General features: G+C 47.1%; 3 protein-coding genes across 15 annotated transcripts in view; 1 reads left to right on the forward strand and 2 right to left on the reverse strand.

The window, feature by feature from the left end:
- Positions 1-7,357, reverse strand: part of PROX2 (prospero homeobox 2) — a 16,956-nt gene extending 9,599 nt beyond the window's left edge. Inside the window, exon 1 of one of the 2 annotated variants that reach the window (XM_059890449.1) lies at positions 4,539-7,357. The gene's annotated coding sequence lies outside the window, so the exon portion shown is untranslated. The remainder of the gene's footprint in view (positions 1-4,538) is intronic. The other variant, XM_059890448.1, reaches the window with a different exon arrangement.
- Positions 7,358-20,653: 13,296 nt separating this feature from the next.
- Positions 20,654-38,629, forward strand: DLST (dihydrolipoamide S-succinyltransferase; the record flags this gene model as incomplete). Its single annotated transcript, NM_001075282.1, is given in 15 exon segments — positions 20,654-20,744; positions 21,338-21,371; positions 24,297-24,345; positions 26,855-26,910; positions 27,044-27,118; positions 27,357-27,412; positions 27,913-28,024; positions 29,539-29,694; positions 30,061-30,137; positions 31,015-31,112; positions 34,386-34,516; positions 35,917-35,990; positions 36,293-36,376; positions 36,773-36,940; positions 37,927-38,629. Coding segments are annotated over 15 exon segments (1,368 nt in total). The 5' UTR covers positions 20,654-20,681.
- RPS6KL1 (ribosomal protein S6 kinase like 1) lies at positions 33,657-56,594 on the reverse strand. 12 transcript variants are annotated; one of them, XR_009496043.1, is made up of 12 exons: positions 56,447-56,584; positions 54,777-55,061; positions 53,349-53,473; positions 52,352-52,444; positions 46,713-46,760; positions 46,193-46,325; positions 44,669-45,277; positions 44,154-44,243; positions 43,903-43,985; positions 42,417-42,512; positions 39,878-39,953; positions 33,657-33,964 (listed from the first exon to the last, which is right to left on the reverse strand). XR_009496043.1 is itself a non-coding variant. In XM_024997592.2 (11 exons), exons 2-11 carry the CDS (start codon positions 55,039-55,041, stop codon positions 42,050-42,052), a joined length of 1,653 nt encoding a protein of 550 aa, XP_024853360.1. In that variant the 5' UTR covers positions 55,042-55,061; positions 56,503-56,594; the 3' UTR covers positions 40,632-42,049.
- Positions 56,595-70,684: the final 14,090 nt, after the last annotated feature.

Here is a 70,684-nt window from a genome sequence, read left to right on the forward strand (position 1 = left end):
TCACCGCTGCTTTTTAAGCATCTACTGTACATCAAGACTTCTTCTGGATGCTTGGAGAGTCTGTGGTGAATAAAGCAGCATAGTCTTGCTCTCATAGAGCAGGACATATAGCAGGGGAAGAGAGAATAAATAAGTACATTTTCAGGTCATGATAACTTCTATGAAGAAAAAAGACAATAAGGGACTGGGATGAAGGTATGGGAGAATGAGGGAGCAATGTTAGAAAAGGCTGCATAAAGCTGTTTTATTCCCATGAATATCAAAGTACACTGCATTTGAACCAGGAGGTAATTCAGGTAGCAGGTATAAGGCACTTCAAGTTTATGAAACATTCATATGTGTAGTCATTACGTCTCGCACCAACCTTGACAGTTGGTGTAATTCTCCCATTTTGTTGATGAGGAAACTGAGGCTCATCAAGGTTAAGAATGGCTCTCGGTTACTAAGATTCCAGTCTTCTAATGCAAACACACTTCAGGTCCTTCCTCAAAGAAGACCTGCATAAGAGACTGACTTCTCTGCCTGTTAAGCAGATTCATCCTTTCTTAGAAAATTTAAATGAATTTCTTTTTTCTCTACAGATTTCCACTCTTGATTGCTTCTCTAGTACAAATGCTGGTGGGAGAGACTTTGCTTTCTTCCCATTTTCCTCTTGAAGCTTGCTTGGAATTCTCTGCTTCAGGAAATCCCAGATCTTCTGCAGCTAATAGATTCTAGTTGGAGACTTGACCACAGCTTCCACCTGGAGCTGGCTGGCAGCTGGCAGACACACAACACAAGCTCTCTGAGGGCAACTTCATGCCAGCACTAGAGTGAAGGGTAGGAGGAAATGGCAACTGCATGCCATTTTGAGGGAAATGCCACTGAAAGAAGGCTAGGATCTCAGGTCAATTAGAAGAGTCTGGTTTTGAATAAGTAAAACATTTGTAAATTACTAAAAATAAAAATCAATGACTTGCCAAATTAATATAAATGGAAAGAATTTGCTATTGCCAAGTTTTACCAATAGTTTGGATAGTTTACTGCCTCTTGGAGAGAGAAACATTTAACTTCCTGTGATCATGGCAATGAATATACACTATTTGTATAATATGAAAAAATTATTTTAAAATCATATCATCTAATAAGCATAACTGGATCATTGCATATACATTAGCTGCTTTCTAACCAATAATGATCACTACACTGGCACAATTGATATTTTAACTTAGAGGGACTAAATAACAATAGTACAAACCATGTATATTTTCAGTTAAAATATACATGGTATATTTCCTGGTAGCTCAGCTGGTAAAGAATCTGCCTGCAATGCAGGAGACCCTGGTTTGATTCCTCGGTTGGGAAGATCCCCTGCAGAAGGGATGGGCTACCTACTCCAGTATTCTTGGGCTTCCCTGGTGGTTCAAACGGTAAAGAATCTGTGCGCAATGCAAGAGACCTGGCTTCAATCCCTGGGTTGGGAAGATCCCCTGGAGGAGGGCATGGCAATCCACTCCAGTATTCTTGCCTAGAGAATCCCCATGGACAGAGGAGCCTGGTGGGCTACAGTCCACGCGGTCGCAGAGTTGGACATGACTCTTTCTTCCCATTTTCCTCTTGAAGCTTGCTTGGAATTCTCTGCTCTGCTCAAGAGTGGAATTCTCTGCTCAAGAGTGGAAAGAGTTGGAAGCCCCTCACAGCTTCCAAACAGAAGAAGGGTTTGGTTAATAGTTATTCTTAGTGACCATTTCCTAAACTCAACATTTTCAAACCCAGACTCTATGGCTGCCCTCTGCCTTACCTCTCTGCCACCTATCTTCTTGTTCAGTCCAGAAGCTGGAGAGCCCCTTTGACCCCTGCCCATCTTCTTATCCTCAACATGTGGCCACTATGGCTGGTAAATTTTGGGAAAAAAATGACTCTGAACTGCATTCTGCCATATTGTTCCCATTATGTTTTCCTGACTCCGCATCTCATAATTTTTCACCTGGGCAATTCTAATACCTCATGACTGGTCCCCATCCTCTAGCCTCTTCTCACTCTGGTCCTTTTTCTACATTCATTCATTTATCCATTCAAGAAATATGGGCTGAGTAGTGACAACCAAGAAAATCCTCTGCCCAAGTGGAGCAAACAATCATGCAAATGGAGACAGATGTAATAACTTAGTAAGGAATGGAAGGCCAACATACAGGGCCTTGTTGATAACTGTGAAAATATTGGCCTTCACTCTGAAGGCCAGTAAACGAGGACCCAATGGAAGGCTATGTGCAAAGGTGAACTGACTTAGTTTTAAAAGGCTCGTTCTTTACTGGGTGAGTAATAAACTAGGGGTGGCAAGCAAGGGTTGAAAGGAGAGATGGCTTAGGAGGCTCTGGTGATCATCTAGATGATAATAATTCAGATGAGATGGCTTGCACCAGGGTGACAGCAACAGAAGCGGGAAGTGGTGTCAGATCCTGGATATATGTCAAAGTTGAAACCAGTGAGGTTTACTATTGATAACAGATTGGATGTGAGGCCCAAGAAAAAAAGAAGCATCACTGATGATGGCTCCAAAGTGTTCGGCCTGGAAGGATGGAGTTGCATGAACTGAGACGGGGAGGGCTACAGAAGAAGCAGACTTGGGGAGGAATATCAGGAGCCCAGTTTTGAAAGTGATAAATGTGAAATAATGATCAGACATCTCAACGAGGATGCTGAGAAAGGAGTTGGATAACTAGGCCTTGGGCTCAATGGGAGATCTGGGCTAGAAATATACAATTGAGAGTTGCTGGTAAATAGATGGATGTTCTCATCAAGAAGTGAATGTAGACAGAGAGGAGCAGGGGGCTGAAGTCTGAGTCCTGGGACTTAATAGCATGAAGAGGCGGGGCAAGAGGGGACCCAAACAGGAAACACAAAGAGCAATCAGTGAAGCAGGAAGAAGTTTAGTCTAGTCTGGTCCAGGGGTGTGTGAGGTCCTGAGAGCCCAGTGAAGGAAGTGTTTCTAGGAGACTGGAGAGGTCAAGTCACATAAGGATTGTGAATTGACCGTTCAAGTTAGTAATTCTAGATGTTACTCAGAGTCACTTGGGGTGTTTATCAGAGCAGTTTTGGTGGAGTGGAGGGCAGGGGAAGCCTGGTTGGACTGAATTTTAAGGAGAGGACAAGAAGAGGAATTGGTGACGTTGACTGTGACAACTTTTTCAAGGTGTTTTGTAAGGAAGAGAGAAATGGGAAAGTAGCTGGAAAGAGAAGTGGGGTCAGAGAGGGTTTCTCAGAGGAACCCTCCCACGCCATTGGTGGGAATGGAAATTGGCACAGCCACTGTGGAAAACAGCAGGGAGGTTCCTAAAAATAGTTACCGTATGATCCAGCAATCCCACTCCTGGGCCTATATCAGCAGAAAACTCTAACTCAAAAAGATACATGCAGGGAATTCCCTCCAGTGGTTAGGGCTCCAAGCTTCCACTGCAGGGGGCACAGATCCCATCCTTGAGTAGGGAACTAAGATCCTGCTTGCTGTGTGGAAAAAAAGATACATGCACCCCTCCCCCCACGTCTGTATTACTTACAGTAGCCAAGATATGGAAGCAACCTAAATGTCTATCAACAGATGAATGAATAAAGAGTATGTGGTCCATACATACAATGGAATACTACTCAGCCATACAAGAGAATGAAATAATGCCATTTTCAGCAACATGGATGGGCCTGGAGATGATCATACTAAGGGAAGTAAGTCAGAGAAAGACAAATATATGGTATCACTTATAAGTGAAATCTAAAAAAACGATACAAATGAACTTTTTTACGAAACAGAAATAGACTCACAGACATAGAAAGCAAATTTATGATTACCAAAGAGGAGATGGAGGGAGGGATAAATTCGGAGTTTGGGAGTAACATATACACACTACTACATACAAAGCAAGTGAGAAACAACAAGGATTTACTACATAGCGTAGGGAACTGTATTCAATATCTTGTAATAACCTATAATGTAAAAGAAGCTGAAAAGGAATAGTCTATACGTATAACTGTACATCAGAAACTAAGACCACATTGTAAATTAATTATACTCCAATAAAAATTAAATTTAAAAAAAGATACTTTCTTGGGATAGGAGGTATCACAGGATGTTTGTAGGCTAATAGCAATGATGTAGTAGACAGATAATGTTTGTTAATATAAGCAAGAGGGGGAGAATTTCTGGAGCTTTGTCTTTGGGTAGGAAGGAGGGGGTGTGATGTGGTGCAGACGAGGAGGGCTGACTTCAGGGAGGAGAACCCTCAGTTCATTGGTGGTAGCATGAGAAAGGCCGGTACGTGGGCAGTGCTGGCAGGTGGGTAGATGCGGTGATGGGAGCTCGGTGGGGGAAGTCCCTTTTGACGGTTTCAGTTTCCTCAGCAACATCGTCATTGACATTAATTTTCTAAAATGTAGGTCTGCTTATGCCCCTCCATGGAATCAAAGCCTTTGCTAGCTTCCTATTTACGGTAAGGTGCAGCTGTCTTGGCTCCTGGTAACCACGGTCTTACTCTAACTCCTCTGGAGCCCCTACCCTCAACCGTTACCTGTGTTGTACTCTCCTGGGCTGTGTTTCCTGAGCTCACCGAACTGCTTCATGCTCCAGATCTTCACACCTGCTGCTCCCTCCACCTGGGAGGCCCTTCTGCTTTCTCACCTGATGAGCCTCTACTCCTCTTTTAAAACCGAACTGAAACGCCTGCTCCTTTCTGAAGCAGTCAGCGTGTCTCCCCCGCACTTCACGCTCTGAGTTCTCCAAGTCGTGCCTGCTCACCAATTGTCACCAAACAGGTTTGTGCTCACATATTCTCTCAGCACTTTATTTGGACTGACTTTTGTCTCCTCATTAGAGGTGCGGTATTTCAGATCCCTCCAATGCCAAGCGCAGAGCCTTGTGCATGAAACAAAACCAACACAGCCAGACCGAGAGACAGAAACAGACAGAAGAGCATAGAGCCACCAACTGCCAAATCTCCCTTGTGGGTTACTGAAGGTATTGTTTCTGGTGTTCGGTGTAGTCCACGTGCCCTGGACGGCACAACCACCAGAGTAAAGGACAGGACTCAGTCTATCTGATGAAGCAAAGATCAGCAAGAATGTTTTGATGTCAGAAACTGGAAGTCCAGCCAGACACTGCCGTGGCCGGTTGCCCAGAGACGGCCACGCCCATCTCCGTAGGACAGCCATGGAAACTCTGCATCCGGGCAGCCAAGAAACAGGAAACCTCTAATGCTGGGCCAGCCTGCTGCCCCAGCCTGCTGCCCCAGTCCCGGATCTGGGTGTGGCTTGAAGCAGCGATGCTGTCTGTTTGAAAATTAACTAGCAGCACTCTCACACTCACCGATAGAAATGATCATTGTCACAGCCCTTTAAAAATAGGTTTACTGCTTTTCTTGAAAAGTGAAAGTCATGAAAGTAATACAGGATCATTTTACTTCCCAAATACAGAAATGTGTTAATAGGAGAAGACACTTATAATGCTGCCTCCCAGAAAAAAAAAAAAATCACAGCCAACATATTGATGTTCATCATTTTTTCTGAAATTTTTCTCTGTGTATAAAGCTCCATAATTTTCATAATTCTATTTATTTAAAAAATAAAATGGAATCATAAATACATAGTTCTGTAGCTTTCCATTGTTCCTTTTTTGTGTCAAAGAATATTAATCTACAGCAACATTGTAAAAGCCAATAGTAGTCCATCGTATGGATGGACCATAACTTATTTGGTAAATTCTCTTTCTGTGTGTATATGCTTAGTTGCTCAGTCCTGTCCAACTCTTTGCAATCCCATGGACAGTAGCCCACCAGGCTTCTCTGCCCCTTTCTAGGGACAGTTAGGTTCCTTCCTCTGTTTTCATTGTTATAGCTGTAGAGAGGAGTTGAAAGCATGGACCCTGGAGTCTGCTTGGATTTTTTTTTTTTTTAACTTTTTGCTGGTTGACTTTCCACTTGGTGCCAGGCACAGAGTTATGGGGTGTCGGGAAGGTTCTTGTGTGGCTTGAATAGTAAAGAAGGAGATCCTCTTAACTTCCTTTTTGGCATTCTGCTGTTTTGATATAAAAGAATGGAGCTGCTTCTGCTGGCTACTGCCTGTGAAGTCTTGAGGTGGGGAGCTGGGGGAAGGGGAGGGGTGGGGCAGGGCTCTTAGTGCCTAGAGCCTTGGAAGGAAGCCTGGTGGCTGGAGGTGGCCACTCTGGACGGGGGCCTGGCGTTGGTTTTGTTGGGCTGGCCAACAGGCTGCTGCTTCCTCATGGTTTTCCAAGCCAGGTCACGGGTGACCATGCAGTTGGACGCTGGGGGACTGAGGACTTCAACACTGTGGCCATGAATAGGGGTGTGGACTTCTTGAAAAAGAATGTGGCCCATCAGTGCCCAAGTTGACCTTGAGGGGACTGGGGTGGTAGGGGCTGGTGTCCCCAGGGTACTGGGCACCTCTGCAAAAGTTGTTACTGAAAGTGAAACCCAGGGAGCCCTTGTGGTCATGGGTGGCCACCAGCCGAGCTGCTGGAGCGGCTGGCTGCCTAGCTCTTGCTTGTGGGCTGGTGGGAACCTTGACAGAAACCCATGGTCACAGCTGGCAGGGATGAGGGCACTTGATGATGGAGCTCATTTGCAGAGGAGACCACGAGTGGCCACTCCGTGACCCAGACATAGGGCTGCCTGCCCAGATTGAATCCCTAGAGCCACTTACTAGCTTTGGGACCTCTTGGTCCTCAGCCTTCCTCTCACTAAACCAGGAATAACCATAGTATGCACTGTTATCATAGGGCTGTTGTAAGGATCCAATGAGTTAATGTATGTCGTGGATTTAGAACAGTTCCTGGTACATAGTCAGTTGCTGATGTGTTAGCTATTTTTATTATTATTATTGAGATGGTATTGAGATGAACACTCCTATCTATATCCTTGGAAACATATTATTTTCTTATGTTACATTTCTGGAAGTGGAAATTCTGGGTCAAAAACTAGGTATATGTTAAACTTTCATACTTGTCATCCACCTGCTCTCCAGAAATGTACCAACTGATTGGAAGTAAAGATGAGGGTCTGAAGGAGAATTTTTAATTTTAACTGTATATTTCTGTATTAATTGAAGTTTCATCAGAAGGTACTCATGCATTACTTGTACATATACTTTTAAATAGTTTGCTCTCTTACCAATATATCTTTAAAAGAACACATATGATCTCATCCTCACCAACACTGAGCATGTCAGTTCTTTGTCAGTGTCAGCCTTTTAAATCTTCGCCAACATGATAGGTGAAAATGTTATCTCATAATTTGTATCTCTTGCTCATTTTTCATATATTTGGGGAGAAATAGTTATGTTGCATATATTATGAAACTTAAACATGTTTATGCCATTTGGGTCAATGACTCTACATCTAAGAAGTAAAATCAAGACATTATTAAAAAAATAAAATATATTTTTAAAAATTAAAAAAAGAAAATTGATGTGATACCCACAGATTTATGTAACAATGATTACCTTATTATTTATAAGACTAGAGAATGGTTAAATAAATTATAAAGTATGTATCATCTATGTGATGCTATGTCATGCAGTCATTTAAAAAATCATGTTTGAGAAGAGTTTGTAGGATATTATTTTATAATAAATAGGGGGAGAGAAAAATCACATTAAAAATACAAAGAAAAAAGCATGAGAAGGAAATATATTAAATTGTTAGCAATACTTCTTTGGGGGTGATGGAACCTTAGGTAATTTTTTTCTCAATTTCTTTTTTTTTTAACTTTTCTGTATTTTCCATATTTTTAATGAGTATGTTCTCACTCTCGTAATTTAAAAAAGGATCCCTTGCCTTGAATAATTAAAAACTTGCATTTATAGGGGATGCTGTGAATATTTAGGGGCAGAGAATATATAGGAAATCTCCGTACTTTCTGGTTAATTTGCCAGGAACCTAAAACTGCTCTAAAAAATAGGATCTATTAAAACAAACAAACAAAACAGGCATTTTTCTTTCCCAGACATACATTTCTGGGCACCAGACAGGAAAAGCCCCACTGGAGAAGCAAATTCAGCCACAAACACAAGCACAGAACTCAGGCCTCATAAGATCACTGCAAAGTTATATAGGATCTTATAACTAGAAAGGGTGAAATGCGGGCGAGGTTGAATTTCAAGTAAATAACAGACATAAGAAAGAAGCTCTGTGTCATTTCTTTTCAGTTGAAGTGTTTGAGGTCATGGGCACCAGCTGAAAAGTCAGTGTCTGGGGTATTCTCAATTACACAGATCACCTCCTGACCTGAGAACCTTTCTCCCTGTGAGTTTGTGCCCTTCCGTGGAATCGCTCTCGAGATCTCCCAAAAGCTCTTCCCCAAGAGGACAAAGGGGAAGAGCTGCCCACAAGGTGGGCTAGGGTGAGACCAGCAGCTCACAGGCTATGTCTCTCCTTCTGTGATGTGTCCACACTTGGCGGAACAGCAAACACTTCTTACAGACTCCAGCAGGGCCACTGAGAACCAGTCAATAAAACAAGGTTGGCCATGGGGAGTCCTTAGATAAGAGGCACCATGTGAAGCCCAAGAGACACTGACTCATTCTCATCCCTGTGACTGATGCTCAGCCCAAGGTTTAGACGAGGTTTATTGTTACTTCCTTGATAATGTTCCTGCCAAGTTTGGGTTGGGAAAATGTAGTGTTTGTCTTTGCAGGATTTTGTTCATTCACTTCCTAGACTCAGTTGGATTTCGACTGGACCAGCCTAGTAGATCACTGCCCCAAGATGGTTGGAGAAATATGGAAGGAAGTGCCTTATCCTGAAACAGCCTCTCCTGAGCATATTATCATGAGATCTAAGGGCCCACCACCAGTACTTCATAGTAACGATCACTTAATCACACGTTTATATACAAATGCATTTTCGCCTGACCTATGGTATTTCTGAACAGCTTTCCATCCAAGTCCTTAGCAGGCTCAGCAAGCTTTAGCTACCACCTAAGACCTGTGCTAGGTGGTATATCTCAAGGACATACAGCGTTTTTATGTTCTACTAAGGTGTTTTCACATATGACCTCACCTCTCTTCATCTTCTTGGGGCCCCCTGCGTTAGTCTCCTGTGGCTGTGGGCAGGAGCAGAGGCGCCCGTTCATCTCCGGTCCAGCCCTGAGTAGCTCTCCCTGCTGCACTGGCCGATAGTGGAAATGGTGAGAGGAGGTCAGACTGACGGCCCAGTAGGCACAGCCCTGACCATTGACAGACTGAGATATAATCACTTCAGAAGCCCTGGTGGTCCGTGTGACTAGTGCTCATGAATTATGGAGTCATCTACTGGTGCTGGATTCACCAGCTCTCATGCAAGTTAACTTTGCCTCTTTCCTTAGTTTCTTTGTCTGTGAAATGGCGTTGATAACAATGCCATTTCCTAGGGGTTTTGCAGATGTTAACACATGCCCAGTGCCTGAACTCACACTCTCTAGCACTGATAATAGGTGTTTCTTAAATTGAAGCTTCCTTTCCCCCTAGGGCAGGTCTGGGAGGCCCCATAGTCTTAGCACTTTAGCACTGGAATGGGCTTAGGGATGCCCTGGCACAGTGTTTCCAGACTTTTAGATTTCAATCATTAATAAAGTAATAATTAAAAAAAGGATCAGCCTGAGAGTTGCTGACACTTTATTTGCAGGTAAGGGCACAAAAAATAAGTGTACAAAGACTGAAATCTACTCTCATTTTATTTCATAAAAAAAGAATCTTAACCACCCTGTTTTAAAAAAAGAGGACTGGCATAATATCCAGCTTCATTAAAACACACACACACACACACACACACACAACTCTTTACATTGTATTTTCTGAAAATCAGTGAAAACATCACTGACGATCCATGATCGTCAAGCCAGGCCTTTGCTTTATGGATGAGGCCACTGAAGCCCAGAGAGGTGGCATGACATGCCCAAGGTTACACAGTGGCTGCCATGTGTCAGTGCTGTCTAGAACGACACAGCTCAGCGGGAGAGTCCCTTTCTTGTGGCTGAGATGGGTGCGCTGAGCTGACGGTCAGTAGGTCTGGGCTCCACTCCCAGCCATTTGCCCTCAAGCCACATTTTCTGCCTTGTCTGCTTCTCTAAAATAGGGATGGTCATCACTCCCTCACTCAAGACTGTCTGAGAATCTAATGAAAGAAGTGCTTCAAACCTGCTTGAAGGGACTTTCCTGGTGGTCCAGTGGTTAAGACTTCACTTTCTAATGCAGGGTGTGTGGGTTCGATCCATGGTTGGGAAGCTGAGATCCCACATGCCTCGGGGCCAAAAAACCAAACCATAAAGAAGAAGAAATGTCTTAACAAACTCTAGACTTCCACATCAACAAATCTTAAAAAAATGAAAAAACAAACCCGCTTGGAGATGCATTCCAGGGTATTAGAGAATGAGGTATTAGGAGTGAAAAGTTTCAGGGTCTGTGATTTGCTTAAAAGTGTTTCAGCCAACAAAAGGAGATGAAGCAAATACGGCAACATGTGAACAATGATTAATCTAGGTGAAGGGTGTATAGATGGGTATAGTTACCCTTATCTCTACACTTTTCTGAATACTTGAAATTTTTCATAGCAAGCATTCCATAGTCATCCAAAAAAGTACTTGAGCAAGGTAAACAGAAGAGAGGGTGTTACTCACGGAGAAGATGCCCTCGGGGAGGTCCAGTCCTAGGCTCTTCAGCCAGGTGGGGTTCACCATCCAAGGAGCTGCAGCAGCCCACCCTTTACCAGCCTTGGGCACAGAGCCATGGTCAGGAAGTGATTTTGGTTTCCCTGCTTCCTCCCCAGGCAGGCCAGGTGCCTGTGGCTGGGTGAGGGAAGCCTCCCACCTCTTCTCAGGGCAAGGCACTATCTGACAGACCCAGCTCCGAAGCCAAAGCAGCCCGAAGCAGCCACAGGCACTGGGGACAGTGGGGGCTGACTAGCACAGCCAACCAGTGTGGGGGGGTGGGAGGGGCTGATGAATATGCAGATAGAGGCCGGAGCTGGTTGGCTGCCCCCTGCCATCTCCCATTCCCACCCCAACTCAGATGCGCAGAAGAGCCAGTTCAGAGAGGACCTTCTTGAAATGCCATCTCTTCTGCTGTTGCCTAAGGATCCACAGAGCCTCTTGAAATTTTGAGACTGAATTATCCAGCTTCTCCCATTACATAGCGCTCCCGACCTCTGCTTCCAGGTTCTCCAGGGAGTCAGCACCAAAGGGATCATTTTTCTCCCTGTCCCTCAAGTTTCTTGAGGATATGGAAACCAGCTCAGCACCAAAAACATGGCATCTCAGCTCTGCAGGAAAGCTATGTGACTTCTCCGTCCAGCAGAGGTCTGGAAACCGTAGGGGAGGTCATTTGCTGGGCCCAAAGCCCCCTTCTCTGGCAGAGCTGGGGAGAACTCACTGACCAAATCACTTCCCCCAAACATCACTTGAATTTTAGCAACTTCTCCTTCAGTTTGGGAAGTAAAGTGAATGTTGTGAAACACAGCAATGAAAATCGATGAGCTTAAAGCTCAATTCACCATGGATAAGTCCTCAAAACATAATGTTGAGTGAAAGACTTAAGTCACAGAATGATACAGGTACTGTGATTCCATTTATATTGCATTTAAAAATAGACCAAAATGTCTAGATTATTGCTGAGTACTTATCTATCCATTATTTTTAATTACAAATGAATGAAGAGATAGATGGATGGAATCTGGGTATCATGAGAATACTAAGAGAATATAGATACAGTCTCTATGGACCCCAGGCTCTAGCCCCATCTACCATCTGGTAAATATTAGGAAAAATGTAAGAAAGGATGCGAGTGTGAAGTTCAGGCCACACTTATGAATACTGGAGGATTTCAGTTAAAGAAAAATTAGACTGTGTGTATTATTTAGGCTGAGCTGCCCTCTTTGTGGGGCTTCCCAAGTGGCACAGTGGTAAAGAATCTGCCTATTGATGCAGGAAGACATAGGTTCAATTGCAAAGACCCAACACAACTGAGCATGCATGCACATGTCCTCTCTGCGGTGTTTTTTTTTCTTTTTTTAATTAACTGAGCCATTTATTCTTCCTAGAAATACATACTTTTTTCTTGTACAATTTGAAAGTAGATACATGTTTTCCTCAGTTTAAAGAGCCAAAAACATGTACTGAAACTGCGATGAAAACGAGATGGTTAATATATAGTCCAGTATAGCAGGGGTTAACTCTGGGATGACCAGCAAGGAGGGTCACACAGGGCTTTGTCATTTCTTAAGTTGCATGGTGAGCATGGGTATTCTTTTTTATTCCTTTCCTTTAAATCACACACATGTATTTTATATGCCATTTTGAATATATATTTTACCATAAAAATTTAAAAATTTTCTTAGGACCCCTGCCATAAACACAAGTTTATGAACTTGTAGTCATCAACTCCTGTCCCAATAGATGATGCTGTGTCCTGGGAGGCTTTAAATACAGAAGGTGTAAGCTGATTGGGGTGGACCTTGGGCTCCATGGGAGCTTATATGAGAATTTCAAGAAAATTAGTTTCTACCTTTATCCTGTGAGATAAACTTTACATGTTACCACATACATGTGTACACACACATGTACACTCCTACATGTGTGCAGTATCTGATACTGTAACATCTAATTAACTTGGGTGATGACTGAAACTCCAGGAGAAATGCTTTGCCACATTGTCCAGGCCTGAGCTTCTAATCTGTCAATGAGAATCTCAAAAACTAATTATTGAAAACTGCAAAAATTAAGTAGCTATTAAGAAATATTAACAGCTACCCCTGCAAAGATTGCCATGACTCCTGATTACTGTTTTTGGATTCTTTAGCTGCATCCATCAGTGTTGTCAGCATGGCAGTATGTATTCATTCCATTTGTATTTATTGAGTACCTATGGAATACCAGAGACTGCATCCTGTGCAGAGCATTCAGGAAAACACAGTCAACTCTTTCCTCCTGCTACTCTTCCCAGTTGAGGAGACAGACAGGTAAAAATGTTATTACATTGCAATGTAGAGACACAGGCACATGCTTTGGAAAAATAGAAAAGATGTTAATTCTGCTACACGGGATTCAGAAGGGATTCAAAAGGTATTTAGAGGATGATTAGGAGTGCCTAGGAAAAGGCAATGGCACCCCACTCCAGTACTCTTGCCTGGAAAATCCCATGGACGGAGGAGCTTGGTAGGCTGCAGTCCATGGGGTTGCTAAGAGTCGGCCATGACTGAGTGACTTTGCTTTCCCTTTTCACTTTCATGCATTGGAGAAGGAAATGGCAACCCACTCCAGTGTTCTTGCCTGGACAATCCCAGGGACGGGGGAGCCTGGTGGGCTGCCGTCTATGGGGTTGCTCAGAGTTGGACACAACTGAAGCGACGCAACAACAGCAGCAGCAGGGGAACAGGAGTTGGGAACAGCCCAGGCAAAGGTGTGAAGGAGTGCAATAAAGCTATTAAAGCTCAGAAGCCGAGAGAATGGGGGTGTGCAAGTAGGGAGAGCATTACAGTATAGCCAGTCATTTCAGTTCAGTCGCTCAGTCGTGTTTGACTCCTTGCGACCCCCTGAATCACAGCACGCCAGGCCTCCCTGTCCATCACCAACTCCCGGAGTTCACTCAGACTCACGTCCATCGAGTCAGTGATGCCATCCAGCCATCCATCCTCTGTCCTCCCCTTTTCCTCCTGCCCCCAATCCCTCCCAGCATCACAGTCTTTTCCAATGAGTCAACTCTTTGCATGAGGTGGCCAAAGTACTGGAGTTTCAGCTTTAGCATCATTCCCTCCAAAGAACACCCAGGACTGATCTCCTTTAGAATGGACTGGTTGGATCTCCTTGCAGTCCAAGGGACTCTCAAGAGTTTTCTCCAACACCACAGTTCAAAAGCATCAATTCTTCGGCGCTCAGCCTTCTTCACAGTCCAACTCTCACAGCCATACATGACCACAGGAAAAACCATAGCCTTGACTAGACGGACCTTTGTTGGCAAAGTAATGTCTCTGCTTTTCAGTATGCTATCTAGGTTGGTCATAACTCTCCTTCCAAGGAGTAAGCGTCTTTTAATTTCATGGCTGCAGTCACCATCTGCAGTGATTTTGGAGCCCACAAAAATAAAATCTGACACTGTTTCCACTGTTTCCCCATCTATTTCCCATGAAGTGATGGGACCGGATGCCATGATTTTCGTTTTCTGAATGTTGAGCTTTAAGCCAACTTTTTCACTCTCCTCTTTCACTTTCATCAAGAGGCCTTTTAGTTCCTCTTCACTTTCTGCCATAACGGTGGTGTCATCTGCATATCTGAGGTTATTTCTCCTGGCAATCTTGATTCCAGCTTGTGTTTCTTCCAGCCCAGCGTTTCTCATGATGTACTCTGCATACAAGTTAAATAAGCAGAGTGACAATATACAGCCTTGACGTACTCCTTTTCCTATTTGGAACCAGTCTGTTGTTCCATGTCCAGTCCTAACTGTTGCTTCCTGACCTGCATACAGGTTTCTCAAGAGGCAGGTCAGGTGGTCTGGTATTCCCATCTCTTTCAGAATTTTCCACAGTTTACTGTGATCCACACAGTCAAAGGCTTTGGCATAGTCAATAAAGCAGACATAGATGTTTTTGTGGAGCTCTCTTGCTTTTTCATGATCCAGAGGATGTTGGCAATTTGATCTCTGGTTCCTCTGCCTTTTCTAAAACCAGCTTGAGCATCGGGAAGTTCATGGTTCACGTATTGCTGAAGCCTGGCTTGGAGAATTTTGAGCATTACTTTACTAGCATGTGAGATGAGTGCAATTGTGTGGTAGTTTGAGCATTCTTTGGCATTGCCTTTCTTTGGGACTGGAATGAAAACTGACCTTTTCCAGTCCTGTGGCCACTGCTGAGTTTTCCAAATTTGCTGGCATATTGAGTGCAGCACTTTCACAGCATCATCTTTCAGCATTTGAAATAGCTCAACTGGAATTCCATCACCACCATTAGCTTTGTTCGTAGTGATGCTTTCTAAGGCCCACTTAACTTCACATTCCAGGATGTCTGGCTCTAGGTCAGTGATGACACCATCGTGATTATCTGGGTTGTGAAGATCTTTTTTGTACAGTTCTTCTGTGTATTCTTGCCACCTCTTCTTAATATCTTCTGCTTCTGTTAGGTCCATACCATTTCTGTCCTTTATTGAGCCCATCTTCGCATGAAATGTTCCCTTGATATCTCTAATTTTCTTGAAGAGATCTCTAGTCTTTCCCATTCTGTTGTTTTCCTCTATTTCTTTGCATTGATCGCTGAGGAAGGCTTTCTTATCTCTTCTTGTTATTCTTTGGAACTCTGCATGCAGATGATTTTATCTTTCCTTTTCTCCTTTGCTTTTCACTTCTCTTCTTTTCACAGCTATTTGTAAGGCCTCCCCAGACAGCCATTTTTCTTTTTTGGATTTCTTTTCCATGGGGATAGTCTTGATCCCTGTCTCCTGTACACAATGTCACAAACCTCAGTCCATAGTTCATCAGGCACTCTATCTATCAGATCTGGTCCCTTAAATCTATTTCTCACTTCCATTGTATAATCATAAGGAATTTGATTTAGGTCATACCTGAATGGTCTAGTGGTTTCCCCTACTTTCTTCAATTTAAGTCTGAATTTGGCAATAAGGAGTTCATGATCTGAGCCACAGTCAACTCTCGGTCTTGTTTTTGATGACTGTATAGAGCTTCTCCATCTCTGGCTGCAAAGAATATAATCAATCTGATTTCGGTATTGACCATCTGGTAATGTCCATGTGTAGAGTCTTCTCTTGTGTTGTTGGAAGAGGGTGTTTGCTATGACCAGTGGGTTCTCTTAGCAAAACTCTATTAGCCTTTGCCCTGCTTCATTCCATACTCCAAGGCCAAATTTGCCTGTTACTCCAGGTGTTTCTTGACTTCCTACTTTTGCATTCCAGTCCCCTATAATGAAAAGGACATTTTTTTGAGTGTTAGTTCTAAAAGGTCTTGTAGGTCTTCATAGAACTGTTCAATTTCAGCTTCTTTAGCGTTACTGGTTGGGGCATAGACTTGGATTACTGTGATATTGAATGGTTTGCCTTGGAAACGAACAGAGATCATTCTGTCATTTTTGAGACTGCATCCAAGTACTGCATTTCGGACTCTTTTGTTGACCATGATGGCTACTCCATTTCTTCTAAGGGATTCCTGCCCGTAGTAGTAGATATGATGGTCATCTGAGTTAAATTCACCCATTCCAGTCCATTTTAGTTTGCTGATTCCTAGAATGTCTTGCCATCTCCTGTTCAGATTAGAGTACAGAGGATTTCCAGCAAATTTGGAAAACTCAGCAGTGGCCACAGGACTGGAAAAGGTCAGTTTTCATTCCAGTCCCAAAGAAAGGCAATGCCAAAGAATGCTCAAACTACCACACAATTGCACTCATCTCACATGCTAGTAAAGTAATGCTCAAAATTCTCCAAGCCAGGCTTCAGCAATACGTGAACCATGAACTTCCCGATGCTCAAGCTGGTTTTAGAAAAGGCAGAGGAACCAGAGATCAAATTGCCAACATCCTCTGGATCATGGAAAAAGCAAGAGAGCTCCACAAAAACATCTATGTCTGCTTTATTGACTATGCCAAAGCCTTTGACTGTGTGGATCACAGTAAACTGTGGAAAATTCTGAAAGAGATGGGAATACCAGACCACCTGACCTGCCTCTTGAGAAACCTGTATGCAGGTCAGGAAGCAACAGTTAGGACTGGACATGGAACAACAGACTGGTTCCAAATAGGAAAAGGAGTACGTCAAGGCTGTATATTGTCACTCTGCTTATTTAACTTGTATGCAGAGTACATCATGAGAAACGCTGGGCTGGAAGAAACACAAGCTGGAATCAAGATTGCCAGGAGAAATATCAGTAACCTCAGATATGCAGATGACACCACCGTTATGGCAGAAAGTGAAGAGGAACTAAAAGGCCTCTTGATGAAAGTGAAAGAGGAGAGTGAAAAAGTTGGCTTAAAGCTCAACATTCAGAAAACGAAAATCATGGCATCCGGTCCCGTCACTTCATGGGAAATAGATGGGGAAACAGTGGAAACAGTGTCAGATTTTATTTTTGTGGGCTCCAAAATCACTGCAGATGGTGACTGCAGCCATGAAATTAAAAGACGCTTACTCCTTGGAAGGAGAGTTATGACCAACCTAGATAGCATACTGAAAAGCAGAGACATTACTTTGCCAACAAAGGTCCGTCTAGTCAAGGCTATGGTTTTTCCTGTGGTCATGTATGGCTGTGAGAGTTGGACTGTGAAGAAGGCTGAGCGCCGAAGAATTGATGCTTTTGAACTGTGGTGTTGGAGAAAACTCTTGAGAGTCCCTTGGACTGCAAGGAGATCCAACCAGTCCATTCTGAAGGAGATCAGCCCTGGGATTTCTTTGGAAGGAATGATGCTAAAGCTGAAACTCCAGTACTTTGGCCACCTCACGCAAAGAGTTGACTCATTGGAAAAGACTGTGATGCTGGGAGGGATTGGGGGCAGGAGGAGAAGGGGAGGACAGAGGATGGATGGCTGGATGGCATCACTGACTCGATGGACGTGAGTCTGAGTGAACTCCGGGAGTTGGTGATGGACAGGGAGTCCTGGCGTGCTGCGATTCATGGGATCGCAAAGAGTCGGACACGACTGAGAGACTGAACTGAACTGAACTGAGAGAGGATTACAATATAGCCAGAAGCCAGATCAAACTGAAGAGTTTGGACTTTATCCCACTGATAGGGAGATGTACCTATGGACTTTAAGCAGGGAAATGACAGGATTAGATTTGCATTTCAAAGACATCTTTGACACAGGTGTGGAGAATAAGTTAAGAGAATTTGGGAGTGGCCTCCTGGGTCCTTTGGGGAAGCCTTTTAAAATAATGCAGGTGAAGGATCAGAGAAGGCAATGGCACCCCACTCCAGTACTCTTGCCTGGAAAACCCCATGGACGGAGGAGCCTGGTAGGCTGCAGTCCATGGGGTCGCTAAGAGTCGGACACGACTGAGGGACTTCACTTTCACTTCTCACTTTCATGCATTGGAGAAGGAAATGGCAACCCACTCCAGTGTTCTTGCCTGGAGAATCCCATGGACGGGGGAGCCTGGTGGGCTGCTGTCTATGGGGTTGCACAGAGTCGGACACGACTGAAGCGACTTAGCAGCAGCAGCAGCAGGTGAAGGATGCTGAGGACTTGATCGGGGCAGCGGCAGGGCAAGGATGTTTTCTCTATTTCAAGTTAGGGCTTCTGCTCACCCTTCCAGAATTCCAGTGGAAGTGCTTTCAGGGTTTGCATCATTGAAGGCACCAGAAAGTTCCTAAGGACCAGGCAAGTGGACTCAACTAAAGAAACCAACATGAGTAGGCATCAAGCGGCTCATTCATTCATTCTTTTTTTTTTTACATTCATTCATTCTTAATTCAACCAGAAGCCTATAGAACACCTTTTCTATTAGAAAAGTGAACTATGAAAGTGAATACTCAGGAGCCTGGGGCTTCAAGGGGAGGGGAAGCTAAAGAATAGAGGGAGTGCCATGTGCTTTCACTTTGAAGCAGGGCAGTCCAATTCAGCCCAGAAAATTTTACTGCACATCTAAACTATCACAATCTCTGTTCTAGGTGCTAGGGATACATTATACTTCAAAAACAAACAAACATATGGAGAAATCTGACTTGTGGTTACCAGAGGAAGGGGGATTGGACTTCCAGTTATAAGTACTAGGGATGCAATGTACAATATGATAAATTATGTTGCATGTTATTAATATATATGAATGTTTTAAAGAGCGCAACTGCTAAGAGTTCTCATCACAAGAAAAACATTTTTTTAAATTTTCTTTAATTTTGTATCTATATGAGATGATTTGTTGTTTAGTTGCTAAGTCATGTCCGACTCCTTGAGACACCATGGACTGCAGCACTCCAGACTTCCCTGCCCTTCACTCTTTCCCAGAGTTTGCTCAAACTCATGACCATTGAGTCAGTGAGTGATGCTATCTAACCATCTCATCCACTGCTGTGCTCTTCTCCTCCTGCCCTCAATCTGTCCAGCATCAGGGTCTTTCCCAAAGAGTTGGCTCTTGCACCAGGTGTCTAAAGTATTAGAGCTTCAGCATCAGTCATTCCAATGAATATTTGGGGTTGATTTCCTTTCGGATTGACTGGTTTGATATCCTTGCAGTCCAGGGACTCTCAACAGTCTTCTCCAGCACCACAATTGGAGAGCCTCAGCCCTCTTTATGGTTCAATTCCCACAGCTGTACATGACTCCTGGAAAAACCATAGCATTAACTAGATAGACCTTAATCCGCAAAGCATGTCTCTGCTTTTCAATATGCTGTCTAGGTTTGTCATTGCTTTTCTTCCAAGGAGCAAGTGTCTCTTAATTTCATGGCTGCAATCACCGTCTGCAGTGACTTTGGAGACTTTATTTAAAGTCTGTCACGGTTTCCATTTTTTCCTCATCTATTTGCCATAACGTGATAGGAATGGATTGCCAAGATCTTAGTTTTTTGAATGCTGAGATGATGCTCGCTAAACTTTTTGTGATAATCACTTCATGAGATGCATAAATCAAGTTACGCTATCTTAAATTTATACAGTGCTGCTGCTGTGTCGCTTCAGTCGTGTCCGACTCTGTGCGACCCCATAGACAGCAGCCCACCAGGTTCTGACGTCCCTGGGATTCTCCACGCAGGAACACTGGAGTGGCTTGCCATTTCCTTCTCCAATGCATGACAATGAAAAGTGAAAGTGAAGTCGCTCAGTCGTGTCCGACTCTTAGCGACCCCATGGACTGCAGCCTACCAGGCTCCTCCGTCCATGGGATTTTCCAGGCAAGCGTACTGGAGTGGGTTGCCATTGCCTTCTCCGTATACAGTGCTACAAGTCAATAATATTTCAACAAAACTGTAATTTTAATAAATGGCCGGAGATAAAAGAAGTGAACAAGATAGCCCAGGTTCCTAATCTCATGGAGTTTATATTCTAGGGGTAGAATGACAAATGAACAGCCTCCAAAACGCGCAAGAGGTATGAGGAACAACCAGCTTAGCTGGAGAGAGTTTGAGAAGGGACGATGAGGAGACAAGGATGCAGAAGAAGGCTTGGTGAACATCTTCAGGTCAGTTAACGGGCAATGGGAGCCCTTTAGCGGTTCCTCGGTGCTCCGTTTCTTTGTTCCGGGGTTAGGGAGCGAGCGAAGTGATTTTTTTTCCCCCCCTGCTCTATCTTTGAGGAGGAACCTGAGGCTTAGGGAAGCAACGTCACCTGCCCAAGTCCACACAAAGTGTAAGATCGCACAGACACGTCAGCCAAGGTCCGAGTCCGAAGAAGCCCACGCTACCTTCCGCTTTTTGACCCCCGGGAATGCAGGGGAGGAATGGCTCGGTGCCCTGGGTGGGGGGTGTCCCAAGAGAGATGGGCGCCCAGTTTATCCGAACTCTCCGCGGAGAGATACGGGGAGGATGGGACCCCGGGGCGGGGGCGATCTGTCGCCGGACGGTCTCAGGAGCCTTCGGGAGGCCCGGCCTGAGCCGCAGCAGGCCCCCCCGTTCCGCCCGCCAGTGGTTCGGTCCGGACAGCCATCCGCCCCCCTCCCCGAGCAGCGGGTGCCGCGGCCCGCCCCGCTTCCGGTTGCTGCCGGGCCCGATATCCGGTGTCCGCCCGCCCTCGGCTCCGCCGCCGTGATGCTGTCCCGGTCCCGCTGCGCGTCCCGGGCGTTCAGCCGCTCGCTGTCCGCCTTCCAGAAGGTACGGTCCGACCGGGCCGGGACCCCCGGCGGGTGAGAAAGTCGCCGGCGGGCAGACAGGGGTGGGGTGGGGACGACAAGGGGCGTGGCGCGCCGGCCAGGCCGGGCACCAAGGGCACCGGGACGCGGAGGCCGCCGCCGCGGAGCTGGACGGCCCGGAGCCGCTGTCGCCTCCGGGGCGTCTTGCGGAGCCTAGCGGCCGGGCGCCTTTCCCGCGGCCGCAGGCGCCGCGCCCCTGCCCGACCCCACCCTCAGTCCGCGCCGGCCGAGGAGCCGCCCAGAACCGCGCCCGCCCGGACACCAGACTCTATTAGAGCTCGGGGGCGGGGGGCGCCGCGGAAGCCCCCGACTGGATCCGGGGGCCTCTTTTCTAATCTGTTAAAAAGCCAGTGGGTTATCACTCCCGTGGGGGAAGGTTGAGATAGTCTGGCAGGCCCGGCGTCCCGCCCGCGTTGTTGCTGTAGCCTTTGCCTTTGGAAGGAGGCCCGAGGTTACCTGTCACCAGTCCCAGGGGCAGCTTTAAGTCTGTACTTGGAAAAGCTGTTTCCTCCCTCACTTTTCGTCTCGGGTGACCGACGTCTTCTTTCTCAACAGGGGAACTGCCCTCTAGTGAGACGTTCCCTGCCTGGTAAGTTCTGCCCTTTTGCCGTCCCCTAAAAATGCTCTCTCCTCCTCCTGGGCAGAGCCGCGTGTGAGGAAATCGGGTGCCTGTGTTTCTCCGCCTCGTGTTCAGAGAGAGAGAGAGAGGAGCGAAACAAAAGACGCTTTTTTTTTTTTTTTTAATTATTGGTGTATTTGGCTGCACCAGGTCTTAGTTGAGGCACTTGGGAATCTAGTTCCCCGACCAGGGATGGAACGGGGATCGCCGCCCCCCCATCCTCGCCACCCGCCACCTACCCTCCACGCCCCGCATTGGTTGGAAGTGCCGAGTCCTAGCCACTGGAAGCCACCCCAAATGCTATTTAGTAACAGCTGTCGTTTGTTCATTTAGCACATAGTTACTCAGTATCTTCTCAGTGTCAGGCACCTGTGCTGCTAGGCACTCACAAGGGATACAGCAGTGAAGGGGGGGCGGGTGGGGGTGGGTTTCTCACCCTCCGGGAGCTTACAACCTAGTTAGGGAAAGACAATATGTAAATTGCTCAACAGATGGACTATCATGAATGCTGAAAAGGAAACAAATGAAGCTGGACACTGAAGCTGTGACCCAGAGGATGTGACAGGACAGGGGCCATCCAGATGAAGAGCAGGAGAAGGAAAGGGAATGACATGTATAAAGTCCTTGAGGAAGGAAAGCGCTCATCAGTATTTTGGAACTAGCATAAGAGGTGATTTGGCCAGAGCATTTTGGTTGAGGGAGAGAGTGGTATGAGATAGAAGATGGTAGAGAGATGAATGGAAAGAATTCAGGTTTTTATCCCAATAATTTTTTATATGCCTGGCATAAATATTCGTTGAATGAGTTGATTTTCTTATGGGCATTCTATGCGCCAAGTATTGTTTTGAGTGCTTTCTGTGCATTTTTTCAGTTACTCATCAAGAAACAGTAAAATAAATATTTTCTCTATTTTACAAATGTATGACTCAAGGCTAAGAGAGGTTAAGTGCCTTGACCAAGGTCACTCTGCCAACTATTGGTCAAGCCGGGTCTGCTCCTCAGCCTGAACTCCTACCCCATCATATTATCATTTACTCATGCTGCTGCTGCTGCCAACTCGCTTCAGTCGTGTCCAACTCTTAGTGACCCCATGGACTGCAGCCTACCAGGCTCCTGCATCCATGGGATTTTCCAGGCAAGAGTTCTGGAGTAGGGTGCCATTGCCTTCTCCAATCATTTACTCATAATGAATAGATTATTTGTTGAATTCTTACTACATAGCCAGACAGTATGCTAGGTGGCAGGGATAGAGGTGGTCTCTACCCTCCAGGAGGGTACATAAGTACCCTTAATTACATAAGTACATAATTACATTGTGATTACTGTGAAAGAGAAGTAGGGGGTGGGATGATATAGCCAGGCTTGGGAGGGTGGAGAGTGAGGTGGCACCATCAGTAAAGGCTTCCCCAGAGAAGTGACATTTATGCCAAGTCTTGGAGAATATATAGGAGTTGGCCAAGAGAACAATATTCTAGGCAAAGGGAATGGCTTATGCAAAGTTTTCAGACAGGAAGAGACATGACCAGTCATAGAAATGGAAAAGAAGCTTGTCTGGAAGGGCTGGACAGGAATGTGTAAAGTTTTTGGACTTTATCCTTACAGTCATGAGATCATAAGAACCTAGCACAGTGTTAGCTCATAGGGGACTCTCAGTAATAAACTCTTTACCTTGGAATTTTGAAAAATGTCAGTAAACATTTTCTCCATTTTATAGACTGGCAGGACAATGAGAAGAGCCTTGTTCTTGCTTTTTGTGCTGTGGTTCAGGGCTTCTCCTTGGGCTAGTCACTTAACCTCCAAAAGCCCTCCTTATATATGAAATGAGAATAATGGCAATGGTCATTCCACTTCAGGGAGTGTTAGATGAAAATCAAAATGAGGTCATTATGTGAAAGCTTTTTATAAATTCTAAAGCACTGTATAAATGAAACTTGCTGTAGGATAAACTCTAAAGTGGAATTAGAGTTCCAAAAATCAGTATGGGCTGCTTGCTTGCTGCAAGCTCATATACATGCTGTGTTTGGGATTTGTACTATAGTTGTTGGCTGTTGGACATAAAGAGGTGACTTACGTGACTGAAACCTTGAGGATGTTTGTGGGAAGCTGGGACAAGAGAGAATTGTCTTCCAGTTGGTATTTCCTGTGCCCATGGTTCAGCAAGAGTTGTTTTTGATCTGAAAAAACAAGACACATGAAAGAATATAATCAGGTGAAGCAGATAGAGTAATTAGTTGTCTGTTGCAGCAGTGCGGTTATTTGTAATAAGGACAATTGGTAGAGCAGAAAGAGGCTCTCACCTTGTTAAGTGTGACCAGAATGGAAGGTCTCAGCAAGAGTGGGAAGGCAATAAACGGAAAGGAGGTGTAATAGTTTGCTTGAGCAAGCTGAAGACCTAGGGCCTGAAGTAGCCTAGTCTTTGCTGTTGGGATTCAGGCAACAAGACTTCCAGCTCAGTGCATTTTAAGTAACCAGGGAAACAAACTCTGGCCAAACGTTCCACTGCTTCACCAGGCTGTGTGGAGTCACAGGATAAGCTATCATGTGTCTCCTTCAGGCTTCAATTGTATTTGAAAACTTGGGAAGTAGAGGCATTCTATCATGAAAACATACAGGGATAATGAAAGTTTATGAATTTCGAGATAAGATTATAGAATTCTCCCCTTTCTTCTTCAAACCCATTCCCTGCAGTCTCACATACCCATTATTCTCTGCCATTACGATTACTATGGTGGAAAAGTTTAAGAGACAGGACTCTGTGTGATACAGATTATATTATTGCCTGCTGTTGATCCTGCTCTCTCTGAGTTAGGGGGTGCACAACTTCTTCTCCATTCCCAGCAGGTATCCTGTATGAGATAAAGAGTTGTTGGTTAAGAGTTGTTTTGTTTCTTGCAGGGATCTCCTTATGTCAGGGACCAGGTTACCCTGACAGCAGGAAGACTGTGTAAGTATCACTGGGGAGCACAGATATGTGGACCCGGGGTATTGACACCAGTTTGACCATCTGCTTTCTTTCCTGTCTTTCAAGCCTAGTAATCAAGCTGGTTATATTGAGTCCCTCGACCTGACCTTGATGTTAATTTATGATATGAGCCTGAGCTTCAGCCCCATGTGAAGTATTGGACCAGGAGTGTGTCAGGACCAGGTGTTCAGATTATAGTGAAAGTGGAGCTGGAATCCTCTTTTTATGGAAATTGATAGAAGGGTGCTCCTAAATATTCTGGTTGGATACAAGTGAAGCTGAAGGACTGGAGGTTATGTTTATTGTGGAGGTTAAGAGCATCCTTTTGGTTGCATAGTTACGCATTTTAGAAACAGTAAAAGCAAGAGACTAGTCATTTAAGTCCTGGGACTTTGACTAGTGTAGAGGGAATGAATGCTACTGTTACATAATGCAAAATTTGGAGAGAGGCCACCCATGTGTGTTTCAGATTAACTTCTGCTTATGAATGTTGCTTAATGCTTCTTTGCTTCCAAATATTTTCAGGGTGGTTGTAAGAGGACGCTCTTTAGTTTCCTGTTGAGCAGCCATCAAGCTATTTTTCTCTATAGGTGGAATCTTCAAAATGAAGGGTCAGCAGATTGCTCCTTCTTCACTGTGTATTACAGTGTCAATTTGGCATTCATAAGTCTTTGAACTGTGTGTACCTTTTGATCTAGCAATCCCATTTCTAGGAATCTGTACTGAACTCCTGGTGTACCTGTGTTTCTCAGAATGGTCAAACAGCAATGGGTTGGTTAGGCTATGCTGTGTTATATGTTCATTCTATAAGTGGGAAAAAGCAGGTTATAAAATTATTCCTTTTGTATTGTATGGTATAGTCCCATTGTAAATTTTCTTTTTGGTCTTTCTAAGTTTACTATTGTTAACATCTAATACTTTAGAAAATTAAAAATTATTTAGGGAGTGTCAAACTGTGTTTCTCATCTATAGTTTAAATGAAAATTAGAGCGACCACAAATCCTATGCAATAAATAAAACAAATAACTATTTGAAAGTAAATTATTTTTAAAACCCCTAAACTTTGAATGATGAGGATCACAGATTAGGGTATTACTCTAATCTAGTAACTGTTTTTGTATTGTATTTTGTCTTTTTTCTGTGAATAAGGTACCTGTTTTACTAAAAATCTTTTATTGTAAAACTATGTTTGGTTTTATGTTTTTATTTAATAGGTTACACATTTACATGGTTGAAAAGTAAAAAGAGTGTGCATGAGAAGATTTTATCCTGTTCTCCTGTGCTACTACATTCCTATTCCCAGAGATAGCTGATGTGCCAGGTTCTGGGTGTCCTCAGAGAGCAGTCTCTGCATTGACACATTACCCGTTAGTTCTTGCCCATGAACGTGTATCCATACATGGTTGGAAACTTTTATGCAGGACACTTTGTGTTCTGTATTTTTTGTAATAACACATTTTCCCTTGATTTTACACAGAACTTAAAAATACCAAAGGCAACTTAAATCTGTTTCACTTTTTATTGTAAAGGTGCTAGTTGTAGAATATTCAGACAGTCCTGAAGTCCAAATCACTTTTCCAAAATGTGTGTATGTGACAGATAACCACAGATAGCATATATATCAACGTTTTCCCATCTCCAGTGGTAACCACTGTTCATGGCTTTATGCATACAAAGTCATATCATTCTCCAGGTTACATTATTTCAAGTTAGTGCCATATCAGAGAATACCTTGCTCTTTTGCGGTTCCTCTTGAATGAGTCCAGAGTGGACTGATGTGCTGCTTTCTGGCAGGAGAACAGGAGATTATGAGGTTTTCAGTGGGGTTTGTTTGTTTGTTTTGTTTTGTTTATTTTGCATATAACACCTTGTTTTACTTTCATCTTGCTGTCTTATCTAAATCTATAATCACATAAACAGAAATTCTGTTTTAAAGTGGCAAGTGGCAAGTACCCTGAGGGCACACAGTTTTATCTTACATGGATTTAGTTAAGAAAAAACCTAATCAGGAAGCTGAGTCCTTTTGTGATTATGCAAAGGACCAAGACGCTGTCTTTTTCTTCAAAGATGCAAATGTAAGTCTGTTCTGGAAGAGCTGGCATTTCACTGCAGCACATTTCACTCACCCAAGGGCCTCACTGCTTGAGGCACCCAAGTAATCCAGGCTTTACTCTAGACCTGCTGAGTCAGGGTCTCTGGGAATGGGGCCTAGACAGGTATGCTTTGAAAAAGTTCCCCAGGTAACAGTGATGGCCACTCCTAGTCAAGAATCACTGGTTTAAAGGGAAGGTGAAAGAATCTAAAAAAGAGTGGATATTTGTATAACTAACTCACTTTGCTGTACAGCAGAAACTAACACAACATTGTAAATCAACTGTACTCTAATAAAAATTAATTAAAAATAAAGGGAAGGTGATTCTCATGCCTTATCTAGACTAAAATGTGAGTGATTCACCTGTTAAAGGAGTTTACTTTTATGTTTGTTTTGTAGCATTAACAGCAGTAATATCTTCAGCGTTCGCTTCTTTAGAACTACAGCTGTGTGCAGTAAGTACCTTCAGCACCCTGCATTCTTGGGAATGGAATTTTAATGAGAAGAATAGCAATTGACTGAATTTAATGGCAGAAAAAAAAGGAGAAATATGGACTGCGTGATTTCCCCCCTCCCCTTTTTTCCTAGAGGATGATGTGATTACAGTCAAAACCCCAGCATTTGCAGAATCTGTCACAGAGGGGGATGTCAGGTGGGAGAAAGGTAAGATTTACTGCCTTCTCACTTGTTAAGTTTAAATACTTTTGAAAAGTCCCCTTTACTCCCCTTACCTCCATGATAATCAGTGGAACCTATGGCTCCACTCTTCTTTACATGCAGTGTACTTTCCCCTGGCTTGTAGGAAAGGGGTCCTGTAACACCTGCCAAAGGGGATTTTGTGGCTAGTTTTCTTGTTACCCACTGCTCACCCCTAACAGGTAGCCTTTGACTGTCTTTTCAGCTGTTGGAGACACAGTTGCAGAAGATGAAGTGGTTTGTGAGATTGAAACTGACAAGGTAGGCTTGCCCTATTGGTGCCATCTTTCATGGTCTCCCCTTGGTGTTTTAACCTAATGAAAGGAACAGGGACTTAGTTGTTGTTTGAAGATAATTGTTAGCTGCCTCAGTAAAATTGTTGGAATAGCTCAGTAAAAAGAAAAAAAAAAGCATTTAACGTTTAATTTTAGATTGTTCTAGGTGTATGTACTATGTACTTTAGTAGCTTTAGTTTTGTAGCTTTTGTGTGTGTATACATGAACTGTTTCCAGTTGTTTTTTATGTATCACTTGGCAACACACTAACTGAATCTTGCTTTAATGTTTCTGAGAAAGGACAGACAAGGTGCATCTTCACAGTAGCATTGATTACTCTTACTCTGAAAGTGTGGCCTTGATGTTTATGCAGGGTCTTGTATATCTGTGTTGCAACTCTTGTGACTCATTTGCAATTCTGTACAATTAATTTTCTAATGCTGAGTAAACATTTGGACTCTTTCTCCATCTGTCTTCCTTGTGAAGACCTCTGTGCAGGTTCCGTCACCAGCAAATGGCGTGATTGAAGCTCTTTTGGTACCTGATGGGGGAAAAGTAGAAGGAGGCACTCCTCTTTTCACACTCAGGAAAACTGGCGGTAAAGAAGTTCTCCTGGTTGTCAAGGTCTCCAGTGTTCCCCCTTGGAATTGGGGCTGAGCATAATATACTAATTCTTGATACATCAAATACCATTTTGCATTCCCTCTGCCTTTAGTGAGGCAGTAAGAGGAGAGAGATATATGTATAGTGTGAACTTTAAATGTCAAGTTTTAGAAGAAAAGGGTATTAAGAAAAGAAACCTCACAGTAGTGTTCTTTTTGGTGCTGGACCTTTTCTTAAATAGGAAGGAAGAAGATTCTAGAGAGAGTGTTTTTTTTCCTGTCCCCTTCCCTGACCCTGGCAGCAGAGTCACATGGGGGCTTTAAAAATAACACGAATGTCCAGATTCTGAGGCCAAGGGATTCTAATATATTAAATCTGGGGTTTTCAGATCCTGGTTATCTATCATAGTTTTTGTTATTGTCTTTAACACTCTCCAAGTGATTCTGATACACAGCCAGGGCTGGCAGCCACTGTTCTAAAGTGAGAAGAAGCAGTGTTTCATCATGTCTATTAGGGAGAATTTTGGAGTAGTTTTTTCACATCTGTTCTGTCACAACATTTTTTAGGGAGGGTTGAATTTTTCTTGGGAAGAAATAAGGAAATGAATTTATATTGGATCTTATAGTCAGTGTATTAGAGATTAGGGAAGAAAACTTTTGATTCTTAGTTAAATGCTGTAACTACTAAAGTCTATTTCATGGTTAAGATAGTTAAGCAGAAAGATTGTAGATGGCCTCATTATGTTTGATCAGGTTAAGATCAGAAGCCCAGAATGGAAAGAACATACACTTGTGTACACTTCTACACAAGTAGAAGACTAGGGAATAAGATTGATTCTTCTAGTTGGAGAATTTCATCTTCTGACCATTCCTTAAGAGGGTGTTCTTCTGATTTAAATATAAACCCAGATGGTGATATTCAAATGGGTAAAATAAAAAAATATTTAAAGTTGTGAATTTCATTGCTTGACCACCTCATTGGTTTCTGAGAGTTATTCTAGATAAAATGCTTTGAACTCTTAAGTCTAAATGTGTCCTTGATTATTTAAGTGTTTATTTTTTAATAGTTAAGAGTTTTTCCACATGTGATGTTAAAATAGGAGACATAGGAGACAATCAGTATTACTGTACCTGGAAAGTTGTTACTTTTATGTGTGTGTTTCAACATCTTAAATTGCTGGGGTTTTTTTGCTTTGAAGTCTATTACCATTGACTTAGGTGCTTTGAAAGTACTGGCTGAATTTGATGACTAATAGACATTTATGCAATCAGGAAGGCAGCTGAATTCAGCCAGTTATCTTATGTAGGATGTTTAGGAGTCCTGGGGAAAGAACAGTGCCTTAAGTCACTCTGTGTATCTCATAGCCTTACGCGTATAGAAGGTACTCAGGAAGCATTTGTTAACTGATGAGAAAGAGAGCTTTTGCTGCTAAATTCTACTTAGTATCTGCAGTTTGGTTGCTTTCCATTCCACATAGTGCCAATGGCATCTATTTTTCTTGTTTTCCAGCTGCTCCTGCTAAGGCCAAGCCAGCTGCAGCCCCTGCTGCCGCAGCCCCAAAAGCAGAACCCACAGTGTCTGCTGTTCCTCCTCCCCCTGCAGCACCTATACCCACCCAGATGCCACCTGTGCCCTCGCCCTCACAGCCGCTCACTAGCAAACCAGGTAAGCCTCTGCCTCCCATGTGTCTTTCTACGGGAGACCATCTCATCTAATGCCACATTCCCTCAGAGGGCAAAGTCAGACTAATTATGGCTCTGGACAGGTTTCATTGGCTGCATTGTAAAAGAAACTTTAGACTTTGTATCAGAAGACCTGAGTTTGCATCTCAGCTTTCTGTGTATAGCTGTGTGACCTTAGACTAGTTATTTAACTTCTCTGACCAGATTGTTTATTTGTGAAGTAGGAGTGATACTGATGTATCTCAGCATACCTTGACACGTAAGTGACAAGTGCAGTGTGAAAGCATGGGCATATACTCGAGTAAATGTTTCTCATTGTCTGATGCAGTGTACCTGCTCTCATTTACAGTGTCTGCTGTAAAACCCACCGCTGCCCCTCCAAGAGCTGAGGCAGGAGCTGGTGTAGGTCTGCGTTCAGAACATCGGGTAAGCCTCTAAGGACCACTTCCAAGAAAGAAGCCGAGGAGCATTGTTGAGATTAATAAAATATGGGTATGCTCTGCCTGCCTTTGAGTGGCCGGCAGCTGATTCCCTTGGCCTGGCAAGGAAATTCATTTTAGGAAATGACTTGTTCATTCACGTGACCGTCAAATGAAAAGACTGGAACTGGAGGTCTTCTGAACACTTGTCCACTGGTTTTTTCCCTCTCTCGTGCTACCACTGAAGTGCTGTGGGTGAGAAAGGTGCATACAGGGGATGGTAGCCTGGTAACGCGTCTCCTCCCTCCCACACTTCAGAGAGGTGGTTTAGCGAGCTCTATTCCTGTTCTTCCGGGATGCTTAGCTGAGGGCTGCCCAGTGGCAGTCAGGGGCAGACATAAAACCTCAAGGAAGTATGGTCAAGAGTGTGGGTTCCTCTGCCTGAGAATACCTCATAAAAATACGATAGCCTGAAAAATGTGTTGCTTCTGAGTTTCCATTCCACAAGTAGCTATTCTCATGCAAGTCTTTATCACCAGAAATTGCCTTGTCTATAATGACTCTTGGGCTGGCTAGCCCTACACCACACACTCTTCCTTTCCATAAATTGGTTTTGGTTTATAAACCAAACCATTTCCTGGGCCTCTATTCTTCATCAGACTTCAGGGCACATCAGAGTGAGTAGTTTTTAATCTGTATTTCCTTGTTTTTGCTCAGAGGAGCAAGCCACCACAGGAAAGAGGAAGCCTGGATCTCTTCCTGTATTTAGATACTACAGTCCTTAATTATCCCCTCCCAGCAAGCCCAGTGCTCCTGCAGACTAAGTGGGAGGGCTAGGCCCAAAGACACCAGGTTGGCAATACTTGTCGCACTCTCCCTTTCAGGAGAAGATGAACAGGATGCGGCAACGCATCGCCCAGCGTCTGAAGGAGGCTCAGAACACCTGCGCGATGCTCACCACTTTCAATGAGATTGACATGAGGTGAGAGCTCTAGTCCTCCTCCTCCCTGTGCTCTTTTTCTTGTAAAATACTTGAACTTGCCCAAAACTAACTTAACAGGAAAGAAGTACTTCTTTGCACTGTTTCTTGACTTACACAGAGTGACCCACTGGTTTCATTCTCTGATTGACTTTCCTAATACTATGCCTGCCTCCTCTGTGACTTAAAAAACTTAGCCTTGTAGATTTATACCTGAATCTTGTGATTTCTGATAAACGAGGCTGGTAATAGTCTTAAACTCTAATGATCACTGTTAACAAGTAGAGAGAGGGGAGTCAGGCCAACAAGGCTCCCATTCAGGATGGAGAATCATTTGACAGCATGCCCAGAGTCAGGGGGCCATATCCTGCTTCCTTCTCACTGTGACTGCTCCTTATGTGTGTTCCTAAGCGACTCAGGATTGAGTGGGTAGAAAGGCACAGGCTTTTCATATCTTTCACCTTTTCCAACTTCGATAATGAAATGGGAAGCAAGTTTTGCTTTTAAAGACAGAAACCTCAGAATATTAACCAAAGGTGCTGATTCAGTAAGCCCATTTCTATAGTAAGATAATTGTTGACTCACTTTTCTTCTGCAAGACTTTGTTTACAGGTATAGGGAAGAGATTGTAGTTAAAGTCAACAGACGGTTTTTGAGTGCTTACTGTGCACAATATATTACACTATATTTTGGTGGAATGCAAAGATGAGTGATAAAGAACGCTTAGCCTGGAGCTACCATCTTGTTGGATAAATGCAAAGTAAAATCTAGAAAAACAAGTATCAGAAAAATACAAAAAGTGTGAGGTGGAGGAGAGAATGAGATTGTTTGTTTTTGAGGTGGAGGTAGGAGTCAGAAAAGGATTCCTGGAGAAAAAGATCTTTAAGGGGCCTTATCGATTCACATTTTGATGTAATGGAGGAAGGTCATTCCAGAAGATGTTAACAGTATGGACCTGGCACAGATAGGAAAGTACAGGACACATCTGAGAAACAATCACTGTGAGGAAGATGTGTAGGAAAGAATGGTAAAGAAAGTTGCATCCATATTTCAGAATGTTTTAAGGGCCAGGTTAAGAGTTCATATCTAATACAGGAAGTAAAGTCATCAAGTCTTTAGGTCATCTCTTTGCTTCTTTTTATCCCAAGTGCTTAGTCTGCTAATCTGCATTTCACTAGGGTAAATGGTTTCCTTTGGAAAGGGTCTGAAAAATGTAGAGAGGGAGATGGTTTAGTGACAGCATGCTGTAGCATTGTTCACAGAGCAGGGTTCTGTGGTCCATTTCACTGGATGTCATCCATTCTATTGTGAAGCTTCCCCAAAAGACTAGATGTCATCCAAGCCAAAGATTTCTCTTGTATCCATAGGATGCAGGGAAGGACCTTGACTAATGAGTCACAAAGGCTGCAGCTTATGTTTCAGTGCATTAGGGCCAAATTGTACACAAATTGAATTGGATTTTGAAATTCTACCCAATTCCTTAAGACAAAACATGTAAATATTTGTGGCCTTGAAAGATGCAGTTGGCCCAACAGCTTTGATTGGAAAGTAAGTACAGTAGTTGGATCTCCTTTCAGCAGCTAATCGAGGTGTCACTTACTGATGGCCTGGGGTCCCTCTGCAGTCAGTAATCTGGTTTAGATTGAGTGCCCTTTGGGTCTTGTGCTGATCAGCTAACCCATAAGGGGCCTTTCTGAGACCTCCTCCTCTCCCCTGTTGTCCCAGCCTCTGCCTCCAAGGACAGAACTCTGAAATAGAAACTACTTAATGACCAGACAATAGCATTTGGGCAGTTTTGAGAGCAGAGATGTTTATCGCTTCTCTTTCCGTCTTCTGCAGCTCTTGTGTCTTGGGAACCAGTAATGTCTTTAGGGTGGTAATCCTAGCACTAAATGTAGTTAGACTCAGGAAAACAAACATTTTAAACCCAATCAGTCCCCCTAGGAAAACTTCCGTTTTAAAAAACAAGAGATCTAAAGAGGGGAGTTAAAGTTATACCATCTTATCTTTCGTGCTAATGTCAGATTAAGCCATTATAGGGAGAAAGAGAAAACTGAGCATTTGGGCCTGAGATAAAGTTAAATTCAATTTCCATCATGCAACTGTCTTCCCATAAATACGGAGATTTCTGCAGCAAAATGATGGGAAAGCCATTTCCCGCTAACTCCAGTATATGTGTTGTATGTTCGTGAAAAACCAGCCCCAAAAGAACAAAGACTGGTCACACTGCAGAGGTTTCCCAGTAGCCTTGCTGCTTATACTTTAAAAAGCTTAGGTCCACACATGTTTCTAATTACCAAGGAAACTATGTCCATTAAATTAATTTTAAGGGCAAGAACTGTGTATTAGCTATGTCTTGGTGTCTTGCATTGACCACCATGTGTGGTGGGTATTAGTGCCCATTTGAAGGAACCAAGCAGATGGAACTGCTCACTCTGGGGAGATCCATGAATATACTGACTTCCTCATGAGCCTAACACAACACTGGATTGTATCCATCCATAGGTAGTCAAGACTGCTTTTGCTCACATGAAACCTGTGCACCTGTGTGGTTTGGGGTTTTATTTGTTTTCATTTGTTAGGAATGTCACAAGGAAGTCATAATTAGGTTTGGTGGTTATTTTGAAAATAAACAAGAAATATTTAATGAAAAAGTTCGTCGCTCAGTCATGTCCAACTCGTTGTGACCCCAAGGACTGTAGCTTGCCAATCTCCTCAGTCCATGGACTTCTCCAGGCAAGAATACTGAAGTGGGTTGCCATGCCCTTATCCAGGGGATCTTCTCAACCAGAGGATTGAACTTGGGTATCCTGAATTGCAGGCGGATTGTTTACCATCTGAACCACCAGGGAAGCCTGTTTAATAAAAAGAATGGTGCTTATTTTGTGGACTTTATGCTTTTAAGAAAAAAAACACCAAAACTATTTTCAGAGTAGATAGCTCATGAATTCAGTGTAGCTAGAAGTCACTTTCTTGTCCAGGGTGAAGCTGTTGATGTGCTGTATGAACTCATTCATTTTGTCTGTCACATAATCTCTGACTTCTGGAGCATTAAAATGTCCTTACATAGAGTGGATCTGATTCCCTTGGATCTAGGTTTTTAAAGGAATGAAGTAATTGTGTTAACCTCTAGTGGACTATTTCAAAACTTGAACTTAGATGGTACAGAATAAGGGAAAACTTTACCCAGTTGTATGCCTGGAGTTAGAAACCAGTGTGAAAGTCAGAATTGAGGTGTCTTTTGTGGTCAGTTTGTTTTGTAATGTGTTCTTGCAGTAATATCCAGGAGATGCGGGCTCGGCACAAAGATGCTTTTCTGAAGAAACATAACCTCAAACTAGGCTTCATGTCAGCATTTGTGAAGGCCTCAGCCTTTGCCTTGCAGGAGCAGCCTGTGGTAAATGCAGGTGAGTTTGTGGTGGCCAGAATCAACAGAGGTCCTGGAGGTATGTGTATAAATACAGAAATTCTCCCCCACGCTCAAGACACAAAGACGATGGTCCTCCAACTGAGGCTTCTTATTTCAGATGTGTGAGAACTTGAGTACCTTTCTTAGGGATTTCTGGACTGACCTTCCTGAATGGGCATCAAGAGTGCTTCCTCCCCACCAGCTGGACAGAACAGGTTCCCTTCCCAGTGCAGAGCTTGGCAGCTGCTCTGGCGACAGGCAGTTCTGAGCCAGTCCATTTCTCCAAGTTTCTCATGTCAGTGTGGAAACTTCATGTTGTGGCTGGTGCCCACCCTCCCACAATGGGACCTGACTTCTATATTTGGCATAGCTCCAGGGTGACCTTTGATTTCTGGTCAGTGGACTTCATTGGAAGGCCTTGGGCTTGGCCCCTCTTTTGTGGGCTTGATGCTCATTTTCCTTACTTTTTCCTCACCTACATCGTTGAAATGTTGACTTAACAAGCAGTTCTCTTCTCCACTGAGACAATTCTCTGTGTCCTTAGAAGATTAGAGGACATGGGTACTTTTGCAGCCGTCAGCGTGCAGGGTCCCGAAAGGTCTAGAAATAGAAGTCCTAACCCCTTCCGCCAAGTGGCGCACCCTCAGGTAGGGGAAGGCTTCGTTTCATCCAAATGTGAAACCTCTGCACTTCTTCCATTCTTAGGCGTCCTGATGACTCTCTCCATCTCTTCTGCCTGCCCATACATGTAGGCGTTTCTTAGAGTTCCCTTGGCCTCTTTCTCACTTTATTTGCTTTTCCGGGATGTCTTATCTACAAAACAACATAGAATTCCTATGGAAAAGATTCTCAAGCCTGTATTTTCTCATGAGCATCAGACCTAAATTCTTAGCTATTGATTTGCTCTCTCAGGCTAGCATATTAAAGACAGACTACACCACTTCCTACTGAGTCTTCTGGAAAGAGGCTTCCCTCGCTCCTTGTTGCGACTGAGCAGCAGAATGGGTGACATCCCCCCACTTCCACTTCCTTTACTAACTTGCTCTTTCTGGGGGGCACTTTTAAACCTGCCATTAGCTGAGGGAGGGCTGGAGTAGAGCTGGTGAACGAGAACTTGGGCACATACTTACCCTGTGTTAGCCCGTGTACCGATCCTTCTCAGGGCTGCCGAGGAGACGGATGCTCCTGTGCTTAGTCAGGACACTTGGGAGAAGTTAGGCTTGGTTGGCATGGGAGTAAGAGGGGTGCTGGCTGCCACTTGTAATGCGGCGGTTTTTGTGCTGGCTGGTCAGTCCACACCGTACGAAGCCTCTCGGACTTTTACTCTATTAATGCAAATGTTGCCTCGCTAGCCTCGGCCTGGGGAGTTGTATGTAACGTGTGTCTTCTCTCTCATAGTGATTGACGATGCAACCAAAGAGGTGGTGTATAGGGATTATATTGACATCAGCGTTGCGGTGGCCACCCCTCGGGTATGTTGGAGCAAGAAGTGGGGAGCTCTGGTCTTTGACTCTTACCCATTTGAAGAAGCAGACCTCTTGAGAGACTTTTTTCTGTACTTTGATTTTTCTAGAAGCGAGTTGTTTGAAGAATAAATCTGTTTTTGACCATACCACATTCTTCTATCTTTTGCAAGTCTAAATATTTTAGACTACGTTAATCACATTGAGTAAGATACTCTGGGGCGGGGAGACCTTTGGCTTGAATCAAGAGAGTTGTAACTATAATGGGTACTGTTAATTTACACCTGAAAAGAACTTTTTACTCTCATCAGGGTCTGGTTGTTCCCGTCATCAGGAATGTGGAAACAATGAATTATGCCGATATTGAGCGAACCATCAGTGAACTGGGAGAGAAGGTAAAATGGACGGGTGTATGTGAGCTGCAGGGCAGGTCATGGAAGAGAGCCTGGGAAGGCTGGGCCAGTGAGCAGTGCTCAGGGAGCTAGAGCCTCCCTTTGTTGTGAAAGGAGAACGTGGCCCCTGAGAACGGCAGTCACGTGCGAGAGCTGAAGTACGGCTCTGGTGGAGCTTATGGTGCTCTTGTGAGTGAAGATCTCATCTCATCCAGTTAAACCTGCTTGGAAGAGGAAAGGTCCCGGAGTCCTTTCCTCTGGCCTGTAACTAGTCACAGGCATCTATCTCAGTTAAAGCTAGAACTTGGACCGTTGATCTCAGATGTGAGCCTTCTGGACTTCCTTTAGGTGGAGGGAGCTGAGTTGACATTACCTTTCAATTATAAAATCTGTTTTTAGGCCCGGAAGAATGAACTTGCCATTGAAGATATGGATGGTGGTACTTTTACCATCAGCAATGGAGGTGTTTTTGGCTCGCTCTTTGGAACACCCATCATCAACCCCCCTCAGTCTGCCATCCTGGGCATGCATGCCATCGTTGATAGGCCAGTGGTCATAGGAGGCAAGGTATGAACCATCACCATTAATGTCCCAGCAGCTACATGATGAGGTGAGGGAAGTCTTAACTAAATGCTCCTTAAAGATTTGCTATAATTTCAGGCATAAGTTGAATCTCTTCATTTCTAATTAATAGCTAAGGCATTGGTTCTCAAATTGTGTGTGGAACAGCAGCACCTGGGAACTTGTTGGAAATGCAAACTCTTGGCCCCTTCCCAGACCTAGTAAAGCAGAGAGTACAGATGGTTCTGAGGCACGTTAAGGTTTGAGCACCATGGAGCTGAGAAAGCTTGCTCCTTCATCTGGGACTAGTCAGCAGGCTTCGTTCTCTAGGGAGTGTGGGGGTGCCATCGAAGGCGTGGTCCTTGCCTCGGGAAGTGGAGGGCAGCAGTGCAGAGCCACTGCCAGCCTGCCCGCTTGTCGTGACGAGGCTCAGAGCTTTCCTGGGAATCAGGGAATGAGGCCAGAGGGTCTTGAGCTGGCCCCGCGAGCTATGCTGGTAGGAAAATGTTTTCTGGGACCCCTGTGTTTAGAACCTTTTGAAGTCCCTAACTCCTTGAACCCCAAAATTGTAGATATCTGCTGAAAATGCTCATATACCCAACCTTGCATAGAGTTTCAGAGAATTTGTGGACCCCAAGTTAAAAAAAATTATTATATCTTTAAAGAAAAAACTGCAGGTAGCCAAAATTGAAGAGGAACTTTTCCTTGTAGATGGCAGACAAGTGAGAGGGCAGAGCATGGTTTTTATTTAAAGACGGTTGTAAGGAGACTCCTGTTTTCTTGGGTTAAGCTTTTTGTTTTTGAGTATGTGAGTTTTGCACTCAGGGTCTGGCTTGGTCTTTGAACACATTGTATCTAGAACCAACAAAGCAAAGTAGGAAAGTCTCTGGACCTGGGGACTTACCTGTGGGCTGTGCTTAGTCATCTTCCCCCTTCATCAGGGCTTTCTCTGCACCACTGCAGACAAACCTGTTGACCTCTCTCCTCTGTAGGTGGAGGTGCGGCCCATGATGTACGTGGCCCTGACGTATGATCACCGGCTGATCGATGGCAGAGAGGCTGTGACTTTCCTCCGCAAAATTAAGGCAGCGGTAGAGGATCCCAGAGTCCTCCTACTGGACCTTTAGGAGGAAGCCTTGTGCCCTACACATCAACCATGCAGGAACTGAAAACCGGTCTTCTCCCTGTCCCCTCACAGGCCCCAGGTTAGCCTGGTGACAGGCACATGCTGTTGGCCTCAAGCAAGGAAACCAGGGCACTATGTAACCAGCAGTCGCAGGTCTCTCTCGGTGTTCTGCCAGGCTCTCTCCCTCTCTGCACCCTCTCCTACGCGCAAATATCTGATTTCCTTAGGCTTGAGGGAGAGAGAGAGCCTTAATGGATGCTCCTTATTATTCCTGCCTTTCCTCCCATTAGCCCTCCACAGAGATGATTTCGCTTTCTTCCTGTCCAGTACACTATAGGGAACCTGCCGGGGACCATGTGATTAAGTTTCTATCTTTTGAACGTCTGTTCTTCAGAGACGCCTAGGAGGGTGCTCTGCCTCCCAGGCTTGGAGCAGCCTCTGTCCTGGCTGTGCATGTCCTCACTCCATTCCACCCGTGTGGAGGTACCACAGGCCACGGGGTGCTGCTTTGCTTAAGTGGCACCTGCATTCTCAGCTGTCATTGTCTAAAAGCTGCCTCTTCTACCTCTTCCAGGAAGCACATGCTGGGGGATCTGGAGGGGCAGAGCTGGGGAGTAGGCAGCGTTGAGGTGGGAGAGGGCAGATTCTGAGGTCATGTGTTATTAACGAGATTGGAGCAGAGCCCAGGCCTGCCCTCATACTCTCCGTCATAACTCCACCACGAAGACCCATTTTGGCCCAAGCACACACAGCTGTGGTGGTGGTGACCTTTCCCAGCTGCTAGGAGCAGTTTATCCCATCTTGTCCTCACTTAGATGCTAGCACCTCTTGGTAGGGAGACAAGAGCGTGTCCCAACCTCGGGCTCACACGGCTCCTGGTAGAGACTGGCATGAAGGTGACTTACTGTGGACTGGCTCGGATTGTCTTGAGCTTTTAAATTCCGTTGGTATAAACCTGTGGGCTGCAGAGGCGGTTCTGTTCCTTTCTGTGTCAATGCCCTTCGGGAGTGGCGCCTCGGCTCTTCTTCCATAGAACACAGGTCTGGTGCAGGACGGATTGTGGTGGAAACCAGCCCAAGATGCTCGTACACAATGGGGAAAAGGCCAGTGTCACCTCGGAGGTACTGCCTTGGGTCTGGGCACGACATTGGAATTCTTTGGAGCATGGTTAAATGCACACATCTTGTCAGGAGAGTTACTGGGCTTCATCACATTGTATCCAACTGTATCCAGGCCTGAGGCTGCTGACCCTTGACAACCAGGAGCCATTGACTTAGTGTGGAATGACCATTTGTATCTTGAGCGAAGAAGCAAGGCCTGGGGGTTGGGGGGGGAGGGGTGGGAGCCAGTACTGAGTGCCTGCAGCAGCTACTACGTCTTCACTATTCAGAACGTAACTAAAATATTTAAAAACTGATTTTAAATGCAAATTAAAGGGCAAATGTTCGCAAACGGTGTTTCTGCTTCTATACTTCTTTTGAGGTTGTACTGATGAAGAAAAACTTGTTCCCCCCTGCTTGAGGCCCCTTCAAATGCCAGCATTTACATTTTGGTGGGGCCTCGTGTTATTTCTGGGGTGGACTGGGGAGAGGTGGAGCGACCCATAATTTCATATTTTGCAGTTGATGGCCACGTGGGTACCCAGATGCTCAAGGTTGGTCAGAACAGATGAGGGTAGATCACTCCTCGGGGCAGTGGTCTGTGAGGGCCAGCGGATGGGGCTGAGAGCTGATCTGTGCAGCGTACGTGGGACATACATTGGTAGTGTCCAGGCTGAAGCAGCCTGGCTGTTGCCCACGCAGTCCCCACCTGCTGACCTTGCTCACAGTGGTACCATCTTCATATGAAGGTCTGTCACAGGAACAGAGTGGCTCCTAGAGGGCAGAACTAGAGCTGGTAGGGAGAAGAAACTTGGGTTCAGTGAAAGAATTTTAGAATGATCAAGTCTGGGGCATGGAGCTACAAGCCTTCATGTCTTTAGCAAACCTACAAAGGAGGAATATTTAGCCCCGTTTTTATCAAATGGAGACAGACTGTAAGCCCCGCTGGGACCACAGTTCTAAACCCAAGGCCTAGCAGAGTGCCAGATGTGCAGTGCTTATTGCACAAATGAGGCCAGAAGTTCAGAGGCAACTGGCACTTCGTAGGGTGATTGGAGGTTCTGGCCTGACAGGGAGTGTAGTAGAAGGAATAGACTTGGAATGGACTCCACCAGGCTCTGGCCAGGTCCTCTAATTTACCTCCCTGAGTTCCAGCCTTCTCAGGAGCCACCATGTGTTTAAGGGATCTCTGTGAGGATGGACCCCCACCCGCAAGCACCATGACCCTCTTTGAAGACTTGCCTGTTTTGTGTCCCACAGAGCCCAGTGTCCCCTACATGCTGGGACTTTTCTGTGGGTTCACAGCTGCTCTGTGGGGTATAGGCTGGCATGCTGTTCACTACCAGCCCTGCTTCCTCCCTCCTAGCAGGTTCCAAACACACTCTTGGTTATCATGGAGCTCCTCTGGGGGAACCCTCCTTTATTCCCATTCTAGCAGGGCCCCTCTCATTGCGTTGATGAGGCAAGGACACCAGAGGTAAGAGCAGGCTTTATTGGAGTGATGGTGGAGGAGGTGGGCAAGCCCCAGGGAGAGCCAGCACCTCCTTGCGTCCTTTGCCTCAGACTCATCCCAAGGACTCCCCACAGCACAGGTCCCCAGCCCTTCACAGCCAGGACTGGAGGGTGGTGTCAGAGATGCCCCCTGGTGGTGATGGAGACAGGCGAGAAAGGGTTGAGGGCAGAGGTCTATGGAAATTTCTGTCTTGGATGCCACACCCCAGTGACAGTCCTGAGAGGAAGAAGAGGGCCCCCAAATCTGGGGAGGGAATTATCTTTGGGGGTAACTACTTATGCTAGCTCTTCAGAGACCAGAAACTTCTTGCTTCTGGCTAGAAGCTTGGGCAATCATTCTGGGTGTTGCGTGGTTTCATTTCAAAAGGAAATGAAGTCACAGTGGGCAGTGGATTGAGTGGACCCTCAACACTGAAATGCAAAATGGTAAACAGGACAGAAGTCCAAGAAGGGAATCCTAGTGGAGACAACTTTCCTTCAAGCGGCTTCAGGCTGGCGACGGAATCATGGTCCCCCAGCTCAGACCCACGGGCCAGGGTTTGCTTTGTCTCCACGTGGGTGGGCTAGCTGGGGAAGGGAGCCCTTTATTCTGTTTTCAAAACTTCTGTAAGTGGCAGAGCTGTGCCTTCCCCTCTTTCTCCCCCTCCCTCCTTATCCTTATTTTCCTCCCCTCCTTTCCTTTTGCTCTCAAAGGTCTGTAATTACAAGATAAGCGGCATGGTCAGGAGGGGGTGGGTTGTCCCGTCCCTCCCGCTCCACCACATATCTGCTACAGACTTCTTCCCTGCTTCCCCGCCTCCCCCATCCCCTGGGGAAGTAGCCTTTGGTAGAAGGGGCACACTGGTTGTGTGGCTAAGATGACCAGCTAGGACAGCCCTGGTTTGGAGCCAGGAAGCCAGGGGACTAGTAACCTGAGATGAGTCTCCAGAGCCATCCTGAGTGGGGCACATGTCAGATCACGAGTCAAGATTTCTCGGCTCAGCAGGTGGTGGTCAGTAGCTCAGAGCTAATGCCAAGGAAGGCACCTTTTAACAGGGCAGGTCCCAGTTCAAGGTACAGGGTGTAGACACAGAAGGTGACTTGACTGATGGGCGGAGGATGGACAGGCGGAGACGTTCAAGCTGCCTAACAGGCTGAGATCTCTGCCCCTCAGCACCAACTAGAAAGCATTTCTCCAAGAGGTGGCTGGGGGAGTCCACAAGGCCCTTCCTGGTCAGTGGTGATGAGACTTCTGAGGCCCAAGGGTGGGGTCCTGACCAGGAAAGGCAAGCTGCCTTGCATTCTTTGCCCAGGGGCCACTGCTGGGAGGTGGCAGGCAAAGAGACATGAGGAGATCCAGACCAGTCCAGCCACTCCCTTTGCCGATACCACGCCCTCCTATCCCCCCAGTTTGCTCCACTGGATGGAACTGAAAAAGGGGTGGGCCTTGAGCTCGTGGACGCCGCCGCCTCCAGCGCCCAGGCGCCGGGCAGGGTCGAACTGCAGGAGCTGCGGAGAAAAGCCCAGTCAGCCCTGGACAGGCTGGCCAGGCCCCCGGAACCCCGTGTTACCCTGGTGGAGGGGGCAGGGGGCGGACATTGGTGTTTGGCCACCGAGGTAGAGAAATTTGTTGGCCCTGTGACCCTCCTGCACCCGTGCCGGACACCTAGCACATGGGGTGGCTTGTTCACACACACGGCTCTGCCCTCCCTTCTGTCCACCCTCAGGCCAAGAAGGCACCACCGGGAGGCCACCTGCACCTCACCTCAGTCAGCAGGGAGGCCGCCGGGCCACTGAGCCACTCGGGCAGCTGCAGCTGGGTGTGGGGCTGGATTCCTGAGGGGTGGCTCTGGGACAGCGCCTGGGAAGACACGGGGAGGCGGCCCCCAGGAGTCTGTACACTCCAATGGCGCCCGAGATTTTATATCTTCCCCCTGTGTCACACCTCACGGGCACGGCCATGACTCCATCGCCTTCTGCTTTGGATCTGCTGCCTGCCGGGCTGAGGAAGGTGCCTGCACCTGTGATCCCTAGTTTCCGCAACAACCTTCAAAGTAAGCAATTGGCACCCCCATTTTAAGGGCAAGAAGCAGGTCGACGGATTTGTGCTGAGTTCAGGGTTTGAACCCAGGCCCCTGTGGCTCCAAGCTTGCTAGAAGCACCGGTCTTGGGTTGCCATCGGGGCAAGCACTCTATCAGGAATAGCACTGAAACCTGTCTCCTTACAGAAACCAAATCTCCACGGGTGGCTCCTTTGCCATGGCATGCTCCTGCCAGGGTCAAGGCAGGGCTGTGGTGGGAGAAGGCAGGACCTATCTGTGTTCCAGAAGGGTGCAGCTGTGGAGGAGCAGAGGAGTGTGTCTGGAGGTCAAGAAGACAGGCAAGAAGCCACCTGGAGGAAGGCCAGGAGCCCTGAGCTGGAGAGGTGGGAGGGCCCTGGCTAATAGGAGAGAACCACTCTGGGCGGCTGTTTGCAGCCAGGGCTCTCAGAGGCCCTGGCCTCGGGACCAAAGCAGGAGGGAGCCAGGAGAGACCAGTCAGCTCTGAACTTCCGGTTACACCACATCCACTCAGGACACTTCCTGCTCAAATGGAGCTTGGCTTCTCCCTGCTGCCTGACTTAACCAGCCCCAGGTGGAGCACTGAGCTCATGGGGGAGGACAGAGAGCTGAGCCCACCACCCTGAGCAAGGTGCTTGCGAGGGGAACTTCAAAGCTCTGGGTTGACCCAGGCGGGACAGGGAAGCTGCTGGCCTGGGATGATGGAAACCCTCTCTCTGGTCTTCCAGCCAAAGTCTGGGGGCCACAGCTCTGAAGGGTGTGGATGGGGGGACATGGTGTGAGCAGTGGGGAGAGGAGGCCTGTGGGGGATGATCTGAGGAAAAGGGCTGTGTCACACTCAGCCTCCCTCCAGAGCCAGGCCCAAGCGCCCTCTTCCAGGAAACTTCCTTGAGCACCTCAGCTCAACTCTCCCTCATCTAAGTTGACAGTCTCCCTAGCTATCGCCACTTGCCTGACGAGGGTCGGGGTGCAAAGTGTGGCCAAGGTCTGGGTGGGAATTGCTTCCTCCTCCTCTCACGGTCTCCGAGCTGGGGCAGAGGGGGCCTGTGCCGACAAGACATTGGGCCCAATGGCCAGGTCTTGAGCAATCAGGTAGGCTCAGCCCCCAACACTGACTGTTGGACTAACCCCAGCCCATCCTATGCTCAGTGACACCCGCCAGGCTCCACACCCTGCCCACACAGAGCTCACCGTCCCGGTCAGCAGTTCATACAGGAGAGACCCAAAGCTCCACCAGTCACAGGCGTCGGTCAGCTCCGAAATCCCACCGACCTCTGCGGGAGCCAGAACAGTCCTCAGTCTCGCTGAGAGGGCAGGTCTCCCCTCAACCCCTTCCCCACCACCCCCACCCCCAGAATGGGCCTGTTGCCTCTCTCATCCTCAGTCCCCCGGCCCACCCCACACACAGACACTCAGGGGCTGCCCCGCCCCTCCCTTCTTGCCTGGGGCACTGTAGAGGTTGTGCGAAGCCTCCCTGCAACACTGGGGCTCCACCTCTGACCACTGGCCAAAATATGTGAGTCGGATGTGGCCTTGTCATGCCGTGTGTGTTCAGGGAGGAGCCAGAGGGGACGAGAACTGCAGTTAGTCATCTTGGAACCTTTGACGTAGGGCAGGGGACCCCAGGAGCCAGTGGGCCGTGCTGGGCAGAGGTTCCCTAGGGGCTCGGCCCCTTGAGGCCCCCGGGACAACCTGGTCGTCAAAGGAGCGGCTGCCCCAGAGCTCAGGGTGGGGAAAGGGTCTGCTTTCCAAGCTTAACCACAGCCGGCCAGCTTGGCCGAGGCCTTCCAGAAAAGGCAGAGGACACGAGTGGCCCAGGGGAACAGTCAGATACCGTCCGCCTCCTCTGGGCTCTGGGGAAATCTTGAGGCTGTGGGGGCCTCCCTCCTGAGGGGGGGGTGGGGTTAGGGCCCACTCATCTGCCCCCAGCACCACCCCCCCCGCCTGGGGCTCCTACCGGCCTGGTCCAGGAGCAGATTCCGGGGATTGAGGTCCCGGCACAGCACCCCTTGCTGGTGCAGCGCCTCCAGGGCCAGCAGCGTCTCGGCCGCCCACTGCCTCACCTGCTCCTCCTTCAGACTCCAGGCGCCCCCGCCGGACACTGGGCTGGCCCCTCCAGAGGCCGAGGGGCGGCTTGGGCCTGTGCCTCGGCAGCAGCCCCCCAGCACCCGGCCAGCCCCGGCCCGAACCCAAGGGAGCCCCCACGGGGGCGCGGGCTCTGAGCTCTGGCTAGGCCCTCGCCCAGCGTGGGAGTGCAGGCAGCCACCTGGGGCCTTTGGAAGGTCCCAGAAGCGGGCAGTGCTCGTCCTGGCTGAGGCTTCACCCCCAGCCTCTCTCTGGGCTTTAACGGACGCCACCCCTCTGGCTGGGGTGAGGCTCTGAGAAGTCCATGGAGGCTCCAGAGGGATTCCGTCCTGCAGGCGGGTGTATCCCAGGGGCACCGAGCTGGTCCCGAGGCTGAGGTGGGAGTTTAGCGGAGCCTTCATCCTCTCCAGGCTGGAGCCGGACCCGGTCCCAGACTGCTGGGGGCACGGCTGGGAGAGCAGGTGGGACCAGAGCGTACCTCCTGGGCCAAGCAGAGGGAGCCGCAAGCATGGGGACAGGAGAGGAAATGAGTGTGTCCGTGTCTTTGTCCCACGCCTGCTCCCCCTCTGTCATAGGCACAGACCCTCTGCCTTCAGGTCCTCACTCGGCTCCCTCCCCTCCCGAAGCCCAGGATGCCCTCTCTCCTCTCCACCCACCCATGACGGGGCCCCAGCCTCACAAAATATGTGCTTAACCCCTAAGGAGATATAAATTATTCTCTAATGTCCTTGGTCTAGGTGGCGGGTTCTCCAGTGTCTGATATATATTTGTCAAAGGGAGAATCCTGGAAAAGGGCATGGCAACCCACTCCAGTATTCTTGCCTGGAGAATCTCATGGACAGAGGAGCCTGGAGGGCTGCAGTCCACGGGGTCACAAAGAGTCGGACACGACTGAGCGACTAAGCACAGCGCAAAGGGAGAATAGTGTCATGAATTTAAGTAAAATAAAAGAAGGCTAGGCATGGATCTGTGATGACTATATGTCATGATCCAGAGAGATGTACCTCATTGAAAACAAACAAACAAAAAATCCTGGCTGATCAATAAATATCTGCTGTGGCCCAGTTCCTGTCCTTATAGCTTTGGCACCATCATCGCATGTGGCCACTCGGAGGGGTGGGCACGGACTAGAAAAGTGAAAAGAGCCAAGACTGGGGGAGATGGTGACAAAGGGGACACCTGCATACATGCCCTCATTCACCCAAGACGTGAACGTCCTCCCTGGACGTCCCCTGCCCCCTGGCATCACTGAGAAGCCCACAGCAGGCTAGTCCTGCCTTCCCCCTCGAGGAAGGCTGGGCCTGTGGCTGGGGAACGAGCTCCGAATTTTAAGGGGATGAGACAGGACAACCTCCCGAGGCCTGAGGAGCTGACGGGGTGCCCAGGGCCCACTCACCTTTCACGTGCTCCAGGTGTAGGAAGATGGAGTCCTCGGTCACAAAGTACCGCAGCAGCTGGGTCATGTAGGGGACGCCGTGCGGGATGATGGTCAGCCGCTCTCGGCTCGTCATGTGGCACCTGGACAGGCCCTGAGGAGGGGGCAGGCCGGGCAGATCAGCTGGGGACTGGCCAGAGGCCACTCTGCTCTTCAGGGGCAACCAGATGAAGTGTGGGAGCCCCTCTGAGGAGCAGCTGCCTCCCCCCAGTTTCTGTCCTGACCCTCAACCCTCTTTCCACCATGGAAGGCAGGCCATCCCCTCCCTGTCTGGACCAAGGGTAAGGCAGTATATGTGTGTGTGTTTCTGGGAAGTCGGGCACATGCCCGGGGTGCAGAACTAGCAGCTGTGGGATCTGGAGGGAATGTGGGCTTCCCATACGGGTTCTGGGTAGAGGTTCCCCAGAGGGCAGGGGTTTCCAAGAACTCCAAGAAGGTCCCAAGGGGAAGGAGGAATGGCAGGGGGTGGGGTGGCACCTGCCTTCACCACGAAGGTCCCTCCAGTTGCTAGGTCCTGGACGAGCTGTACCTGCAGAGGTCCAGGAGGCACTAGTCAAGGCACAAGTTAGTTCCCGGGGCTCCACGCCCCCACCCCCCGCCCCCCCAGGCCCCACGCTCCTCCACCCAGGCTAGGCAGGGACGTCAGGCTTTGGTGGTACAGAGTATATCCCCTCCTCCACCAACATGACATTGAACCTATCCGATTCATCCACTCTCGTTAGACCTGCAGGTTTTATCAGGTACCACCTCCTCCAGGGAGGCTTCCCAACCTCAGATCAGGCCAGGACTCCTAATCTGTCTGCAGTGCTCTCTGGGCTCACCCCCAGCACACTGTGTGTGATTTCCTGCTGTTCCACTGGGCTGTGAGCTCCAAGAGCGCAGGGACCATGCTGTCCAGCTCTGTATTCCCAGAGCCCTGCACCTCACAGGGAAGTAGTCAGAGCTTTCCACACATGAGGTGAATGGTCCATTCCATAGGATCTGAGGGTGTCGTGGCTGGAAGGGACCTCAGGGCCAGTCACCTTCTCTCAACTCTTATTTTACAGGTGAAGAAGCCCAGGCTCTGAGAATGTGGCCCCAATGGTGCCCCAAACCACATGGGCTTGCTCCTTCAGGTCGCACCCCCTGCCCCCCACTCCCTGTGCTGCGATGGTCTTTTTCTTTTTTTAAATGGTCTTTTTCTCTGGACTCTGGCAAGCAACCTATTCCTTCTCCTGTTGGTTTTGTTTGGAGGCAGTGGTCTGCCAATTGCTGGGTCAGAGCCTTGTTTGGAGCTGGGCCCTAGACTCATCTCCATTATGGGCAGGGTGAACCCCAGCCATAGGAGAGGACCTGTCAGGGCAGAAAGGTGGAAGATTCAGCCCAGACAGGGGGGCACGTGAGGACAAGACCTGCACCCTGGGTCATAGGAGTACCTGCTTCAGAAGGCCATTAAGAGGATGCTGTTGAGTCAGACAACTCAAGTATGGTGGCAGCTCGAGCCTGCTGTATAACATGCTCTCTATAGTCTTTGCTGATGACTATTAATATCGGCACAGGGAAACCTGTGTATAGTATTACTGTATAGTACTACTCTGTATAGTATTACTATAGTATAGTAGAGTATTATACTGTATACTGTATAGTACTACTCTGTGCTAAGGGCCTTAACTAGTTTACTTCATTTTATTCTTAAAGCCCTACCAGGTGAGTATTTCTATGCTGCTGTGCTGTGCTCAGTCGTGTCTGACTCTCTCAGACCTGCCAGGCTCCTCTGTCCATGCGATTCTCCAGGCAAGAAGACTGGAGTGGGTTGCCATTTCCTCCTCCAGGAGATCTTCCCGACCCAGGGACCAAACTCACATCTTTTACATCTCCTGCATTGGCAGGCGAATTCTTTACCACTGTGCCACCTGGGCAGCCCCAAGTATTACTAGTGACTCATTTCATTGATGAAGAAATCGAGGTTCAGAGAGGTAACGTTGCCTGCGGTCCCACAGAGCCGGGATGCGAATTCAGATGGGCTGACCCGGGAGCCTTGAAGACATAACTGAAAACAGGGGCACAGCTAGGCGACCTGGCACATGCCTTCCCCTCTGGGCCTCAGTTTCCCTGTCATCAGTGAAATGAAGGTGGTGGATTCTGAGGGCTGGGGCATCAGGAGTGAGGTACCCCTTATGACCACTAGAGGTCTCTCCTCCAACAGCCGGAGATGGAGTCCAGCCTGGTCCCCGCTCCTCTGCCCAGTGAGTTTGAAAGAGAGAACTTTGGGGTCATTAAGGATAACACGGTTTCCCACAAGTGCTGACACCCCGGATAATTCCCCACTGCCTCTTGCCAAGTGGGATTCCCCACCACCTTGTCCTGGGCAAGGCTTCTCGTTTACAGATTCAGAAAAAATAAAAACCAGCAGGGAGGGTCAGGGAGGCCAGAAACAAAACTTAATCAGTACACTGAAACAGTGTGTTAAAAAAGAAAAGAAAAAATACATACACACACACACACAAGAATCAAGAAATAATTAGGCCAAACCATCAATGCTGATTATCTTGGAACGAGGTAGTATGGTGGACAATCTTTGTTGTCAGTGTTGTTTCTGGCCCCACTGAATGGCTTGCGGGATCTTAGTTCTCCAACCAGGCATCAAACCTGTGCCCCTCTGCACAGTCCTAACCGCTGGACAACCAGGAAATTCCCACTTACTGTTTCAAACTCTTTTCTTTTACACCATATTTCAAAAGGGTAGCAAAGGGGGCATCTCCCCCCACCATTAAACCAAGCAAACAAAACAAAAAAAAATCCCTTCCTCTTTTGTTCTGTGCTGTGGGCGACAGAGCACTGGCTTGTCACTTGACCTCTATGAGCCTCAGTTACATTCTCTGTAAAACAATGATTAAAATGCAGCACTTCCCAGGAGGACTTTCTGCTGTGACAGAAATATTGTCTATTTGTCCAATATAGAAGCCATGAACCACATGTAGCTATCAAGTCTTTGAAATATAGTGGGTGCCACTGAGAGAATATTTAATTTTTATTAAAACTGGACTTCCCTGGTGGTCCAGTGGTTACAGCTCTGCGCTTGTACTGTGGAAGGTGTGAATTCAATCCCCACTCGGGGAAGTTCTGCATGTCACGTGGTGTTATCCAAAAAAAATTTTTTTAATAGTATTATGGGCTTCCCAGGTGGCACTAGTGGTAAAGAACCAGCCTGCCAATACAGGAGGCGTAAGAGACTTGGGTTCAATCCCTGGGTTGGGAAGATCCCCTGGAGGAGGGCATGGCAACCCACTCCAGTACTCTTGCCTGGAGAATCCCATGGACAGAGGAGCCTGGCGGGCTACAGTCCGTGGAGTCGCAAACAGTCGGACTGTGGCTGGTGACTGCTATATTTCCTTCTTCCCCCGCAGGGAGACTGAGTGGGTTTAATGCAGCAGCTGTGCCAACTACAATGGGCCTTACAGATGCCAGGTGAGATTGCTATCCAGAAAGTGTAAGGCAGTTCTGAGTGCCAGCTCCCATCTTTTTAAAAAAGGAAGTCTCTTTAAAAAAAAATAAAACGCACTGAGCTCTCGGGATGTATGGACAATTAAAACTTTGGTAAAACACATTAACCCTTTATTTAAAATGTCCACAGTGTCAAGGCCGGGAGGACTCCCTCCTGGAGCAAACAAATCCAGAAGTTTCAAATAGATTCTCAAGCACGAAGGTCCCCAGGGGCTGTTCATGTGTGCCAGTGGGCAGGACAGGAAAGGGTAGGCTGAGCACCTCATTAAAGCGGGCAGCCCTTCATCTGCCCAGGGTTGACCAGCAGGAATGTGAGCCTGCATTTCCAGATCCTCTCATTTCTCAGGAAAAGTAGGAAACTTGGACTTTCTCTATGAAACCTGCCAATTTTTAAATGCCGATAAACAGTAACAATTTTAAAAACACCCTCATGTTTGAGCCAAAAACACAGAAGGGATTTGTCTGTCCTTCTCTTTCTTCTCCATCCCTGCCTCAGGGCCTAGCTCCTGGACAAAGCTCAGCAAATAGCCAGTGTTGTCTTCTAAGCCTCCAAGGCTCCCTGAGAGCAGACCCTGGGCATCCTGGCCAGCTGCCCACCTAGTCCCTGACCCACCACCTCACTGTTCTCTGCCACCCCCTACCCCTGCAGGTATCTCTTCTGGCCCCGAGGAAACCCTCTTCAGCCCCATGAACTCTCACAGTGGGACTTCTCTGGGGGCTCTCAAGGCTTCCTGAGTGGGGCCTTTTGCTGCCCTAAGGCTGGGGGTTGCTGCAGACTGGCACTGCTCTGCCAACAACCCGACCTGGGCTGTCTGGGCACAGCTATGGATGAAAGACAGTGACATCCATCCAGGCGTGGCTGCAGGGACCTGGGCCCAGTGGCCCTAACATCTCTTCTAATTTGGGCGACTGATTTTCCTGGCTTGCGAATGACACAGGAAAAGGCCACAGGATTTTAGGAGGGATGTGGAGTGGCTACGTTGAGTGTCCAAGAAAGGGTAATAAAGGAAAAAAGAGGGCACTTGTAAGACAGAATGGTTGGGCTTGGCCTGAATCTGTTTTTCCCATATGTACAGGCCTCGGAACACAGGATTCCAAAAATGCTTTGCACATGTGTGTCTGGGGTTAAACAAATTCAAATTCGGGGAATTCTGTCATAGACCTCCCTCTTGGAGATTCACTGTGTACATTTGCATCCTTAAAGCCTGAAACTTCCTAGAATTAAAGCAATGAAGTAATGTAACTTTAACTCACTGTTTCTAAAGCTTATTTGACCCAGAACCCCTCTCTCCATAACACCATCAATTCAGTGGGATCCCACATGGGCAAACAGTGGTGGCTGTCGCCTCCTTGGCCTGCCCGTGGGGGCGGCTGAGCCACGTGGACGAACGCAGTGGGCGAGAAGGGCTGGGCAGATGGAAGCTGGCTGGGCCTTGGCTGACAAACCGGGAGCCTGCTCCAGGGACTGGGGAGCAGCCGCTGGAGCAAGGCCAGGGATGGTAAGCCTGCTTCCTGCTGACCCACTCTTGTCATCAGCCTTCAGCCATCGAACTTGTATCAAATGCTTTAGCGTGTGCCAGGCCTTTCCCAAAAATTATTTCACTTTAGTTCCCACATCCCCCTGGGTGGGAGGGTGCGGGTGGGTGGGAGGATCCCTTCCCCACTTCCAGAGGAGGAAACTGGTGCCCAGAGAGGGCAAAGAGCTTGCCTGGGGCCATGTAGTGCCCGTCCAGACAGCACTTCATCCTCGGCGGCGTGTGAAGGAGCACACACCAGTCCTCTTTTCTCTGCTGGCTCCCACACCCGCCCGAATCCCCCATGAGTGTCTTAAATGACAGATGCCTGGGTTCAACCCTAGAAATTCTCACTCGGTGGGTTTGGGATGGGGCCCAGGCATCTGTGTGGTTAGGAAGCTCCCCCAGGTGATTCTGATGAACGGTTCAGTTTGAAAAAAAAAAAAATAAAAACACTTAAGCAAATACTCCAGCTATCTCTGGGTCCAGGTGGAGAGCAATTGATTATTGGCTCAAACCTCATTTGACTCAACCTGTCTGTCCTTCTGCTGAGTGTCCAGGTCCAGTTTGCACTGTCGACTCCTGTCTGCCCTGAATTAAGGGAGCCGATCCTGGATGGGGGCACCGCGGGAGAAGCCAGGAGACAGGGCAGAGCTGCCAAGGCCCTGGACAAGGCAGGTTTCTAGCGATGAGCACATTCCTGCCCCAGGAACTTCTGGGCTGGGCTTGGCAGGGGAGATTCTTGGCTGCAGCCCCTGGAGGAAGCGGGAAGTGGGGGCACGCAAGGGAGCGCAGGCTGGCGGGGTGCCCCTGTGGCTGCTGTCCTGAACTGCCGAGGGAGCGGCTCTGTGTCTGAGCCGGAGGGTCTGTGGGGAGGCGCTGTCTGCCTCTGTGGCTTCCTCACTTTTTCCTTTCCGGAGGGTCTGTGGGGAGGCGCTGTCTGCCTCTGTGGCTTCCTCACTTTTTCCTTTCCGGGGCTGGTGTGTGCTGGGCTGCAGGAGGGGTGGGGCACCCCTGGACCCGGCTGCCCTTCTCCGCTTGAACCCCCTGACGCCTTTCTAGCACTGGCCACTCCTGGTCACACATGCTGTGTCCTCCCACACCTTGGGCGTCGCTCACTCACCTTCTCGATGACTCCGACCACCTTGCAGCCCCTCAGCTGCTCCAGGGCAGAGCTCAGCGTGCGGATGGGCCGGAGCCTCAGGCTGCTGAAACCCTGCGGTAGCAGGAGAGAGCCCCACGGTGGCCTCAGGGTCATGGCCTCCTCACCCAGCGGAGGGCAGGGCTTGGCTTGCCAGGAGACCAGTGGCCACAGAGGGCAGGACAGGGGTACAGGCAGACCCCCACCTCACAGAGACAGACCCAGCCTCAGTCCAGGGTGGCCAGGCCACCCTCTCAGCTCAGCCCCAACCCGGGCTTCCTCCCAGGCCCAAGGAATCTTCCGAAACCCCCTCTCAAAAGCGGCATCCACAGGAGGCAGATGCGCCCAGGGGTGGGGAAATAACCCGGGCAACAGGCTTCAAAGACCAAGGCAGGCCCAGGTACCTGCACTGGGGGAAGCATCTTACAAGGTGCACCAGACCTAGAAGGAGTGTGTATGCGCACACCTAGGGGTTGAGGAGTGGGCGTGCATTCCCAACCCTCTCTGAGGGGCCCGCTGGGTCAGGATGTGGGGAGAGGCTTTGTGCATATTTGTATATGCACGTATTCACGTGTGTGTATATGCACGTGGGTATTCATGTCTGCTCCAAACACTCACTGCAGCCCAGCCAAAAAGCACTCTGGGAGCCTGAGTGTGTACACAGGTGAGCATGAGTATGGGCTGTGTGGGAGGGTGAGGAGCTGCCTCTGTGTGTGTGTCTCCTCTATGAGGGTGCGAGACTGGACTGGAGATGATTCACCAAGTGTTAGAATGTGAATGAGCTATGGAGAGTGTGGGAGAGAGAGGGAGGAAGCCAGGAGGAGGAGGGCAGGGCGGCAGCCCCAGGACACGCGCCAGCCTGCCTGTGCTCTCCACCGTCTGCCCCGCCAGGGATGGCAAGGCGACAGCTCCCTGGCCTGGCGGGTGGGGGCCTTAGCTCTCTTCCCCCGGAGCCCTCAGGCCTCTGGGGGCTCCTCACCTCATCAGGGCTGGCTCCGCTGCCCAGCGTTCTCTGCAGGTGGCAATTAAAGATCTCCTCCGCCCGCCGCAGGTACTTGGTTATCTTCAGCTTGACAGCCTCACACCTCTCCTTGTTGGGGTCAACTGTGGGGAGAAGGAGTCAAGAGGACCCCGCCAGCCATGGGAGGAGCGGGGGTTTGGGCTCCCATTGCCCATGCTCTGCCCCCCACAGGAGGGCAAGGCCTATTTCTGAGGCTGGTCAGTGGATTCTGGCCCCGCATCTGTTCTTGGGTCCTCTTCTGGGTGGGAGACCAGCAGGGGAGGAGGACGAAGGATGGTGGCAGGAGAGCCTGGGAGCCGGGGAGGCTCCTCGGACTACAGCACCTTACAGTTGGCGCCCACCACCTCCTGGCCACCGTCACAGCCTGGGAAGGGATGGAATGGAGATTTCCTGTCTGTTTTTTCAGGAAGAAAGAGAAGTCCCCCAGAGAGCACACTTTCTGCTATCTTTGATGCCCAGTATGAAAGAGGCCAGAACAGCATTGGGCCTGGAGGGTAAAGGTGTTCATGGGACAGGCATGAAGCCAGCTGTTGAGAGGCATCATCAGTGCAGGGACTGGAAGCGTGAACTGGGGCCTGACTCTTACCCTCCAGGCTGGCCATCAAGGCCCTCGGGTGTCTCCAACTGGCCTCAGGGCCAGCCTCTCCTACAACTTGGAAATGCCTGCCTTTGCCCTGAACAGGCCTCCCCTCTTACCTTCAGGCCTTTGCCTGTGTTCTCTGCCTGTCCCTTCTCTCTCCCTCTCCAGGCTCTTCAGCTGGACAGCATTCTTCAGTGCTCAGATTAGGGTTTTGACTTTTAGAAAATGCCCTTTGCCAGGCTTGCCTGGCCTCAGTCTCCTTCTTCCCTCCCTTTACTTCCTCCCCATTGTCCTTGCCACCTGGGACTTTAATTGTCCATCATCAACTCATCAATCTTCTGCCATTAGAATGCAAGTACCCAGAGGGCAGGACCCTAGCCCAGCTCTAGGGGCAGGAGGGCTTAGTGGGCCAAGCTCACAGCCTCTGGAGCCCAAACAAACTGTTCAAATCTCAGCTTTGTCACTTGATAGCTGTGGAGTCTTAAGCAATCTATGTAACTGCCCTGTACCTCAATTTCCTCATCTGGAAAATGGGAATAAAAATCATTCTTGTATATTTGGAAGTACATGCCAGAACATACACAGTGGTTTGTATTACTGTGAATCAGAAATGAATTGATACAGGTAAAGCCCTTAGACCAGCGCCTAGTGTAAAGGAACTGCTTTATAAGTGAAGGCTATTATTATCAATACTACTGTTCTTCTCATAGGTCCTGCAGGGTCAGCGCAGAGCCCTGCTCACCCAGCACAAATGGACAGATGATGGGATGAGCCCTTCCTCGGCCCCTGCCCAGCCCCAGCCTCACCGTGCATGCCTCGGAGGAGAACGTCCACGCCGTTCTGGTAGTGGTTGAAGGCGGCCTCGTAGTCCTCACTGACGTCACGCTCCAGGGCCAGCCGGATCTGAGAGGCTGCGTCCACCAGGTAGTCATGCTTAGTCATGTCAGGTGCTCCCGGAGCCACCCGGTTGCGAATCTGCTCCAGGTACACTCGAGCCTGGGACCGTGCTCGAGAGCAGGGTTCAGGCTCCGGGCCAGGGCCAGGAGGGCACTCACAGGCCACCAGGCTCATGGCTGCCCTCAGTCAGGGACCTGGAATGAGCAGAGGCATTAGGAAGAACCCAGTTGGGGACAACGTCCCATCTGTACCCTGGTTTCTTCCACTCAGTATTGTGGAGACTGACACTCACCTCCAAGAGCTGGAGGGATCAGAGCTAATGGGGGTAATATCCCTCACTAAGCCAGATCTTTCCTAAGTGGTGGTCATAATAGAATAAAAACATGCTTTGGGCTCTGAGTTGTTTTTACCATTCTTTCCATTCAAATTCAGTTCAACAAGTATTTCTGGAGCACCTACTAGGTGCTGAGTATCGGAGAGAGCTGAAGATATTCGTGATTCAGAGCTGCCTTCAAAGGGCCTCTGTGCACATTAAACATATGCAGGTCACCATACTTTGAGGCTGAAGCAAAAGCCGGGGCCCCACAGGCCATTCCTTATACTGTGCCCTGTCTACCCCTCCCTCCTCCTCCCATGGGAATCTCACTTATCCTTCAGGGTTCAGCTCCATGGTACCTCCCCGAACAGGAGGGATTGCCCCGGCTTTATTTCATTTCCCTTGGTCCCAAGATCAGTGAGGACCCCCAAGGAGCCAGGCGGAGAGCTGGGCACAGGGCTTGGCCTTAAAGACTGAAGGCAAATGAAATGACTGGCAGATTCAGTACCACTCTGGATGGAATTAGATGAATGAGGTCAGAGCCCAACCAGCCCTGGGGAGGGGATGGCTCTGTCCCCCTGGCTCTGCTCTGAGAAGTCCAGGAGGCCACGTGGCCTCCAAGGACCGGACAGCAGCTCCACCCTGAGCAGCAAGTGATACAAGTGGCCACCAGGGTTAGAGCAGTGGCAGAAGGAAAGGAAAGACCTCAGAGAGAGGCCAGAAAGCTGCCTCTATCCTTCACTGCAGCCTCTGCACCTTTGCTCTCTCAGGCCTCATTGCGAAAGGGCAGGGCCCAAACCCCAGGTCATTTCTACTTCTATGGAGACAGGGAAGAGAGAACAGGATGGGGAATGGGGCGGGGAGGAAAACCCACATTTCCAAGGCAGCGGGCAGCTGAGCCCCGGCCAGGATGCGGCCAGGAGGTGGAGGAGGGGAGGAAGGGAAGCCGCGCCCTTCCCATTCGGCCCAGTCACCAGGGCATGCAGCTCAGAGGCCTGTGATCAGAGGCACCCAGGTCGGCAGTGTGTGCTGCTCTGAGTCAGGGCCTAGCTTCAGGGTCCACCCGCCGAGCCAGGTCCTCCCAGGCAGAGCTACAAAGCTGCGTCTGGACCCAGAAAGACGTGCATCCAGCCCGCGAGTCCCCTGCACGCAAGGTGCACCGCCCCGTGAGGGTCGCCAAGGAAGGGGACTGGGGGAATGAGAGGTGAGGGCATCCTCTCCTGGGGAAGCGGGGATGGAGGAGGAGCCAGGCTAACACCGTACCTGCCCGAGCCAGGAGCTCGGTCCGCGCGGCCGGACTCAGCCCTGCGGCCACCTACCCTTCGCCCCCCGGACATAGCACCGCGGGCGGCTGCTTTCCGCCCTCCTCCCAGGTGCAGGGGTCTGGCCGATGCAGCCTGGTCATTGGTTGCAGATGAGCTCATCCGCTAGCGTTAGAATAAACCACCAATCAGCGCCCGGCTCGGCTTGTGCTGGCTCTTAAAGCAGCAGCGCCGGGAAAGCGGAGCTATGCGAGAGGGCATGCGGAGGGGATGGGGATGGGCAGGGAATGCTATGGGGATGGGGATGGGGATGAGGGTGGAGATGGAGCTGGGGACGGGCGGGTGGGTAGGAGCTGCGGAGAGTGGAGGTTCAGACTCTCTCAGGTATGCGGAAGGAGTTGCTTCGGAAGTTTAGGCCGAATAAAACACACGCGCCACTTTGGGGACTTTTCTCATTCGTTATTTCATGCATTTATTCAACTACTTGAATATGATTGAAGATGGTGACTGCAGCCATGAAATTAAAAGACGCTTACTCCTTGGAAGAAAAGTTATGACCAACCTGCTGCTGCTGCTGCTAAGTCGCTTCAGTCGTGTCGGATTCTGTGCGACCCCATAGACGGCAGCCCACCAGGTTCCGCCGTCCCTGGGATTCTCCAGGCAAGAACACTGGAGTGGGTTGCCTTTTCCTTCTCCAATGCATGAAAGTGAAAAGTGAAAGTGAAGCCGCTCAGTCGTGTCCAACTCTTCAAGACCCCATGGACTGCAGCCTACCAGGCTCCTCCGTCTATGGGATTTTCCAGGCAAGAGTACTGGAGTGGGGTGCCACTGCCTTCTCCGTATGACCAACCTAGACAGCATATTAAAAAGCAGAGACATTACTTTGCCAACAAAGGTCCGTCTAGTCAGGGCTATGGTTTTTCCAGTAGTCGTGTATGGATGTGAGAGTTGGACTATAAAGAAAGCTGAGCGCCCAAGAATTGATGCTTTTGAACTATGTTGTTGGAGAAAACTCTTGAGAGTCCCTTGGACTGCAAGGAGATCCAACCAGTCCATCCTAAGGGAAATCAGTCCTGAATATGCATTGAAAGGACTGATGCTGAAGCTGAAACTCCAATACTTTGGCCACCTGATTCGAAGATCTGACTCAATGGAAAAGACCCTGATGCTGGGAAAGATTGAAGGTGGGAGGAGAAGGGGACGACAGAGGATGGCATCACAGTTGGGTGGCATCACAGACTCAATGGACATGAGTTTGAGTAAACTCTGGGAATTGGTGATGGACAGGGAGGCCTGGCGTGCTGCAGTCCATGGGGTTGCAAGGAGTTGGACATGACTAAGCGACTGAACTGAACTGATTCAACTATTTAAGTATTATGTATTTAGAGAATACTGTGTGGGAGGAGCTAGATGGCAAGATACAGCGACTGAGTAGACAGTCTCTGCTAATGTCTTCCTGGGGGTTACAGTCTAAGTAACAGGGATTAAAGAACTAAAGAATACCATTGATATTTCATTCCAGGTGTGATCAGAGTTGTAAGAGAGAAGCACCATAGCAGCCGTGAGACTCACAGCAAGGGGAGTGACCTAGTTTGGGGGTCAGAAGTCCTTTGGGAGGGGGTGATTTCTGAACTGGACACACAGACTTCACCTGCACCCTAGAGCTGCCTGGACTTATACTATACTTCCTTAGTACACTTGCTCCCTGCTAGATATCATTCCATTCCCTTCTGATTCCCAGCGCCTTCCCCCAATCCTTACTCTCAGTCAAAAAGCATGCTTCTTCCATCCCTCAAAAACATGGGAACACAGACCCCTACTCTGCCTGCTGGCCAAGTCTGCATCCACATACCGTCTCCCCATCTCTTTCTGTAGATGACCTGTCTGTGCCGCATCAAAGGCCAGCCTTCCCCTCGGGGTCAATCTTGTGCCATCACCTACTCAAGGAACTTCCTCCAGCAATTCTCCCCTCTCTTTCCTCCACCATTAATTTTTGGCTTCTACTGCATCCTTCTTTCCCATCTGAAACAAACATCATGCTGATTCTTGCATCTTGAAAACCACACAAAAACCAGTCTTGGCCTCACTTCTCCCCTCTCTATCACCCCAGGGGAGAAGAGAAATTGGAGAAGAGAAACTTGCCACTGGAGAAGAGAAACTACTTGCTGTCCTCAGCTTCTTTTCTCCCGGTCTTTCTTGAACTCTTTCTATGAGGCTTTCTTCCCCGGCATTAGTCTGAAATAGCTCTTTGTCATGTTACCATGACCTCCTGGTTACTAAACCCAATGGTCATTTCTTGGTCCTCGTCTTACTTGACCTCTTAGGAGCCTCTGAGACCCAGGGATCACAGCCTTCTCTCCATGCAGTTTCTCCCTAGGCTTTCAGGACCCCCACTCGCTGTTGCAGCCCCTTCTCAGTCTCCTGTGATGGCTTCGTCTCTTCCAGATGTTTGAGGGTCCCAGGGCTCAGGTGTCCCAGATGCTTGACATCTTTGTTCTCTCTGTGCTTGCTTTCTTGATGATGGATTGCAGTTCATCTCATGATTTGAAATAGTGTTATTCTATATGTTAATGATTCTGTGCATCTATTTATAGGTATCATATATCTTTTGTATTCCTTAGCCCTCACCTCTCTACTACTTCTGCTGCTACTAAGTCGCTTCAGTCATGTCCAACTCTGTGCGACCCCATAGATGGCAGCCCACCAGGCTCTGCCATCCCTGGGATTCTCCAGGCAAGAACACTGGAGTGGGTTGCCATTTCCTTCTCCAAAGCATGAAACTGAAAAGTGAAAGTGAAGTCGCTCAGTTGTGTCCAACGCTTAGTGACCCCATGGACTGCAGCCTTCCAGGCTCCTCCGTCCATGGGATTTTCCAGGCAAGAGTACTGGAGTGGAGTGCCATCGCTTTCTCCTCACCTCTCTACTAGACTTAAATATTTAGAAGTCTAATAAAACACCTCAAATTCAACAAGTCCGGAACCTTGAAAACAGAATGCTGAGTGAAAGAAGCCAGACACAAAAGGCCACATGTTCTACGATTCTATCTACATATAATTTTCAGAAATAGGGAAATTCATAAAGACAGAAAGTAGATGTCAAGGAGTGGGGAATGGGGAGTGGATAGTGGGTATAGGTCTTTGGAGGGAGTCAATGGATTTTCTGGAATTAGATAGTGTGGTGGATACACAACTCATGAATATACTGAGAAGCATCGAAGCCACATTTTAAAGAGGTGAAGTTTATGATATGTGAATTATAGTCAATAAAAAAAATCATCATAATGAAAAAGAAAAACAACTGAATTCTTGATCTTCCCTCACCTGAAACCTTATCCACCTAAAGCCTCTTACGCTCTTCCAGCCCCATCCTTCCCATCACTCAGGCCAAAGTTTTGAGGCCATGTTGGCTTATTTTCTCACACTCTACTCTAATCCATTAGAATACCATTATGGTAGTTTCCTTCAAAATATACCCAGAATCTGACCACTGCTCAGCATCTCCACTGCTGTGACATCATCTCATACCTGATTTACCATAGGGGATTCTGCCTAGCTTTTTGTTTCTGCCCTTACCAGCCTACAGGCAGTTTTCAACACGGCATCGGGGGATCCTTTTGAAGCACAGTAGACTCTGTACCTCTTCTGCTCCAAACTCTTCCAGAGCTCAAAACTCATCAGCCCAAGAAAAACTGTTAAGTTTTTGCTATGACCTCCTCCAAGGCCCTCACGGTCAGCCTCCTCTACTATTTCTCCAGCTTCATTGCTTGCCAGGGCCATTCACTCAGTTTCAGCTCCCAAGCTTCCTCACTGATTCTAGAACCCACATGGCAACTCCCACCCTAGGGCCTTTAGCTCGCAGCTGCCCTCTGCCTGAAACAGTCTGCCTTTGGATACCTACCTAGTAAACTTTGCCCCTGTTTTGAGTCATTTCCCTGATGTCACCTCTTCGAGAGACTTACTCTGACTGCACCCTCCCTATACCTCCATTTCTCCCTTGCCCTGCTCTGCTTCTCTTCTGCTGTGTCCAAAACTATGGACAGGGACTTCCCTGGTGCTCTACTTGTTAAGAATCTGCCTGCCAATGCAGGGGGACATGGGTTCAATCCTTGGTCCGGGAAGATCCCACATGCCACAGAGGAACTAAGCCCTTGCACCATAATTACTGAACCTGAGCTCTAGAGCCCAAGAGCCACAACTACTAAGCCCATATGCTGCAACTACTGAAGCCCATGTGCCCTAGAGCCTGTGCTCTGCAACAAGAGAAGCCACCGCAATGAGAAGCCCTTGTACCACAACCAGGAGTAGCCCCAGCTTGCCACAACTGGAGAAAGCCCGTGCGCAGCAACGAAGACCCAGCACAGCCATCAGTTCAGTTCAGTTCAGTCGCTCAGTCATGTCCGACTCTTTGCGACCCCATGAATCGCAGCATGCCAGGCCTCCCTGTCCATCACCAACTCCCGGAGTTCACTCAGACTCACGTCCATCGAGTCAGTGATGCCATCCAGCCATCTCATCCTCTGTCGTCCCCTTCTCCTCCTGCCCCTAATCCCTCCCAGTATCAGAGTCTTTTCCAATGAGTCAACTCTTCGCATGAGGTGGCCAAAGTACTGGAGTTTCAGCTTTAGCATCATTCCTTCCAAAGAAATCCCAGGGGTGATCTCCTTCAGAATGGACTGGTTGGATCTCCTTGCAGTCCAAGGGACTCTCAAGAGTCTTCTCCAACACCACAGTTCAAAAGCATCAATTCTTCGGTGCTCAGCTTTCTTCACAGTCCAACTCTCAAATCCATATATGACCACTGGAAAAACCATAGCCTTGACTAGACGAACCTTTGTTGGCAAAGTAATGTCTCTGCTTTTCAATAGGCTATCTAGATTGGTTGTAACTTTTCTTCCAAGGAGTAAGCATCTTTTAATTTCATGGCTGCAATCACTATCTGCAGTGATTTTGGAGCCCAAAAAAATAAAGTCTGACACTGTTTCCACTGTTTCCCCATCTATTTCCCATGAAGTGATGGGACCAGATGCCATGATCTTAGTTTTCTGAATGTTGAGCTTTAGGCCAACTTTTTCACTCTCCTCTTTCACTTTCATCAAGAGGCTTTTTAGTTCCTCTTCACTTTCTGCCATAAGGGTGGTGTCATCTGCACATCTGAGGTTATTGATATTTCTCCCAGCAGTCTTGATTCCAGCTTGTGCTTCTTCCAGCCCAGCATTTCTCATGATGTACTCTGCATAGAAGTTAAATAAGCAGGGTGACAATATACAGCCTTGACGTACTCCTTTTCCTATTTGGAACCAGTCTGTTGTTCCATGTTCAGTTCTAACTGTTGTTTCCTGACCTGCATACAGGTTTCTCAAGAGGCAGGTCAGGTGGTCTGGTATTCCCATCTCTTTCAGAATTTTCCACAGTTTGTTGTGATCCACACAGTCAAAGGCTTTGGCATAGTCAGTAAAGCAGAAGTAGATGTTTTTCTGGAACTCTCTTGCTTTTTTGATGATCCAGCAGATGTTGGCAATTTGATCTCTGGTTCCTCTGCCTTTTCTAAAACCATAAATAAACAAATGCTGCTGCTGCTAAGTCGCTTCAGTCGTGTGTGACTCTGTGCGACCCCATAGACGGCAGCCCACCAGGCTCCCCCCATCCCTGGGATTCTCCAGGCAGGAACACTGGAGTGGGTTGCCATTTCCTTCTCCAATGCATGAAAATGAAAAGTGAAAGTAAGTAAAAGTAAAAAAGACTATTGGTATGCATCTAATTTACTTATTTGTTTCGTATGTTTATTTCTTTCCGCCCCCAGTGTAAGGTAGATCCACATGGGCAAGGCTGTCATCTGCTTTGTTCACTGCTGTCCTAAGTGCCTAGAATAACATCTGGCACGTAGCATTGCTCAATCAGTATTGATTGGATGAATTAATGAGGTCTAAAGAATGAGAAAGAATTAACAAGGAAAGTGTTTGAAGAGGACTGTGGAGGAGAATGTTTTAGGCAGAGAATCATCATGTATAAATGCCTTAACAAATTAAGACAGAAAAACAATATTTATACATAAAACAGATGGCATAAAACCAGTTGATAAAATTTAACACTCATTCACGATAAGGATACATTCTTTGCTTAACAAATTCTAAACAAACTCATGAACTTGCTTCTAAACTTGATAAAAGGCTATCTACCAGAAACTTAGAGCAAATACCATATATGACGATGGAGCATGAGGCACATTCCCGTGGCTCAGCTGTCTTTCTGACACATGGCAGGATCACACCTTCCTACTTCTCTGGAAGTTAGACTTGGCCATGGGCCTTGCCTTGAAATGCTAGTGGACAGAATATGGGTTACTTCAGGGCAGAGGCTTCCAAAGCCAGTGTGCAATTCCTTCTGTCATAGCAACTGTGGAAGCGCACATCCATGGAGGAAAAGAGCCTCCATCAGCTTGAGGCTTTGAGAAAGAACAGTAAGGAATGCTTCCCTTACCCACGACTTGTGTTGACTATGAGGTGCAAGTGAGAAATAAATTTTGATTGTGTTGAGCCACTAGATTTTGGAGCTGTTTGTTATTGCAGCAAACCTTGACCTTTTTGGAATGATACCCCCAATGCAGTCAGAAATGAACGAATACCTCTACTCGTCAATAGTATACTGGAAATTACAACCAACACAATAAGGAAGTAAAGACAAAGAAGAGGTTTAAGACTGGAAAGGAAGAAGCCATACTGCCATTATTTGTGGTAATGTGATTACCCACCTTGAAAACCCAGAGCAACAACTGATGTGTTCACCAGATCAATATTTAAAATCAAGAGACCAATTTGATGGGACTTCCCTGGTGGTCTAGTGTTTTAAGAATCTGACTGCCAATGCATGCAGGTTCAATCCCTGGTCTGGGAAGATCCCACATGCCAAGGAGCAACTAAGCTCCTGCACCACAACTACTGAACCCTCATGCCTAGAGTCCCTGCTCTGCAATAAGAGAAGCCACTGCAATGAGCAACACCCTCATTGCCATGAAGAGTAGCCCCCTCTTGCTACAACTAAAGAAAGCCCATGCATAGCAATGAAGACCCAGTGCATCCAAAAATAAAGAAAGAAAGAAATAAAAAATTTTAAAGAGGTTTAAAAAATAGTAATTTGAAAATGTAATAGTAACTTTAAAATTTCATTCATCAGAGTAACAAAAACTAGAAAATACTTAGGAATAAGCTAATTAGAATTATATAAGACCTTCTGCAATGCGGGAGACCCAGGTTCAACCCCTGAGTCTGGAAGTTCCCCTGAAGGAGGAAATGGCAACCCACTCCACTATTCTTGCCTGGAGAATCCCATAGACAGAGCATCTTGACCCACTATAGTCCATGAGGTCGCAAAGAGTCAGAGTCGACTGAATGATAACACTTGAGGATACACTTGCACTTTCCTGGAGAAAATAATAAAATTGAAAGTCACCAAAAAGGGAAGAGATGTGTTGTGTTGGGAAGATTCCCTGAAGAAGGAAATGGAAACCCATTCCAGTATTCTTGCCTGGAAAATCCCATGGGCGGAGGAGCCTGGTGGGCTACAGTCCATGGGGTCGCAAAAAATCAGACATGACTGAGTGACTAATGCTGGACAGCTGTTGTGTTCAATAATGGGATAACTATCATCATTAAAATGTCAATTCTCCTCAAAGTAATTCAATGCAATCTCAAACAAGATACTAAAAAGACTCTCTGTAGAACTTGATAGGATGCTTCTAAAATCCATATGTTTCTTCATTTCCTTAACAAAAACTTAGGGAGGGCCTACTTCGGGCCTAACCTTGTTCTAAGTACTGAGGATACAGTGGTAATAAAACAAAACAAAACAAAAAAAGGCTTCCTGGAGTTCTTATTCTAATGCAGAAAAAACAGTAGTAAACACACAGACATAGATACCTAATATCTCATGATGATTTTATGCAGTAGATATAAATGTTACATTAGCCCCCTAAAAAAAAAAAGACAAATGATGGGAGTTTGGATCCACTTTACCAGATCTAAAGACTTACTATAAAGCTGCAGTTTTAAAAACAGGTGGCTACTGAGACCGTGTGCCACAACCACTGAAGACCCCAAGTCCTAGACGGAGCCTGTGCTCCACAAGAGAAGCTACCGCAGTGAAAAGCCTGTGCTGCAACAAAGAGTAGCCCTCCACCCCTGCTCATTGCAAATAGAGGAAGGGTTCAGCAACAAAGACCTGTGTGGCCAAAAACAAATAAATAAATTTGAAAAAAGCAGTTGGCATCAGTGCACATAAAAACTGTGTTGGCTAAAAAGTTCCTTTGGTTTTTAAGCTTAAAAACAAAAAGACACGTTTTTCATTTCCACCGAGAATGTTATTGAACAATATATTCACCGTTTTGTTCCACTACTTCCTGCCATTTTCCAGGCAATGTCACAATTTCATCTTCTCAAAACCGATTCTTTTTGAGCAAAGAACTATTCCAGGTGACTTTTAGTTTTCCAGAGAATTGAAATTTTTTCCACTTAAGAGAATTTTGTAAAGACTGAAAAATAATGGAAATCTGAAGGTGCAATGTCTGGTGAATACGGTCGATGAATCAGAACTCCCCAGACAAGCTGTGACAGTTTTTGCCTGGTCATCAAAGAAACAGGGTCCTGTGTTCCCCTGATGGAAGATTACGTGTTTTCTGTTAACTAATTCTGGATGCTTTTTGTTCAAGTGCTGCTTTCAGTTGGTCTAATTGGGAGAAATACTTGTTGGAATGAATTATTTGGTTTTCCGGAAGGAACTCATAATAGAGGACTCCCTTCCAATTCCACCATAAACATAACATCACCTTTGGATGAAGACCAGCCTTTGATGTGGTTGGTGGTGGTTCATTTCACTTGACTTTTCTATTCTAAATTATTTTACAGTATCCACTTTTCATCTCCAGTCACAGTTTGTTTTAAAAATGGAAGTTTTTGTTACGTTTAAGTGGAGAATTGCTTGTGGAAATATGGTCAAGAAGGTTTTTTCCGCTTAACTTGTGTGGAACCCAAACTTCCATGCAATTAACAAACCAAGCTGGTGTAGATGGTTTACAAGGCTTGATTTGGATATTTTGAGTGTGTTAGTTAGCTTGCATGGTATAACATTGATCATTCTCAATGAATGTCTAGGTTTGATTGCTATCAACTTCAACTGGTCTACCTGACAGCTGAGCATCATTCAGTGAGACATAATCAGCACAAAACTTTGCAAACCATTTTTGACTCTTATCAGTCACAGTAGCTTCTTCATATGCTGCACAAACTTTTCTTTTTTTCCTTTGCATTTTAATTGCATTTTTACCTTTCTTGTGATAATAAAGCATATGCTGAAATGTTCCTTCTTTTTCCATCTTCACTATTAAAATGGCTACACAAAAATTCACCAATTTTGATAAGTTTTTTTTTTAAAAACACATGCTCATATAACAGCTGTCACAATACAATCCAACAAAATTGTTTTGAATGAAATTAAAGACAAGTATGTACTACAAGAGGCTGCTTATGGAAAAAAATGTTTTTGGTCAACCAATTCTGTAAGAAAAGACTAGAGTCCAGAAAAAAAAAATTGATAAAAGCACTTCATGCATCTGAGGAGAATTTGACTTAGGATAAAGAAGGCATTTTGAACCAGTGGGGTAAGGACAACTCTTCATGAGAGGTGTCAGGACAATTGACTTAAGGAAAAAAAATCGATCCCTTCCTCACAATGTATACAAAAATAAATTCATGTTTAAAATTCTAAATTAAAAAAAAGAGAACAACCTCACAATTTTATAAGAATTAAAGAATATCAGCAAAATCTTCAGGTAGAAAATACCTTTAAATATTCTTGGTGGAGAGGGATATATAAATTAATGCATTTTGGAGGGTGATTTATCAGAACTATTTAAGTGGAAATACAATTAACCTAAATTATCTATAACCTATCAATTCTACTTCCAGATATTTAAGGAAAAAAAAACACCAGCCCAGATTCATAAGGATATATGTGGATATTCATTGCAGCATTGCCTGCAATATTAAAAAAATTGGGAAAAATTCCAAATTTCATGTATTGTGGAATATCAGTGTAGACTAGAATTAATAAAATGAGGTATATTTATATACTGATTTGTTATTATTTGGCATTTTAAAAGAATGAATTAGGACTAAATCTGTATGTACAAACATGCAAGATCTCAAAAATGTCTTGTTGAGTAAAAACAGTCAGTTCCTAAAAGCTACCTACAATTTGATGCCATTTATATTTATATTTTTAAAGTACACACCAAGACAATACTAAATGCTATCCATATTTTGCAGACTGTTAGGATTCTCCAGAGAAACAGAATCAATAGGGTGGATAGATGGTAGGTAGATAGATACTCTTACTGTAAGACATTGACTCGTGCAATTATGGAGGCAATTATCCCATGATCTGCTGCTCTGTCTGCATGCTGTAGACCTAGAAAAGCCTGGCACAGTTCCAGTCTGAGTCTGAAGACCTGAGAACCAGGCGCAATGATGGTCTAAGTCTCAGATCAATGTCCCAGCTCAGTCAGGCAGAGAGAGTAAATTCTCCCCCTTCCACTTTATTGTTCTATTCAGGCCCTCAGTGGATTGAATGATGCTCATCCGCTTTGAGGGCTTCCCAGGTGCTCAGGGGTAAAGAACCCACATACCAATGCTGGAGATGCAGGAGACGGAAGACATGAATTCAATCCCTGGATCAGGAAGATCCCTTGGAAGAGGCAATGGCAACCCACTCCAGTATTCTTGCCTGGAGAATCCCCTGGACAGAGGAGCCTGGTGGCCTACAGTCCACAGGGTTGCAAAGAGTCGGATACAAATGAGCGACTGAGCGTGCACACATGCATCCATGTTGGGAAAGGCCATCTGCTTTACATAGTCTACCAATTCAAATGCGAATCTCATCCGGAAACCCTCTCACAGACAGATCCAGACATAGTGTTTAACCAAATATCTGGGTACTCCATGACCCAGTCAAGTTGACACATAAAATTAACTATCATCGACAGCAATAGCTAACATCTATCCAGCACTTACTACAAGCTTGGCACTATCCCAATTATTTAACAAGGAACACCTTATGTGAATCCTAATCCTACACTATTAGTTACTATTATTAATCCTTACTTTACAGATGATAGAACTGAGGTTAAGTAACTTGCTTAATCTTACCCACTTAGGAAGGAGGAGCACTGGGAATCAAATCTAAGCAGTTTGGCTCCAGAACCAAGCTGGAACCTTATGCTGATCATATTAAGCTTCTAACAGTGGAGTTATCCAGGGAGTGGGGGAGGCAGGGACCGAGACTTGGGAGAGGAGATGGTCAGTGGGCAAATAAAGCTCTACAATACTGTAATGTTCTATGTTTTTAAAGGGCAAAGTAAACTGGTATATTATTTGTGATAATAAATTAATTTTAAATATAGGTATTTAAAATGATATTAACTGTTATATTGGGTGGGCCAAAAAAATTTCTCTTACCAACGCAATACATGAAATTAAAGGATTACTTTTTGGAACATGGTGATTCACAGGACTTCCTTGGTGCCTTCCAATGTATGGGGATGTAGGTTCAATTTCTGATCAGGGAACTAACATCCTACATGCCACAGGGCAACTGAGCCTGTGCACTGCAGCTAGAGAGAAGCCTGTGTGCTGCAACAAAGACCCAATGCAGCCAAATAAATAATCAAATATTTCTAAAAGAAGAATATAGTGGTTAATGCTAGTAGGCGGTGCTCCATAAGCCTCTAATGGTGGGCTTGACCCGGTTTAATGGGGAGTGGTGTTTGGGAAACTTTGCCGAGGAAGTGTCTTTGAGCTGAGCGGTGGATGATGTGTGTGTGTTAGTCAGCAAGGGAGTAGGGTGTGGGCAGGGGGAGGGGAAGCGGGGCGTAGATTTCCTGGCAGAGGAAACAGCATGAGCAAGAGCCCTGAGGCCGTCACCACACACCCCCGGAACACAGACAAGTGTGTTGGGCTCTAGAGAAAGAGGGAACATGGCTTGAAGTAAGGCTGCAGAGGTGGGCAGGCATCCAATCTCATGGAGGCTGGTAGGCTGAGGAAAGGCCTGGGAATTTAATTCTCAGAATAGTGTGTGCTGTTGGGTAAGGTGAAAACTGGATGCTGATGGCACCACCGAAATCCCTGGAGTCATTTTTGCAGGGCTGTGTCTCGGTAGTGGGTAGAAACGCCAAGAAAGAGGCTGAAGATGTAGTGGTGTTGAGATTATTAAGTCACGTCTGAGTCTTGCGACCCTATGGACCAATGAGTCTTGCGACCCTGTGGACCAACCAGGCTCCTCAATCCATGGGACTGTCCAGACAAGAATACTGGAGTGGGTTGACCTCGACAACTCTCAAAACATGTGGATCTGAAGGATGAGGCTGGGATAGAGAGGCACCTGGAGGGTGAACAAGCCATTGAAAGCTGAGGTTAACTTGGGCTGGCTGTCATTATCTTTATGATGAGAAAGATTTACACCCAAAGACACATCCACAAGAATGTTCACCATAGCACGGTTTATTACAACAACAAAAAGAACTTAAATATCCAACAAAAGTTCAATTAACCGAATAATGGAGTATCTAAGTGATGCAAAGCAAACAACAGTATACTCAGACTCTTGTTTCCGACAGTGAGTGGTCACATCTTCCTCTAAAGCAATTCAGTGCTTAAAAAATCATTTTGTAGAAGAATGTCTATTGTTGTGGGGGAACATATAAAGTTCTATAGCATATTAAGTTTAAGAAGCCAGTTATAACATAATGAGTATATTATGATCTCATTTTGGTATCGGGACGTCTCCTCCATCTCTACCTTTCTCCCCATCTTCATGCTTGGTGGGTTGAGAGGAGGGGGTCTTTTGACATAATGCACCATGGCAAAAATTATGCCAAGGGAAGTGATCCACTTTATCAAACGAGAGATCTATTTGTCTTGTGGATGCTCCATGTAGGTTCAGAATGGAGCTGGGATGTTGTGGGGAGGGCAGAGGGGTAAGAAGGAAGGTCCTTCTGGCCCCAGCTTAGGCCAACTTTATACCAAAGCTGGAAAAAAAAAAGGTATTGTTCATTCTCTAGACTTTGGAGGAATATGTGATAGGTTATAAGAAAGATTTAGAGGTGGGGGGTAGTTTTAAAGGAAACTGTGACTACTCACTACCTGAAACAAAAGTCTTTGAGTCCACTGCTTGCTGTGGACAGCAACGGAGAGCTGTTCTTGCAAGGCAGTCTCTGAGCAAGGCAGAGGGGTCATCTCACACAGACTTTGGGGAAGGGAGGCGTGCGGCACTGGGTCAGCTTTCAGAGAATTTAGGGCTGGTTGACCCTCTAGAAGTACGGTCAACGGAATAGGCTGCTGATACCTGGTTGTTCTCAGAAGGGTGGGTTATTACTGGTTCAGCATGAGATTCCAGGTTACTGAAGCAAGTGCTCACAGAAGTGAGGTTTATCCCTGGTGTTAAGAGTTCAGTTCAGTTCAGTCGCTCAGCTGTGTCCGACTCTTTGCGACCCCATGGACTGCAGCATACCAGGCCTCCCTGTCCATCACCAACTCCCAGAGCTTGCTCAAACTCAGGTCCATCGAGTCAGTAATGCCATCGGTGTTGAGTCACTTGCTACCTAACAATTTATCTTTGTGTGTATGTGTGTGTGTGGCTTTGCTGCCGTGGCTTGTGAGACCTTAGTCCCCTGACCAGGGATCAAACCCAGGTCCCTGGCAGTGAGAGCATTGAGCCTTAACCACTGGACTGCCAGGGATTCCCAGCGATTCATCTCTTCCTAAGAGGATGGGAAATGTTATTTCCTTAGGGAAGAAGGACTGAGACGGCAGGACAATCTACATGTACATGAAGATGAATGGTCTCAGTGAAATAGCCCAGGTGGGGCCTTTGTGCTGGAGCTAATCCCGATTAGCCAGGACTAGTTTCTAAAGAAGGATCCCAAAGACACCCAGGGTTTCCTGGATTTGGACTCAGGACATGGTCGTGAGGGAAGAGTCCTACCCGTTCCTTACCTCCCCCAGTCTGGTGAGAGGGTGTATTTCACGTTGATGGTGGGGGTGGTGGGGAGTAGCCCCTGGGCACCCCCCACCCTCAGGTTCTGACTGGGCCCTCCTCCCTCCTGAGTGATGCCCTCCACGACCCCACAGGGCCGGCCCCCCAGTCCGCAAGCAGATCAGAGCCTGCGAGGCCTCGGCCTCTGCCTTACCCTGCAT

This window comes from Bos taurus, chromosome 10, assembly GCF_002263795.3.
Source record: "Bos taurus isolate L1 Dominette 01449 registration number 42190680 breed Hereford chromosome 10, ARS-UCD2.0, whole genome shotgun sequence".
In the NCBI taxonomy this organism is placed as follows: domain Eukaryota; kingdom Metazoa; phylum Chordata; class Mammalia; order Artiodactyla; family Bovidae; genus Bos; species Bos taurus.

Bases quoted from the DNA above. Each gene is read 5' to 3' on its own strand.
- RPS6KL1 (XM_024997592.2), bottom strand. From the start codon at position 55,041: ATGAGCCTGGTGGCCTGTGAGTGCCCTCCTGGCCCTGGCCCGGAGCCT. The intron at 44,244-44,668 runs GTAGGAGCCCCA...CGGCATGACAAG, and splicing joins TCTGCTCCTGGACCAGGCCG to GCCACATCCGACTCACATAT. The intron at 42,161-42,416 runs GTGAGGTGCAGG...TTTTCTCCGCAG, and splicing joins CGGCCTCCCTGCTGACTGAG to CTCCTGCAGTTCGACCCTGC.